At 48.1% G+C, this 62,178-nt stretch overlaps 2 protein-coding genes across 3 annotated transcripts; both read left to right on the top strand.

The window, feature by feature from the left end:
- The first annotated feature begins 1,657 nt into the window (after positions 1-1,657).
- On the top strand, positions 1,658-20,700 carry ZNF341 (zinc finger protein 341). The gene is made up of 14 exons (XM_026042502.1): positions 1,658-1,812; positions 3,211-3,398; positions 4,513-4,665; positions 5,278-5,517; positions 6,826-7,021; positions 7,746-7,830; positions 8,675-8,865; positions 9,797-9,990; positions 11,124-11,332; positions 12,928-13,024; positions 14,688-14,820; positions 15,600-15,711; positions 16,485-16,555; positions 17,918-20,700. Exons 1-14 carry the CDS (start codon positions 1,704-1,706, stop codon positions 18,430-18,432), a joined length of 2,493 nt encoding a protein of 830 aa, XP_025898287.1. The 5' UTR covers positions 1,658-1,703; the 3' UTR covers positions 18,433-20,700.
- A 2,370-nt stretch (positions 20,701-23,070) lies between these two features.
- CHMP4B (charged multivesicular body protein 4B) lies at positions 23,071-43,985 on the top strand. Of its 2 annotated transcripts, none has more exons than XM_026042496.1 (5): positions 23,071-23,363; positions 38,112-38,289; positions 39,236-39,350; positions 40,240-40,366; positions 43,200-43,985. In XM_026042496.1, the coding sequence occupies exons 1-5, from the start codon at positions 23,168-23,170 to the stop codon at positions 43,268-43,270; spliced, it is 687 nt and encodes a 228-aa protein (XP_025898281.1). In that variant the 5' UTR covers positions 23,071-23,167; the 3' UTR covers positions 43,271-43,985. The 2 variants fall into 2 exon arrangements, with proteins under 2 accessions (XP_025898281.1, XP_025898282.1); XM_026042497.1 differs by having other exon boundaries at positions 23,131-23,363; positions 43,203-43,970.
- The last annotated feature ends 18,193 nt before the right edge of the window (positions 43,986-62,178 follow it).

Below are 62,178 nucleotides of genomic sequence, written 5' to 3'. Positions count from 1 at the left end.
TTTTTTTTTTTTTTTAATTTGTTTTCCTTAGTTGCTTCAATCTCAGGGTGGTGGAGACTCGTCCCCTACCCGCAATGCTGTGGACGTCGCCAAGTCCTGAGCACATGCGAGGGGCAGGAGCATCTCCCACCCTTTGCTGACTACCCAGTGCTCACGATGGCAGCAAAAGAGCCTAGGGCAAAACAGTTTGCAATGTGAGACTGCTAGCAGGGGGAAAACCCAAACCTGGGTGAAGCAGAGCCGCTTCATTTCACTGTCCAAGCTGAGAGGTGTGAAAAGTCAAAAAAAAAATTACAACAACCAACAGTTTTGCATTTTAGACTTGTTTTTCCCAAGAACTCTTGTGTTTTCCTCAGGTCCTGGGGAAGATGTGCAGTAAAGCGACCAGCGTGGGCTTCTCTTTTAGGTTTTGTGAATTTGCAGAGCATTGTAGTGACACCATCAGGCTCGAACCAATCCAGAGGTCTCCACAGCATTCTGACTGACCCTGTGCACGGCCTTGAACGGCACCGAGTAACTGTACTTGCTTTAACTCATCGGTTGTGAACCCCAAGGCTCTGTAATTTCCATCTGTATTAAATGCGCAGCTGTGCAGTTAACTCATGAAGTTGCCCATGGTCTAGTCAGACTTGCACCTTGTGGCTGCTGATCTTTCTATGAGCTGCAGCATTTTTCTTGCTCCCTTTTGTACCCTAAATACAGAGGAACCCGTAGGGGGAGATGGGGCTGCTGCTTCTGCTCCTAGGCTTCTCTATGCTGCAACCTGTCCTGATGTTTTACAGTTCTTCACAGTGCTGCTTGTTCACAGGTTTCTCATCAGGATCTGTGCTCACCTTTGCTGTTTACAAACCGTTAGGATTCTATGTGCTCTGTTTAATGGCATCTAATTGTCTTGGTAATGATGGGCAGTCTTATTCTGCAAATATCTTTAATGCCTTGCTAGAGGGGAGCGGTGCACATACATCACACCTTTTACCCTTTTCTTTCTCTTTCACACTTGCGTGGCTCTGCATTTCTCTGCCTCTGGTTTCCAAAGCAAGAGAAAAACGGGTCTGTGGGTCTGTGTGCCGCTGGCCAGGTGGACTCCCTATGCGAGCAGCCAACGTCTCCTCTATTTATCTGGAGTATTTTAGAACATTTTTGCTGTAGGGAGAAATATTTGTGCCAAAGCATGCGAGCTGATTCTGACAACAAATCTGTCTGGATGTGTGTGCTCTCGTGTAGTCCTGAGGGAGACGGAAAGGAGAGCAAGCCACCGGCAGCTCTCGCGGCAGAGGGACCTGCAGGGAGCTTGGCCAGGAGGAGAGGGAACTGTCTGGCTCTCCTGTGGGTCCTGTAGAGCAGGTGTGGGCCAAGTGGGTCCCCCAGCACCCATGCTGGGTGTCCACACTTGCAACTTGTAAATGCAGTATCCAAATCCTCCCAATGGCCAGGACCGAGAGCCCTGTTCTTGCAAAGAGGGAGGCATCTCGGATGCTCCTGCCTCGGAGCGGAGCTCCCTGGTGGGCTGACACAAAGCTGCTGCCTGCCAAGGGTTTTGTCACACACTGGACACCCAGGGAGGTCCAGGCCTAACCATGGCCAGGCCGTGGCATCCTAAGCAGCCATATCTCAGCTCTTTTTCTGCAGGCTCTGCAAGCAAGACCTCTCTGCTTTTAGTCTTAGCTCATTTCACGCTCCCCACTTGTGTGTCCCTTGCAGGCATGGATAATCAGACGGTGCTGGCTGTGCAGTCCTTGCTGGATGGTCAAGGAGGGGTGACCGATCCATCTGCTCAAAATGTCAGCTCATCCGCCACCATCCAGTCCATGGGTGAGTCTCCAGCGCTGAGAGAAAGAAGAGGGGGCAGTGCAACAACTTACAATGTGCTCTCCATAATGGGGGGATTCAGACCGTGCATATGGGACACTGCTATGAGCATTAGCTGGATTCGGTGTGGGAGGAATGGGTCTGTGCAGGAAGAAGCTTTTGGAGTTGGTCTTGGCAAGATGCTGGATGGGGCACTTTGCTAAGGAGTGAAAGAAGGTAGCAGTATCCTCCCTGCTGCAGGTGTTGGTTATTGCTTGTATTTTGCTTGTGATTGCTATTGTTTATATTTTTTAATGTAATGAGAAGTCCCTTATCCTCTGGGGCTGTACTGCTTGTCCCATCACTGAGTGAATCTATGTGAATGAATATGGGAACTGTAGGCTTATGTGCACATGAAAACTCCTTCAAGATATCTTTGGAGCTGCTCTCCTGGCGTTGGTCCAGCCAGTGCTGGCCGAGGACTTGCCGAGCAGGTGCAGAACTGCCTTCCGGGTCTCCCACCCATTGCAGATTGCAACTGCAAGTTTTGCAAGCTATGGGTTGGCAGTTTTGTTGGCTGAAGACCCAAGAGCCTGTTTAGAGGGTTAATATTTTGAGCTTTTGCTTGTGAGAGTGTGTTTTCTCTTCCTGCTCTTTTTTTTCCCCTTAGAAAAGGGAGAAAAATGGAGGAGACTAGCCTGTCTGTGAGATTGTTTTGGACAGTGAATTCTCAGTTTAGCCTATGATTGAGAAGACCTCTCATGGTCACTATGTTCTGAGCTGTGCTCTTGGAGAAGTCTGTGTCCTCCAGCACTGTCCTGCCTGGGGCTGTGCTGGGAATCAGACACTAGTCATAGCCATGCGAACCACAGAGTACTTGTTCCTCAAGAGCTTTGAGTCCAGCTGTCTCTAATTGAAAAGTGGCGTGTGCCTCTTTGGGTTGATAGTGCTGCAGATTTAATCTAGAACATGGTACCTGAGTTGTCTTCTTTTTGCCACTAATGTAAATATTCCTCTGTGCAACTTGAGTAGTAAAGCCTGCATTAGCCAAGGATAATCATGATGCTTTGAAAGAAGCTACTTGACTAAAAGCACAATGTGGCACAACAGCAGAACTGGGCTGGATATTCACGTCTTTGGGATGAGAAGACAGGCAGTGGGATTCAGCTCGTCACCGTGACACCATGAGTTTGGTATATGGGTGCAAGGCAGAAACGAGCGCGTTTCCGTCACTTGGTTTCGGGGTGAGCTGGGGAATGGGGAGGAGGGACAGTTCTGCTCTTACAGCTGATCTGTCCTGATGATGACGTCCTAGAGATACAGAAGGTGCCTGCTGTCCTGCTCCTTCTGCTGTTGGTTGATGTAGCACTGGAAATGCTGAAGAAAAGAGGCTGGAACGGTGATCTCGTTCTCTAATTGCAGATGACGAAGATGTCTTCCTGTGCGGGAAGTGTAAGAAGCAGTTCAACTCATTGCCTGCATTCATGACCCACAAGAGAGAGCAGTGCCAGGGAAATACCCCTTCTCTCTCCACTGTCTCCCTGGCCACCAACAGTGTGTACAGCCCGTCCATCACCTCAGTGCAGCAGGCTCCGAGTGCCAGTCGACAGGTACCACGCAACAAGTCAATGGGCTCTGGGGCTCTGTCGCTGTTGTTTTGGGAGCAGGAGAACCTCTGCAGTATGCTTTTAAATCCAGTGATACCTCATGATTGACCCTCTAGGAGGCTCACCTGTGGTCGTGTTGGATTTTGACATCGTGTTAAATCTTCTTGGTCCTCTGCTGTAAGGTATCCTTCAGCATGAGTATCTAGCTGCTTTTTGTCAGGCCAGGAGAAATTTCTTAGCATGTCTGTGCTCAGCCAAGCTTGAGCTCTACCCAAGGGCACCAGTGTCACAGCCAGCCTGGCAAACCTGCGTGTGCTGTGTGTTGCCCAGGGCCGAGTGGGTCTTGCTTTTCCCTGGGTCACAGTTCGGCTTGTGGGCAGAAGGGAAGGGCTGTGATTGTGGCACCCTCACCCCTGCATCCCTCTGTCCAGTCTCCTGCACACGGTGTGAGGTGATGTGTATGAGGGGGGTGTTCTCAGCAGATTCTCTTCCCCAAGAGGCTTCTCAGGAGTGAGTTTGTGCAGCAGTTCCCCTGCGCACAACATGTCCTCTGACTGCAATGTGATGGCTTCTGAATGTTTCAAATCAAATTCTGTTTTTCTGAGTTAACCTAGCACTGATGCATGGTGCTGCCTGGGTTTCCAAACACTGGTCATTTCTACCAACAAGAGAGGACAGCCCAACCTTCCCTCCTGTAGTCCGTCTCTGATCTGAAGATAGGAGCCTGATGTTCACCATCTGCAAGCAGAGCAGCATCCCTCGATTCCTCACCTTACCTACCAGGGAAAGCATCCAGCAAAGGCCCTAAATTACCTGCAGCTAGTTGGTTCTGCAAAGCTTGTTTAATATCCAACTATCTGAGCCAGTCACTGCTTCCCCAAGTAGTCAGAAACATGTATGTCTCCTTCTGGGGTGAACATTTCCAGAGCTTGCTTATTGTTACAGCTAAGAACTACAGAGAACTCGATAGGAAACCGAACATAATTACCTTAGCTCGTCTGCTTACTAGAGCCTGTGGAAACAGAGATGCAGAGGGTCAGTAAAACGCTCAATATCGTTGTTTTTCTGATTTTACTAATGCTGATTAGTAGTGCAACTTTTTTTTTTTCTTTCCCAGCAAATTTCTACATACATCACGGTTCCTCCGTCTCCTTTGATTCAGACCCTTGTGCAGGGGAACATCTTAGTCAGTGATGAGGTGCTGATGTCGGCCATGTCTGCTTTTACCTCCTTGGACCAGACGATGCCAGCGGTGCAGCCCTCGGCGCAGGTGAGGAATGTGCGGGGGAGTCCCGCCGCCTGGAAGGGGGATAAGAGAATTATGCCTCGATGCTGAGGCCTGGACACCGTCCCAGTGTGACAGCCATGACCAGGGAGGCCTGATAGATGGTGACGGAATAACTCCAGGATCTGTTCCCTGCTGCTGGCCTTGTTGCTGGATGATCAGATATTTATAATATAGTCTTTCCAGCTTTCCTTTTTTTTTCCTGTTTTTTGGAGCCCTCATCAGTTTGCCATATGGATCTTGTCTTGGGATGATTGGTGTAGGCTCTGCTCAGAGCTGGATATACTCTCCGTGCTCTGAAAAGGTCCTTAATAACCAGAAAGATAAGGGCGAAAAAAAAAAGGCAAAGAAACAGTGGGGCTTAAGTGCTTGGAGACGTTATCTACCAGTAGATCAAGCCAACCTTCTGCTTGCCAGCACAGCCTGCTCCAACGTGGCAGTTGGGTGCTGGCAATGTTGTCACTGATGCTGCTGGTGCCATTTGCAGCCCTGTGTGGAACGTGAGCGTGAGGGTGCAGCGCTTCCACTTGGGCCTTGCTAGACCAGTGATGCATTTTTAATGCCTTGTGCACCTGTCTCTCCTTGTTCTGTTTCCAGAGCAGCCTGAATATGCACACTGGGGCTGGTTATCTCTCCCAGCCCCCTCCGCCACCGCCACCGCCTCCACCGCCACCTCCACAGCCGCCGCCACCTCCACCACCAAGCCTGGGTGCTGCGGGGCCGTCCAGCGCCGGGGCTGGTGGCGTGGTCGAAGTGTACAGCGCGCCTGCTCCAATGGCAGCAAGCAGCACAGTGGAGATCCAGTCGCTGGGGATGCAGCCCTATCCGCCCATAGAGGTAAGGCCAAGCAGGATTAGAGTCTGGGAAGATACGTTAGGTTATTTTACACACACAGATTATTTCCTCTGGGAGCAAGTACTGATCAGAAGGATGTCATCAAGCGGCAAGGAGTTCTGAGAACAGGAGAAGGCAATTGCAAGGGAGAAGCAGTGTGTTTTATTGAGGTAAGACGGCGATTTAACAAAGTTCAGTTGTAAATAAGACAGTGATTTGACAAGGGTCAATGGCAAGGTTCACTTGGTTATTTACTCCATGGAGAACAGGGTGAGATGGAAGCGTCGAGGAGACCCTCCCATTGAGTCACGAGGTTCAGAATGGAACCCCTTGCTTTCCAAACTCCTCCTCAGAAGAGTCTGGGTGCAGCTGGATCCAGTCTTAGTCTCAGTCAGTGGTTTATGTCAAAAGGATTTCAGGGATGTAACTTAGCAAAGTTTCAGTATGCCATCAGTCACATACTGAGGTAAGGAAGGAGGTAAGGAGATAGGTGGTAAGGAAGCTGAAGTAAGGAGATAGGTGGTAAGGAAGCTCTCAACCTTGAGGAGTAACCCTGAGAGGTGTCCCTGCTCAAGAGCAGATTCTGCAGTGCATCCTGCTGCTGTGCAGGAGAGCTCGAAGGGCTCTGGACTGGAAACTACCAGTGTGAGAGAAGTTGGCCAGGCTTGTCTTTGTCGTTAACATCTGATCTGGAAGTGCAGGTGTTCAGAAATGGATGATGTTCAGTAATTGGATAATTACTGCCCTGTGTTAATTCGTCAGGATGCGTAACAAAAAGAGCTCAAGCCATGCTCCTCCAGACTGATATCTCTTTTCTTCTCTAAGCATCACCCCACATTGTTTCTTAATAATAGTGACAGTGTGAATGGCGCTAGAGTTTTATTGTGCCTCCTTCCCTTCTGCAAGTCCTTCTTGGTTGGTAATAGGGCCTGGAGGTCTGGTAACCTTCTCTGGAAGGATGAAAACCTGTTCTAGGTGTAGGACCTAGATGAGGAACTAGAGAGCTTCTTCAGAGAGTTTCTCTGTTTTCCTTCCTGATAGAATAAGTCCTGGGTGCTTAGTCGTGTTCAGCAAGAACATTTCATGCAATGCCTGCCATTAGTTTTAGGTAGAGACACATAGTTGAGATCAGACACTCCTGTTGGATCAAGACAAGTTTGATCCGGTTTGGCAGGAGGCAGAAAACTTGGATGAACTGATACCCTCCTGTGACAAGTGTTGCTGGAGATGTAGAGTCATAGGCACTGTGCTTGGTGCAGAGTGACGCTGTCCATTAAATCTGTTTTTCCACTGATAATTGCATTCTTCCAGGTACCCAGCCAGTGTGTGGAAAATCCTGTGTATCCCTCTCCTCCTGTCTACAGCCCTGGGAAGCAGGGATACAAATCCAAGAGCACCAGCGCTCCGGCACCTTTGACCAGTGCAGGAGGAGGCAACGTGGTTGGCTTTGATTCTGCCTCTGCTGCCAAAAGTAGACGCTCCAAAGCCGAGAGCGGGCTGCATGAAGGTAGGTGTCCTTGTGGCTGCAGCCCTGCAGCAGGCCCTTGGGCTTGTCCTGTAGCATGCAGTTGAGCTGCATGCTCTCCAGACTGTTGTGTGGCACGCCGTTCTCCAGGAGCTACAGGACACCATGCTCAAGGCTGTCAAGAGCAGGCAGAGATACAGATGTGCATCTTGTCCATCATCTCTGGACACACCTGAAATGACTGCCAGTGTGCCATTGCATGGCACAGACTTTTGCTAAACTGCTGCAGCTGAATGCTTGTTGGAGCATGCTTGGAAAAGGGGAGATGCTACAAATAAAGAGCTTGGTCTGTGTTAAGCTAAGCAAGAATACCCAGATGGAAGGTCCAGAGGCTGGATGTGGCCTGACCTTTAATGCTCAGCAGGTCTCACCAGTCCAGTCTCTGCTACATATTTCAGTGTGTATACTGCCTGCAAACAAAATGTGCCTGTCCCCAGGTAAGGCAAGACAGGAGCATGTCTGATGACAGGAAGGATGAGTATCAGACCCTCCACTGGCAGAGCCTCCCTTTTGCAGAGACTCTACTTCTAGCTGTAGCGCAGGCTGCATTAAATGTAGCCTAAATTTCTCTCTGCTATGGCCAGGCAGATTTTACTTCATGAGCTCGTTAATCTTTTGCTAGGATAGATGTGTGTTGGGTGCAGAGCAGAGGAGGGCAGGGCTGAGCCACACAATCTCATTCCTGTGCATGCTCTTCCGCTTCCAGGGAAACCCAAGCCCCCCAAGCTGAAATGCACTTACTGCGACAAGGCCTTTACCAAGAACTTTGACCTGCAGCAGCACATCAGAAGGTAACAGGGTCACCAGCATGGACGCAGCCGAGCGGCTGGGGTGGATCAGATGTAGTGCCATCGCGGGAGACTGCGCAATCCCATAGGCCTTGTGTTTGTCTTGCCACTCAAAATATACACCATGCGGGGAGGTGATCCTTTACCCTCCTCCCTCCAGTATACCTCTCCCACTGAGTAGCTTAGCAGGTGGGGTGAAAGCTGCATCATTGGTGTAATCTTCTTGGTGATTAAGGGCTGAGACTGGGGGCTTCTTTCCTCTTTGACATGACCTTGGAAAGTCAAGCCTCTTGTTACCCAATTGCTGGAGCAGTGTCACCTCCACTGCTTCCCTCTGCCTTTGCACCTCCCCCTAAGTGGGGAGCTCTTATAAGATCTAGGCCTTTGCCAGGCAGTCGTTAGTTTCTGCCCCAGCAGAGGCTACAGAACTTGAGGCAGGTGAGGAGGAGTAAGTGGTGGTTTTGGTCCCTTTCCCATGCTAGACTCTTCACGCAGTGTATGCTAGGTGCCAGAGCCACATCTTTCTCCCACAGTGGAAAAGAAGGGTATTTCAGCTGCAAAGGGGGGAGCACAAATTCAGGGAAATCGGGGGATTGCAAGCTAAAAACTATGCGTGAGCGAGAGAGGGAGGCATGCCAGGGATGAGCAATGGGGTCCCAGAGGTCAATGTGGAAGCCTTCAGAGTGATGTCCTGCATTGCAACAGAGCTCTTCTCTCCTTTCCGCTTCTTCCTTTGATCCTTTCTCATCCCCTGGCTGCGAGTGGCGACTGCCCAGTGCAGTCCTGCAGCAGCCTTTGTGCCGTGGTCTGTGCTGAGGGCTGCTGACCCGGTGCCTCCTGCCTTCAGTCACACAGGTGAGAAGCCGTTCCAGTGCATTGTGTGTGGCCGAGCCTTCGCCCAGAAGTCCAACGTCAAGAAGCACATGCAGACCCATAAAGTGTGGCCTCCAGGGCTGGGGTGCACCATCTCCCGCAACTCCATCACGGTGCAGGTCATGGCTTTGAACCCCAACCAGATGGAAGAGGAGGAGAACTCAGGTTGGCTGCTTGGTGTCTGGCGTGTCTTAGAGGCAAAGTAGTGACGTGGGGAGTCTGCAGGCTCCTGCATCTCCTTGTCCCTGATGGGGAAGGAAGAGAACCCCCTTGGGGTTTAGCAGCACACTTTAGACAAATGCAGTGTGTCTCATTTGCTCAAGTCCTGCTGCAGCTCATGGGGACCCATAGTAATGGTGAGTCCAGACACTAGTGAGACAGCAGCCCTGAACTCTCTGCCAGGTCATGCATGGAAACAGGAGGCACCTTCCCCTTAATTCCTGAGGATGCAGCTTTGGCAGTGTGCAAGCCGTGCTTGGCAGCTCTGATCCAGTGGCAGGACAAGATGGTGATTTAACATAGTGTAGTGCACTGGCCTGTTTGTGGTGCTCAAGTCATGCCCGGGGTGGGTCTGGCCATCTGGAAATGCTTGAGGCAGAGAAAAGCTGCTTGTGGCAGGCAGGTATGTGAGTTACCTCAGTCTCAGGTAAGAGAAGAGAGAACAACACAGCACGGGAATGCCAGGTCTAGGCCAGGGTCCCACTAGAGCTGCTGTCTGCAGACTTCAGGGCTGCTGCTGGGCTCCATGTGTTGCCTCCCACCTTGTCTCCCTGTGTCCCTCTTCCCTGCCTAAGATGGGAAGTGAATCTGGCTTGGGTTCCCTGCAGGGGGTCTGCCGTGATGACTGCTCCACAAGGTTCATTTATTTCTTTGGAAGCACTGTGGTAAGGAGAACAGGTCAAGGAGAGGAAGGTAGAGAAATCAAAGCCCGTGATATTCTGTAGACAGGAAAGTTGGGGAGTAAGTCTCATCTGAAGAATGGAAGAGCCTGGAACCAGTGCCGGGCCTGGGATGTCTTGGCTTGCCGAGGGCTTGCAGAGCAGCTTTTAGAGCTGCCTGATAGCAGTCTTTGACTTTGTGTCTCCCTGTTCTTCAGATTTGAGTCAGACCTCAAGGAACCCTGTGCAACCGCCCCAAGACATGGCCCCCATGGAGGAGAGTGAGGCAGACAAGCTGGAAGCCAAGCAGGTTGTTTTGATCGATAGCTCTTACCAATGCCAGTTCTGCCCCAACAAATTCAACACTTACTTTCAGCTCAAATCACACATGACACAGCACAAGAATGAGCAGGTGAGTGAGGATGGAGGGTGCCTTGTGTTGGTGGTGAGACTGAGACAGGCTTTGTCCTGTCCCCAGTGTCTGTCCCTGGCATGTTGCTCACTCCTTAAAGCTGCCAGCACTCCCCCTGCATTATGGCTCGCTGCATTGCTGTGCGTTGTGTGGTCTGAGTAGTTTTGAAAAGCTCCACTGCCTCTGCAGTGCAGAGCTGCTGGTGAGAAATCAGCTGGGCAGGTTCAGGTAGCTAGAGAAAAAGGAAAGCAGCAAACCTTCAGTGTAGCTGGCAGCTCTCAGGTCGTGGGATAGTCACCACTGTGGTGGTGTGATCATACCTCTTCGGGTAGTTTCAGATGCTCAGTGCACTAGCCCTTTCTCCATCTGCCTCGCTCTCTTCAGAGGAAATGCTGTGATGTTCTGCAAACGCAGAAGTTGAGCTAGTTCAGCCCAACCCTCAGAGATGGGGGGGTCGAGGGTTAGTGAGGCTTATGTTCTGGCACTACATTTTCTTATGAATCTGGTCTCATCCTGGTGATAATAATGGAAAAGGAGCAAATCCTGTTGGAGGTGGGGAGGGCTGTGCTGAGTTTTCACATCCTCTGCAGCTATTGGCCAGCAACTGAAGCAGCTGTGTGGGTCAAGGAAGAAATCTAGTTGTGTGGCACTAGCTGTTCCTCAAAGGAACCTCATGTGGGCAAAGTGGCCGTGGATATCAGCCCAGTGGGTGCTGTGCAGCACAAGGGGAGTTTGTCCTACTTCCTACTCCACTTGAGGAATTTCTGCTCTTGTCTTGACTGGGAGTTGTCACACGCATTTTGACAATAAGGCTGCTCTGTGCTGTTCTTTAAAGACCTTCCTCTGGGGCAGGCAATGGAAGGAGGGTATGTTTTACCAGCATGTTGCCCTGCTGCAGTGCAGAGCAAGGTTTCATTGCTGTGCCCCTTCCTGAGTGCCAGCAGTCTGTGGCAAAGCTGCAGTCACAGTGGGCTCTCTGGGAACTCTCATGATGCTTCTTTCATAACATCAGTTCAGCTGCTCCCCAGCCCGATGAAGGGACAAGGCATGCTCTGAATGTAGACACAGCAGCAAGTGTCTGAACCAGAAGATCACACTGTCTGTTGACTCGTCACTGTCCTGTCCTCCCTCAGGTGTACAAGTGTGTGGTGAAAAGCTGCGCTCAGACCTTCCAGAAGTTGGAGTCCTTCCTCGAGCACATCAAGAGTCACCAGGAGGAGCTGAGCTATCGCTGCCACCTCTGCAGCAAGGACTTTGCCTCCCTCTATGAGCTGGGAGTCCACCAGTACTCCCACAGCCTGCTGCCCCAGCACAGCCCCAAAAAGGATGTGGCCGTGTACAAGTACAGTAGCAATTGGTGCTTACAAGGCTTGTAGGAGTGAGTGTGTGCTGAGTGTGTTTGGCTGAGAGCTGTCGGGACCTGAGGGGAGAGGGTGGCATGTTCTGCCACCATGGTTCCCTTGGGCACCTGAGTCACAACAGGAGGGCCCCTCCACCAGGCTGCTGAGACAGGTGCTTTGTACTCAGAATTGGACCTGTGGTTTAGGATGCAGTGAGAGTGTGACCCACTATAATTCACTCTCAGGTCCTCAGGTGTGAGCTGCCTGGAAGTACTAACAGTCTCCTGAAGAGGGCAAAAGCAAAAGTGATCCCCAAGTGAGTGGAAGACAGGGCAAGGAGTGATGGGTTGAAATTCGAGCAAGGAATATCTTGGAAAGCCAGTACAACACTGTTGCCAGTTGCATGGGAAGATCCGAGCATGGCAAATCCTCTTGCCAGGGACCAAGAGTGAGGTGGGCACAGCTGAGCCTGCCTTGGACTGTGTGAATCACCTATGGGAGCCCCTTCCCAGACTGTCCTCTGTGATTCTCTAATCACCTGCAGTGAAGGAAGTGAAGACTGCCCAGGAAAAAGGATTGTTTCTCCTTTTCTCTCGTTGTAAAGGGGATATTACCTGGGAAAAGCTTTCTGTTAATGTCAAAAGGAAGTATGACAGTTTTGCAGTATGAACAGTGTTTGGAAACGGCATGTAGGTACATACAGGAAGAGCAAGAGGTCCAGTAGAAACTGGAGGTGACTTAGGAGCCTTGTGAAATAAGTATCTGCTGCTTCTTAGTTGGGCCATAATTTCTATCTGTCCTTTTGTTGGGAAGCTGGATCCTACAGCTTGTCAGCTGTGATCCTTGGAGTCAGAAACCTGCTTATGTTTGAGGAGGATGCTTCCGAAGGAAAAGAGGTTTCACAGCAGATAACACCGTGTGAGTTCCTGTGTATTCATTACTGATGACGCTTGTCCCCATTGCCCATGATCAATCAGGTTTGACAGAGGTCTCAGAAATACTGTTGGGTTTGTGGGAATAAATGAGCCGGTGGAGGAGGGGTCAGGTGGTGCCAGCGAGGCAGCAGGGTGAGCCCAAACTTCATTGGACACCCAGAACTCCAAATGGGAGATGCTCCAATGCTCCAATTGCAGGTAATGCTTCAGTTATGCTGTGCAGTCACCCAAGAACTTCCTCACGGGGAACAGTGGTCTTCTGGCAGGGAAGATGGGAAGAGATGTTTTAAATAGGTGAAGTCTTTACTTGGGGCTTGTCTCCACCAGGAAACCATGGAGTATGTGCTTGGGTCCCTGGGTGCTCATGCCAATAAGAGTGGAGAGTTAGTGTAGTAGAGGACTAGCAGTTTCAAGGCTTCTCCACCCAGTTTTCCAGCACCACCTCATTACAAAGGAAGTGTGAGTGTAATTTGGCCATGTGGGTTGTTGAAGTTTTAGAACATCATGATGTTAGTGTCATCTGTACCAAGCCATCCCTGCCCAAAAGTAACCCTGGAAGGTGGCTGGTGAGTGGATGTGGTGAGTCTAGCTTGGAGTTGGCCTGTGGTGTGGGGTTTGTGGGTAGCCTCATTCACAGGCTCTGTCCTTTTCTCCGCATTCAGATGTGTCAAGTGTGTAAATAAATACTCCACCCCAGAAGCCCTGGAGCACCATCTGCAGACAGCAACACACAACTTTCCCTGCCCTCATTGCCAGAAGGTGAGTAGGGGACCATTGCCAGAGCCAGTCCTGGCCGTGCCGTTAAGGCTCCAAGGGGGATGGGGGACAGGAACCTTGGACTCCCTTTCCTCTCCTTTCTTACCTCAGTACAGACTGGCAGGCTTGAGAGGTGCTTTTCAGAGAGCTGGAAGTGATCGAATCGTGGCCTCCATCTCCCTTGCCTTCCGCGCAGAGTACATTCCTCTCTACAGTGCTGGCTTTTCTCTTGGGCCCTGTTTGATAGCGAGGATTTGCGAGGGGATGTTTCTCCCTGTCCGCCCCTTGTGTTGGGTTTGTGCCGTGCAAAGAGCCAAGCTCTTTTATTCCCTTAACGCACCCAGTGCAGAGTCTGACTTGAGTCTTCAGAGGCATGGGACCTTACACGCTGGGCTGCCATCCTTATTTCTTAGAGGCAGGTATGCTTGGAAAAGTGGGGCAAGTTTGGGGGAAGTGCTAGGGTGGCGTCGGTGCCACGTACCTCAAGGGCCATGCCACCATGCCTCGCTATCTGGGGCTAGAAGGATTGTGCCTGAGAAGTCCCTGGAGAGCCTGGGTGTCCGTGTTGCTCTCTTCACCTCCTGCCACAGTAGAAGTCTTTTGGTCTCTTCGTGTTCTGCTCTTTTGGATGAATGCTCTGTGTCCTTGGAAAAGAGAGATCTGTCTGAGTGTTGTGACTGGGACTTGAACAATGCCCTGGTAGGTTTTGGCTGGAAATACTCCCTTCAGCATGGCCCCTGAGGGGGCTTGAGGGGCAGAATTTTGTGGGATTTGAATTCTAATAAATTATTATTTGAAATCCAGACTAAAATTTGGACCCTTGCTCCTCTGTTTATAGCCAAGGAAATGAAAATCCTGCAGTGAGGGCAGGGGCAATCTCAAAGGAGTGACCACTCTATACTGAGGTAGCTCAGGAAGGGGAAACTCACTCCTGCCATGGTTAGTAACCCATCTTTCTTTACCTGTCTTTCTTCCACTCCCCCCAGCAGATGACAAATGCCCTTTTGGGCCTGGGTGCGACTTTGAGCAGCAGCAACAATAAGGCTTAGAGAGCCCACTATCTGCAGCACTGATTTTTTTTTTCCTCACCTCTGTTTGTATTCTTACTCATATTGCTGACTTCTGGAGATGCTGTGAGAGCCCAGCCCTGGGCACCAGAACCCCTGATCTCCAGTTCTTGCATATTTTCAATATTCTCATTAGCCAAGGGAACCATGCATCCTGACTTTATAAAAACGATGAATGAGTGTACAGCAGCATTGAGAGCCTTTAGTAATAGCTGATTGGGAAGCGCAAAATAATTTTAACAGTGTGGGAAGGCAGTAACTACTGGGGTTCCTTGCCCAGCCTGTGCTGCTGATGGCTCCAGCGGGCTGTCCAGGTGGGACACTGGTCCTCAGCACTTAAATGATGTTATAAAATTTAGCAGGAAGTTTTGGCTTATGTGTTTCTTAAGGATAAGAAGCTTTTTCTTTCTCTCCAAAAAAGCCATATGTTTATTATCCTTACACAAAACTGAACATTTCCTCGGTGCTTCCTTACCAAGAAAGAGTTGCTGTGGTCTTCCTTGTCTTTTTTACCTAGGTTATGCCTCCCATCACCATGCAAGCTCAGGGATCTCAGTTGCATGCTGCTGAGTTTTAGCCTTGCTCTTGTGTGTTCACAGGTGTTCCCCTGTGAGAGGTATCTGCGCCGACACATCCCCACGCATGGTGGGGGCAGCAAATTCAAGTGCCAGATCTGCAAGAAGTTCTTCCGCCGGGAGCACTACCTCAAGCTGCATGCCCACATCCACTCAGGTACAGACCTGAACGTCTTCCCTGCCAGCTGGCAGCCTCCAGGAACAGACACGGGGGGGATCAGAGCTCAGCGACTGAGACCTTCCTCTTCCCAATTCTCTGGTGATCCCATTTCAGCTGAGTTGCAGCCTTGGGATTGCAGAGAGCTGGCTTGGGGCTTGTTATCCTAGGCACAGAACCCTGGCAGGGTGGGTTCCATGCTTGGCTCTGGGCTGGAAGCAGGTTGCCTCTTGGGGATGATACTTGGCCCATGCACGTTAATAGACTGGACCCACCCAGAAATTCTGGAAATACAGTGCAGAAATGAGAGTTGAGTGGTTCTGGATAATCAGGCTTAGGCCCAGGAGGCTTTACCAGTTCCAGTGCACTGCTGGCTTTGCTGGATCCAAACTGGTCTGTGCCTACTGCTCCATGTCTCAAAACCAAAATCCTCCTTGCTGCACCCTGTAATGCACTGGCTGTTTTCCAGGCAACTAGAAAAACAGTCAGCTGCATGAGTCATATGTAATGCATGGTTTTGGATCAGTCTCATGCTCTATACTGCTGCAGTTAGGGACGCAGAGCTGACTTCCCTGCTGTCCAGGGTTGCAGAAGCTAAGGAAGCTGACCCTGGGGAGCATGGGGACTGTAGCTATCCATCCATCAGGCAAGCTAAGGAAACCTGGGAGAGATGAGGGAGAAGCAAAAACTGGCTCTGCTGCCAGAGTGAATCCTGTACATGACGAGAGCAGCCCTGTGTCCCTGGGCTCTCCCTGACTCTTGATGTCTTGCTTACACAGGAGAGAAGCCCTTTAAGTGCTCGGTGTGCGATGCAGCCTTCAATCGGAAAGATAAACTCAAGCGGCATATGCTGATTCACGAACCTTTCAAGAAGTACAAATGTCCCTTCTCGTACGTAGCATGTCTCCAGCATGGTGCTGTGTCTTAATGGGTTGTGATGGGATCTGGGCGGGAAGGAATCTCTCTTGCATGGTATGTGTATGGCATTTGCCAATCCACTGCTTCCTGGAGAAGCAGTAATGCTGGGTGAACCTAGCATTGAACTGGGAACCTAGAAAATCCCAGTTACTGATCTACTGCAGGGCTGCATTATTTCACCTCAGTTCATCAACCTGTGTAAAATAATGCCTGCCTGCCGGGAAGGCTCTGGGGTCTACATCTAGAGAGCACTGAGGAAAGGAAATGATCCGAGCACAAACTGCTAAGTATAGTGATCTCCCCAGCTGTCATATCTCAAAAAGCACTTGGCAATGTGGGAGCTAAAGCACAAGCCAGCGAGAGACAGGTTTAGGAGGTGCATCCCATAGGTAGTGTCTGTGAGACGGTCAGATCCGTGACACAGTGACACTGAGTGACTTTTCCCTGTTCGAACCAGTTTGCAGCTTCCTCCAGAATATTTCTGCTTCCAACTGGGATCTTCAGTCTGGTACTTTTACGAGCATTTGTGGTGAGACAAGGGCAAGATGTGGTTTAGTAGAAATCAGGTGTGTCCCTGTGGCAGCCTGTTTATTTCTTGCTCCATCCAGAAGGGCTGGAATTGTGCAGGTCCAAGGGAGCTGTGGGCTGCTAAGGAGAAGGGCTGTGAATTGCTTAATGGCTGAGCATCTCTGTGCACCAATACCCAGCTGATTCGTGCTGCTCCTCTGTGTTTGTCTTTCTTCCAGAAGCCACACAGGTTGCAATAAAGAGTTTAACAGACCAGACAAGCTCAAGGCTCACATCCTGTCCCATTCAGGTAAGTGCAGCTGGCCCCTGCCCTTGTGGCCAGTAGTTGGGAAAGTTGGGAATGAGGAAGTTGTTTGGACTGGCTGTAACACTGGAGGGTGCACGTTACAGGAAGAGTAATCCAGGGAAACAGGAGGTGGCAAATGATGGAAGTGCTTCTGCTTTGTGACCCCCCGAAGTGCAAGGTGTTCCCTGCAGATGCTTTTACCGCTGTGTCCCTCCACCCACCCCTCAACTAACACAGCTGCTATGTAGTTTTACGAGAGAATTTTCCACAGTGTTTTCCATGCATAAGCCTGAATGCTTAATACTGTTTATTAGCTTTTTATCTCTGTGGTTGAAGGCCTGATTGCGTGAGCTTTTTTTTTACAGTCGTATCTAGTATTTTGGCTCTTTTCTAGTATTACCTGTTTTACAGTCGTATCTAGTATTTTGGCTCTTTTCTACTGCACCATAAACCTGTAGGCAGGGCCTGCTGGCTGACACTCTGAGGCACTGTTGGATTATTCAATATGCTCACTTTCAAATGAATGTCCACAGTGATCTGTCTACTCCTTACTAATAGTATTTTCCATTCAAAAGGAGAGCTGTTGGGATTCAGCTCCCTTCTCTTTGTGTTCCAAAAATGATGCTCCTGCTTCTAATAGAGACAAACCATTTCTTCCTGGGCCCTAGGGAACTCTGTGGGTTTTGTCTGTGGGGGTAAAACTGTTTCTTTCCTTGTGCCTGTCCATGTGCAAAGCTTTGGTACGAGTGATCAAGTGGGGCTGTGCTGACAGTGCCGTGGGTGATATGCTGTAAGCTCTGGCATATACCCATATTTGGGAGGGAAAAAAGTAAACTATTATTTACCAAATGCATTTGGAAAAAACTAAGAAAAACAAAAACAAACAACATACCCACGGATTTGATGCCTATGGTCTTTTCATCACAATTACCTGACACTTTTTCTTTTAAGATTTTAAACCTCTTATTTGGAGACCAGTACTAATGTTGTAACCCTTCCTCAACCGTGGCATTCAAGGTGTGGCAGCACCTACTTTTCCAATTGCCTGGCACCGTGTCATCGTGGACCACGGTTGGGATGGGCTGACGTGAGGTGTGTGTGGGGGTGGCTGGTGGTTCTAATTAGCAAACCATTTGGCAGCATGTGGCTGCTTGGACGAGCAGTTTCAAGCTGTTCCAAGCTGCAGGGTAGGAGAGGGAGGGAGGATAACATGTTATGATGGATTTTTTTATGAGAGAACATCTGCCGGGAAGAGGAGCTAGAGCTGCCGTGTCCTCCCTTGGTGCGGTGCAGTTTTGCCTGAACATCTGTGTGTCAACACAGAGTTCTTTAACAGCCGTTTCTCTCCTCCAATGCTCTGTGCAGGGATGAAGATCCACAAGTGCCAGTACTGTAACAAGTCTTTCAGCCGCCGAGCCCACATGATGGAGCATCAGCGCTCGCACACTGGCAACTACAAGTACCGCTGCCCCACCTGCAGCAAAGGCTTCACGCGCCACAAGTACATGAAGGACCACAAGTGCCGCCTAGGCTCACCCAAGGACAAAGAGCTGCAGCTCAGGAAGCCCCAGAAGAAGCGTGTGGTGCGGGGGCGCAAGGGGGGCCTTTCCCTCCCTAGCCAGCTGGCCCTGGCGGAGCTGAAGGACGGTGCCAGTGGGGAGAGCTCCCGGGAGGGCGGCCCGAACAAAGAACAGTTCCAGGAGTCAGATGCTGTCCTGTCCATTGTAGTGGGGGGGTCAGGAGCTGCTGAATCGGACCTGGTGGTCCCCGGGCAGCCCAGCAGCATCACGTCCAATTTGGCCCTGGCGGAGTTACAGGCTGCTTCAGACAGCCCCTGCACCATGCTGGCTGTGCCTGTTTACATCCAAACAACTGAGTGAGGACATGAGGGCCACTGTGTGGCTGGGACCTGCTGCTGGGCGTGTCAGACTGCGCTGAAAATTATCACCGTGAAAGACCAAAGCCCTTGCGGGGAGGTAGATGGATATGAGAGAGTGGCTCTCGTTTCCACTCGTTCTTCCCTTCGTCGGGCAAAGGACTGTCTAGAGCCATTACTGGCTAGAAGGCACTGAAGGTAACAGTTCCATATTATCTTGGCCTTCTACATCACTGTTCAGTCCAGGGCAAGAAGGACTAAGATCCCTGAATCAGGGTGAGACGAAGGAGTGTACAGCCTTACAACAAACAGAGCTGCTGATTCCAGATGGCTTTGCAAATCACAGCCTATTCCACCTGTGGTTTTTCTGGCCTAAAATTTGTATTGCCCAGTATTTGGGTGGCCTATTCAAGAGCAAACAAATGATCCTTCCTAGTGGAAGCGAGTTCATCCTGAGATCCTTTGGGAACACTGTTCAGAAGTACCCTTGAATCACATATCTGATGTCTTTCTCTTCTCTGTCTTTATCAGTAGAAAGATGGTCTAGTCTGTACTACCTGTGTCATAAACACCGTGGACCTAAAGTGCCGGGTGGAGTCAGTGGGTGGGAGCAGCAGCATGCTGTGTTGGTGCCAGGCCTGGGTGTATGTATGTGTTGGTTCTTCTGTGTGCTCAGTGTTCTGTCCATGGTTCTTTCATAGATTTTTCTTCATATCCAAGGACTTCCAAGTGCATAAGACCCCAAGGAGTTGGTTCTTCCCAGCCTGCAGATTTCCTTAGCTCAGTTTTATGGGCCAGTTGTTAAGGTTTTGGGGGACCGCTGGCAAGTGGGGGAAGCCCTGTGCCACTGGGACAGTTTCTGTTGCGTGCTTTCCCAAGCAGGACTCTCTCCTTGTTCCCTTTCCTCTTGTGCTCCAAGTAGTGTCTTGTTTTAGCAATTTATTTTTCCTCCAATGTTTTTCCAAAACAGGAAGGAGAGAAGAAGCAGTGTAATGCTGGTAAAGGAGCTGCACAGGCCAGCCTGGGGTCTAAGGCAGGTAGGAGACTTGTTGGGGATGCTGCTCCCTTCTTTGCTGGGCTCTCCCTGCTCAGCTCTCAGCCTCAACCTTTAATTTGCCACAGGAGGGATTTGGTTGTTGGGAAATAGGACTTGAGTAGGCTGGTGGCTGCAGCCTCTGGCTCTGGGGGATATGCTGCCACTGTGCTCTCCACTGTTTTTGTCCCACTCCACAGATAGATCCGCGTAGCTGAACTTGTCTTTCTTGGCACATTTTATGCAATGATTGACCGAGCTGCCTGGAGATCTGGGAGGTTGCATTTGCAGTCACTTTCTCCTGCAGTGGTATGAGGTGGGGGACAGGGTTTGTGGGGACACGGAGTGCTGATGTCTTGGCTACCATGAACATTTGTCATTTGATGGCATGTTCTTCTAGACTGTGTCCAGCCCAAAGGTGAAACAGGGTCCTAAAACCACTGTCACTCCAGGAAGGTGACCACATAGTCCCTGTCTGGATGGTTCCTATCACCAGTTTTCTGTGCTCAGTTCCATCTTCTTAACTCCTAACTCACCTTGTGCTCCTTCCGCTATTTTGTGATGCTTCTAAACTTCCAGGTGTGTTGGGGTTTGGTAGGAAATGGAATACAGGACTTGGAGGAAAGGTTGAGAGAAATGAGTTTGGCCTTAAGGAGTAGTCAAAGGGAAGGCCTTATTGTTGTAAACACCAGCAAGGGGAGCCTGTAGAGATGGAGCCAGTTTCTTCTCAGAGACCCACAGCAACAGGACAAGAAGGCAAGAAGGACTGACCGGAATGTGAGAAATTTTGACTCAATGTACAGAAGAAAAGCAAAACTACAAAGAGGGTGGTGAATCACTAGAACGAGGGCACAGAGAGGCAGCAGGAGCCGCATTCTGGATCATCTCATTAACAGAACTCAGCAAGAGCCTCCTGCTCTGATGACCTGCACAGAGACCTCCAGACAGCGCTTCCCACCTATGCGTTTCTGCCAAGTCTCTTGTCTGCTTTTAAGGACAGTTTATTTGCCCACAGTGTTTAAGTGCTTGGTTGTCATGGGAGGGGAGCAGGAAGAGGGTTGCTAAATATACTTCCCTTTTCCTCTGCTTTGTACCCATTCTGTACAGTGCCATTATGTGACCTCTGCGCTTGGTGCAGTGTTGCAGTCGGATCTGTTTTGGGAGGATGTGTGGGTAAAGCACTCCTCCAGCCAGCAGGAAAGGGCTGGAGACATTCCCTGCTTTTCTGGCCTCTGCTTTCCAGCAGTCCTGATCACAGCAAGACAGTCTAAATAAGACGCTGAAAACTTCTTTTTTTTTCCCTCCTCTGGCTATCCTGGACGTAACTGAGTTGGTAGCAGATCCTCAAAGCGGCTTTGCACATGACTTGTGCAGGTAGGGGCTGAGAGATGCCGTGCTATTTGCTTGATGTGCATTTTTGTGTGCTGTGCTGTTTCGCCCAGACACTAGCACCGAGTTTTATCTCAACCGTAATCATCTCTTTAGAGCAAACTTCAAAATGATCACACAGAAGATTATAAAGCAACAGCTCAGTAGGGAAGCTGGGCTGCTCGACGGCCCAGTTCTTGCCTGGGGAAGCTCTGCGGACGATCATCTCGTGTGTCGCTGGATGCAGCAAGCCTGGGGGATTTGGGAGGGAAAGACAAGCCGCTGTCCCTCTGCTTTGCAGCTGGGCTGGCGGCGCAGGAGCGGCAGCGCGCGGGGCAGGAGCGGCAGCGCGCGGGGCAGGAGCGGCAGCGCGCGGGGCAGGAGCGGCAGCGCGCGGGGCAGCTGCCTCCACAGCTGCTCCCCGACCCCGGCCGTCCCTCCAGACCTGCGCGGATACCGCTGTAGCCTTACTGTCCTTTTGGTAAAAAATGGGAAAAATGCAGCTACTTAAAAACAAAACCAAACCCTACTCTGTATCCAGGCTGCCTGCTGTTTCTATTTTGTCATCAAGGGAAGTCTTGTGGGAAAAAGAATTTAATCAGGAAATGTGCATGCTGTCGCTGAGACATGAGGAGTTAGATGCCATACACAGTGAACAGTCATGCATGAATGTGGCTCATCACAGCAGGCCAGGAGCTTCCGAAATCCTCTTTCTTCCTCACTGTCCTAGTTTTCATCCACTTTTTAAAGTCATGCAAAAACCTAATGTCATTGGAGTCAATTCAGATAGCTGCTCAGAGAATTGACTTTGTCCTAGCACTGTTCCATAAGGCTGGCTCAAACCTGCCTTTCTGACACAGCCATTCCCATTACGGACCTGCTATCAGGAGCATCCTGGCACGTTCTGCAAGATTCTGGTAGGACCCCTGAAGTAACAGCATTTATTTAGAAACAGATCTGATATGGATCAGAACAAAGGTCTGTGGGAAGGTGAAAGGCAGGAAAGGGCAGGTAAAACACTGTCACCCTTTGTACTCTTCTAATGTCTAATGCTCTCAACCTTTTTTTTTTTTCCTTCACCTCAATGGTTTCAGTAAGACTCAGTAGACTTTTTTTCTGTGTATTTTTCTAGTTTCCGCTGTATGCAGTATTACAAAAGTGGCAAGATGGAACAAGGCAGGACCTGGTCAAAAAGCTTTGCTTCAGAGCTCCCAGGGGCTGCTGATGTCTCTTTTGACTCCTGTTCTGCAGGTTCCAGGCTGGGTAGGAGGTACTCGCACTGCTCGGGCCAGTGCAAATTCAAGGACTGTGTCCAGACCTCCCTCGGGCAGACACCTAACAGGCGAGCATGGGTTTTTTAGCATAAACTGCTGCCTTTTCGCCAGCCTCAATACCCAGGCAGAGGACAGTGACGGATGATGAAATGCTGTGCCGAGCAGGACTCTAGAAATCTCTTGTGTGTGTCTAGTACCAGCAGAAAATAGGCCAAGTGCACTCAACAACACGTGAACCAATGGCCTGAATTACAAATACAGGAAGGGGGGTGATTAAGCTGGGCTTTTGAAATACGTAAATGGATGTTTTTAGAGTATTGTGCTGCTGCTAGAGCTACTGCTGGAGATGCTCCCTCGCATCTCTCTACAAGATAAGCCACAAAAAGGGAAAAAAACAAACCAAAAACCCCACACGTTGAAAAGCTGGTGTGAAAAACGAGGGTGATTCCCCTTATTTGCTGCTGTCTTTATTTACACGGGCCCGGGCGGTGTTTCCCCGGATCTGCTCAGGGCCCACTGGGGCCATTTTACCCAATAAACGGGTTTTTCACCTCACCCTGTTCTTTCCCTTCACCTCTTGGTGCAAGACCGAGGTCCCGGGGCCTGAGCCCCGCCCTGCTCGGGGGGTTTCCCCCTGATCCCCCCGGGACACCGAGGGGCCGCGCCGCCATTACCGGCGGGAGGGGCGAGCCTGAGGGCAACGGCGCCCCGCCCCCTCCCCCGCCCGCGCCGCGTCACGCGGCCGCCTGACGTCACCGCGCCGCGTGATGCCGCGCCTCGGTGCCCGCCCTTCCCGTCGTGCCTCGCGCCGCCCCCCCCGTACGGACTACACGTCCCGGCGTGCCCCGCGAAGGGCGGCCGGGCGCGGGCGGCGAGGGGCAGGCGCGGGGCACGCCGGGAGCTGTATGCGGCGCGGGGGCGGCGGCGGGTGACGGGGCAGGGCCGGGCCTGGCCGGGCCGTGCGGAGCGGCCGGCGGCGCTCGGGCTTCGCTGGCGGTGGTTGCGGCTGCGGCCCAGAGAGCGACTCCGCGAGGGGCCGTCCGCGCCCCGCCGCCTTTGCCGCCATGTCGGGGCTGCTGGGGAAGCTGTTCGGGACGGGCGCCGGCGGGAAGGGCGCCGGCAAGGGCCCCTCGCCGCAGGAGGCGATCCAGCGGCTCCGCGACACCGAGGAGCTGCTCAGCAAGAAGCAGGAGTTCCTGGAGAAGAAGATCGAGCAGGAGCTGGCGGCCGCCCGCAAGCACGGCACCAAGAACAAGCGCGGTGAGGGCCGGGGAAGGGGCGCCGGGCCCCGCTCGTGCCCCGGGCGAGCCGGTGCCGCCCGCTGCGGCCCAGCTCTGCTTTTACTATTGCTTGTTATTACTTATCCCCGGTCTTTTCTAAAGCGAGGCCCTTTAGCTTAAATGGGAGATTTGTAGGGGTTTGGAGATCGCGTCTCGGGGCGCCTCTCCATGAGGCAACCCCGGCCTTGTTGGGGAGGTCTCCGTGGGTGAGGATGAATCCGCGCTGCTGGAAGCGGTGGGGGAATGTCCGCCCGTGTCCCTCGGTGCCATTGGGAGCTTCTCGCCCGTGTCGCAGAACGCGGCGTCTCCAGGAAGGCGGATTTGGGTTTCGGTGCTGGCCTTGCCCTAGCTGGCAGCAGCGCGGGGCCTCGCACCCCGGGGAGGCACCAGGAAAGAGCTGCTGCTTGGTCTCTCTTTCCTATCGCTCCTGGAATCAGCTTCTTTGCGCCTCTGAACCCTGCATCCCCTTTGTATTGCATTGGCTAACGCAAATGGAGCAAATCCATGAACCACGGTGGGATTTGTACATGGGAAAGATGCAGGAGAGAGCAAACTTGCTGCTCTCTGTTTTGTCCCAAAGGATTTTAACAGGCCCTGATTGCAGAGGCCGTCTTCCAAACAGCCACACCTACTGAATTAAAATGATTCCTACGTCCAGTTATAACATATTACAGAAGTTGAAACATTAAGTATAGTTAAGTTCAAGTGCTAAGTGTAAAGTTCTTGCACAGGCTTTTGGCTTAGTTCTGAACAGGCTTGAAAAGAGAAGTAAAATACGTGTGTCTCTAGCCTTCCTGTTGTAGTGCAGTTTCAGCATCCTATGTTTTTTGTTGGTCCTACTCATTTCCCCTGAACAACTTTTCCTCCCACTTCTTGCTCTCCAGCTTCTTGCTTTGCTCGCTGTGACGCCCCTGCGCCGTGTTTCCTTCAGGGATCGGCTTTGGCTGCTGGAGGGATTAAATTTCCTCTGAGCTGGAGGAAGGAGAAAAACCTGCCGGTTCTGCAGAGTTTCTGGGTCAGACGAGCTGCAGCCTCACAGGACAGAGATCTCTGAGTAATCAGGGGATCACAAAAAAGAGAAGGGTTAAGGATAGTTTAGAATAGTTTTCTGGCATAAAGCTTTTTTTCCCCCCTCTTTTTCTCCTTCGTGAAGGACTTTTGAAGCCAAAAGGCCACCATTATTATGGGGCTGCCGGGAAAAGGAGCTGGTTATCTGATAGCTGTTTGGGAAGCGTCTGCTCAGTCCAGAGTGCAGGGCTCTCGTTTGTCGTTCACCAGCTGAGCTGTAACAAATTTCTTTCTTTTTCTCCACATAATTGTTAGGATTTTTCCCTGTTTCCTTTAGGCTACTTTATAATCTGGAGATGTGTGATTTTGTTTCAGTGTCACTAAAATCCATACTTTAAATGAAAATAAAAGCATTTGCTTTATAGGCTGAAGTATACCATTTTGATGGGAATATTTCCATGTAAGTTCAGTGCTCCATGCCAAAAGAAATGGAAGTTAATTTAAGAAGGAATTTTTTAAGTATTGGATCATCCTTCAGAAAAGACAACTGGAAGAATCCTTTAACATCTATGCTTGCCCAAGACTTGGATTTTATTCTGTGTTTGTGTGGGTTTTTTTTTTCTTTTTATATTTATATATATGTGTGTGTGTATATATATTATATATATCCCTGCTATCTGGAGTGAAGTGTACGATGAATAGTGCATATATATAATGTTTGTTTGGACGTTCCCTGTGATATTATCAGAATGCAGCTATGGTAAAGCAAAGAGTAGAATGCATATGACTGTGCTATTGAGGCAAATAACTTAACTGGAAAATTAAGGCAGCTTAGGAAAAAAGTGGAATGATGTTTTCTTGGAGAAAAGATATGTCTTGCATGCTTACAGTAACAAAAGGAAACCTTCTCTGGTCTCCAGCACACTGCACAATTGTTCGGGTGCCAAGTGAGCGGAGTTTCTAAAGGCTCAATGAATAATTTCTTCAGCACTTCTGGAGTCTAAAGACAGCACAGAAGCTTAGTATAGACCTCCTCTCTTTTTTTTTTTTTTTTTTAAAAAACCCCTTTTTGTGTGTGTGTGCGTGCATTCCAAGCTTATTTTTTAGAAGTATTTTCATAACTGCATTTAAAATATCTAGGCTGTATGACCATGTGGCTTTTCAAGGAATCCTAAAGTTAAAATAAATATCTAACTGGTGTAAGTATTCTTAGTCTGCATTCTTTCTTGGCATGAGACACTCTCGATTTCTCAGTGCCTCTTTTCATAGGCTTTCTGTCCTCTTCTGATTGCAGACGTGGCATGTTTGTGTTTACAGTGCCTTCTGAGGAGACTCACGCTTGGTATTGTAACAGATACAAACGTTTTTGCTTTCCCTCTACCAGTTCCTTCTTGTTAATCCCCAGGACCAGAATAACTCCCAGGGAAGGGAGAAGGCAAGAAGCTCCAAGAGTTGGGTTGATGCCCAGCTGTGTGGCCTGCTGCTGTAGTGTGTTAGGAAGACCTGTAGTTATGACTTCAACTTGCACAGATTTTTTTTTTCCTGTGGAATGGAAGCCTGCTGCAGAGGAGAACCAACATCTTTAGATGCCTAAAAAGGGGTTATTGGAAAATAGGCAAGTTAAAATCCCTTCTTCTGAAGAGAACTTCTGAGTATGTCTGTGTCTGTTTTGCTTTGGGCTATCTCTCCTGTAAGTGTTTAGGCTATATTCTTGTGAAGACAGTATGAAGTGTGTGTTTATCTCTGTTTCTCAAGAAACTCTTCAGCAGTTCTAATCATGAACAAGCTAGAGCAGTGGACTTTGTCCTCTCGGTGAAGTCGGTGGAAATAACACTAGTCTAGTGGAGCTGGAAATAGTCAGGAGTCAGTATCCTGCTAGATTTTTAACCCATCCTGAAAATAAATTTTCTTTATCAGAAGAAATTTCCTTTAACAGAATGGCTGTAAATCTGATGTTTTAGAAGCAGTACCTAGTTCCTGCATTCTTCTATTCCTCTACAGTTTGTGCATAAGATGCTCTTGTGTGAGCTCTGCAATATTTCACCTGAGCTCAAGCTTCATGAAATGAAGCCACTTGACTAGATTTTGCTGAGGATTTCCGAGCACTGCTCCGTGGCATTCCTTGTCAGAGTTATTGAAGCTGATCTTGATCACCGCGGCTCCTGTTCCTGTCTCTCTCCTTGTGCCTATCTGATCTCACAGTGAACTAGTCTGCCAAGCTTAACTGCCACAAAACTAGCAGTGCAAATGACTTGAGTTCCTTGACCTCTAACAACTTTGGGTTTCAGACTTGCAGAATGCTTTTTGTGTTATATTCTCAAGGAGAAACCCCAACCTCCAACTGTGCCTCAGTGTAGAAGCAGAAACCTGGCACTCTTCTGGTGTGCCCCTTTCCCAAGTAGTCAGTCCACTGTAGTGTTTAAATACAGAACAAATCTATGTAGTTTTGTACATGTCTGTTGCCAGATTTTACGTTTTCGTTAATGAGCGCTGGGGCTGTGTGCACTGGAATGAGTAAGGAGTTACCGTCGAGCTAATGTGCTAGAGATATTCAGGCTATAGCAGGAAATGGGTATTTCATGGATTTTTCTGTCCAGTCTAATTGCCGTTAGCTCATGTTTCTCTTCCAATGTCAAAGGTTCTCCTTCATTTGTAAATATATACAATACTCTATATTTTTTGAGGGGGAGAAAGAGAGGGAATTCAGAAACTGGGTTCAAAATAGATGCAAAAACACTGCTTGATTCCTGTTGTGTAATTCAGGATCCTGCTCTATAGGGAGCTCTTGGTCTCTCCCCATCTCCCCTCCCAGATCCCCAAGAAGAAACATGTGGTGTTAACCTGAAGCCAAAAGACATGATTTTTTATTTTATCTCCACCTCTGGCTTCTAATAGATGACAGTGCAACGACAGGCAAGTCAGTTTGACTGATGTAAAGTTAACTAGTTAATTCTGTGTACCCTGTGTACTGTCTGCCTATCTTTTTCTCGTTACTGGCACCTTGGTCTGCTTGCTCAATTTGCCTAGTGTTGCTGGTCACTGTATACAATACCTAGAGAGACAGAACTGTCTCTTTTCAGCAGCAGCTCAGTTAAGCCAGTTAAAATAGAAAGCTGCTCCAAGCGTGTGCAGTTATGAAATTGGCTTCAGCTGGTCCTGGTACGTGGCTGCTGGAAGGGGCAGTGTCCGCCGTTTCCCTTGCGCTGACATGAGCGCTTGTGTGGGCAGTGCACGGGCTGGAGCTGCTTGCTGATGCAACTGAAAGCTCTTGAATAAAAAATAAATAAATAGAGGGGCAGGAGCGTGTTTGGAAGGAGAAGAGTGACTGCCTTTTCTGGCACTAGTCCCCCGTTTGGTGAGCTTAGACCTACTCATTACAATAAAATGTGGCTCACTGTCTCTTAGCAAATGAAGTATGTCAGGGAGATGGTGTGGGCAATTTTAAGTAGAAGCTTCAGTGGCTGCAAATGTTGCAATGATCAGGAATTCGAGAAAGGGAAAGCTGCAACCTCAGGCCTGGACATGGACTGAGACTCAAATGATGTGTGTGGTCGTTTAGGTTCTGGCTTACAGATATGAATGTGTTACTTGCAAATATATTTTTAAGGTACTGTTTGGCAAGCAAAAGGATCTCCAGTCCCCAAATCAAACAACACAGGTCATTACTTTTTTGAGGCAGATTCGTATGGTATTAGACAAACTGAAAAGGATTGGGACTTCACAAGTGCCTTTTAAAGAACTTCAAATGGCCACAATGATGGAAACAAAATATATGCTTTTGGCAGATTCAGCATTTTGTTAACTGTATCTGATATAATACACCCTTCCTGCATTCCTGTTCTCTGCCAAGTTCTATCAGAAGGAAACCTGGCATGTTTGTGGTCACTGCCTTGATTAGTTTATTGGGTGTTAGCTTTTAACAAAGCTTGGTGGTCTGGTTCACAAAAACTACTGTTTTTACTGGTGAAGCCTTTTGGTTTGAAGGACCCTCACTTCATTGTAGTGCACTGATCCAGACCCTTCTGCATGAAACCACTATTCTGGAAAACCATGAAGCGCCAGGAGATTTGGTGCAGGGGAGTATCCATCATCTCAGTTGTGAATTTGCAAGGTGTTTTGTTTGTTTGTTTTTTGGAGGTTCTCATTCTGTATGTGATTTGGTTTGCAGTCTAGCATTCTTCTAGCCCCAATTTGTTTTACTACCTCATTAACTTCCAGCCCTAGTTCCTGAAGGAGGCTTAAAGTTTTCTAGTTCAAAGCTCTAGTTTGCAGACAAATTGCTTATTTAGTTTGACCCTCCTTTACTTATTCAGACCTGTTTAGAAAACTTTTGCCAGTTGTTCCTTCCTGGCAGAATCTCTGATGACTCGCATAGCACTTGTCTAGATCGGAATGCTCTTGGACTTCCCACTTGGTTCCTTCAGGCCTTTTTGTCAGACCCTCTCGCCCTTTGGGCACTGAAGTGGCTGTATTCAGATATTTCCTTCTCCTTTAGGTGCCCTGGCTCTGTGCTTCAGCACAATCAAAGTGCTTGCCAGGAGATGGGAGCCTTCTTGCTGCCAACACTTACGATGGGCTTTGCCCTAGTGTAGACCTCATTTTGAGTTGATTTCAGTAAAAACAATGAGCTCATCATGCAGCACTCTCTGGGCCTTGCTGCAGGATCCCAGTTGTACACTCCGTGTTGGGGGAAGGCCAGGCTGTGGCAGCCCCTTGTTGGGAAGATGTGCTTGGGGCAGCTTGACTCCTGAGCAGACGGATCACCGAGGTGTTCCCCAGTAATGCTGGCGAAGGTATGAGGCTCAAGTGAACGTGGTCACCGCTCTGCCTGAGGGATCTACAGAGCTTCCAGGCCTAACCTGATGACAAAGGACATGACTGCCCTTCGTGGTTGAGCAAGAGATTAATATAAAGTAGAGAAGGGATGAGGCAGTGTTTCATCAAGAGGGGTCTCCAGTCCACAATATCCCACAGAAGCATTTTTTTTTCTTGTAGTAATTTTGTTGCTATTGTTCTTTGGCATCTGTGAATAGCCTTCAGTAAGGCAGGTGCCGTCACCTCTAAGCTCTTGCAAGGCTTAGAAATGAATGATTTTATAAAATTGAAAATTGGAGCAGTACTTGAATGTGCTGTCCATGAGGCACGCAGCCAGATTTCCAGCAAACTGCAATTCAGGTTGAATTCAAGTGGCTGAAGCAGAAGGGCTGCAGTTGGAGAGCGCTGAAGACCTCATATGCTGATAGACCTTTGCCCTTCTCTGAAGCCCAGCACATAGCAGGTGATAAGGAAAACCCTTGCAGTTGAACGTGGCTTTATAGGTGTGTGGGCTCTTTGAGAAGTGCTGGCATCATAGCTACAGATATTGGCAGATACGGGCAGATCTGCTTGTATGGGTGTAGCTGGTTGCAGTTAAGGAAATTGGGAGCTCTGTGGGCCTTCTTAAGCTTGCTAGTGTTACGGAAAGTGAAATGGCCCCAGTGACTTCCTGCTAGTGGGAACAAAGTACAGCAGAATTTGCCTGTTGATGAAACGCAGTGCCTGACTTAAGGCAATAATATATCTGTCCGTGATGTCCATGCAGTTGGAAATCCTGCTGGGAAGAATCTGCTTTCACCTTCTGGTTCATTGCTTAAAACAGATTCTTGCAAGGCTTCATTTATAGGTGCTAACTAAATATAACCTGATTACACAGCTGTTGCCTTCCTAACTCTTGAAAGATTCGCAGTGGACAGTAGAAGTTTGGAGTTGGTGTTGTCCATGTAACGAGGACATGCATCTCCTCTGCATGCCCTGGGACATGCAAGTTAATCTGCCGTGGCTTGGGTGTCCGCTGTCAGATTACTCAGTGCACGTGTAGACTCAAAGTTGCTTGTCTTTTGTGACAAAACCCCTCGTTTTGGAGCCTCCCTCTCTGGTAAGGCTGGAATCGGCCCCACTGGCAGCAGAGCAGTTTCGCTAGCGTGTGCTAAGTGGGACCCGGTGCCCAGGTCGTGCAAGGCTCTGCATGCCTTGGCAGGCCCTTATTTGGGGTTAGAGGTGCTATGTTAACTAGCTGGTGAGTTTACTAGCACAGAGGTAATTTAGTTGTGAAACTGTGAAAAGGCGTAAGTGTGGGGGGCCAGGAATACTGAACAGTGCTGTGGTTGGACTCTGGCAGGTGACTTTTGCTCATGTCTTTATAACTCCTTGCAGCTGCTATTATCCTCCTTCAGCTGAGCAGGTGCACCTCATCTGTGAGCAGGTTTAGGCTGTTGCACTGTGAAAGAAAACAAGTGGATATCAAACCACCTCTGTCATTCTCAGCAGCAGGCTGACAAAACTCATTTTATAGTGGGCTAGTTGGGATCTGTGCCCAGGGGGCTGCATCTCTTTTAAAGGTGGTACCTCGATAAAAACAGCTTGGCAGCGTCCCCACGGGAAGCTCATCACGTGTGATATCCTGGGAGGAAGCAGCCTTGGAAAAGCTCACCTGGTAAGTGCTTTCCTGCAGTGTCAATAACCCTTGGGATGCGAAGACTGCACTAGCAGCACTCGCTGCTAAACCTCTCTTCTGGAGCGGATCACTCACGGAGCTTTCACTAAAAATGAACTCCCAAATCTGGCCGCGAGAGAGGTGCTGTAGTGTTGCCCGTGTTTAAAAGTTGATTCAGCAAAAAACAATGTTCTGAGAAAATAAATAAGATTAGTTTTGTTTGCTTTATAATTTGGGGGCATCTGAAGGCTTGTGTGTTCAGCTTTTTCCTTCCCTTATAGTCATTAGTGTTAGAATCTGAAGCTTTCATGAAAAGCTTTTAATTGTCACACCTCAAAATACCATAACTTTGTCAGATGAAGTAGAGAAACTTAAATATGTGACAATTTCAATGAATTTCTTAGGCTTTGCAACACTGCAATAATAATTGTCCAAAGCTGGAAAAAGTGGGATAAATTTCCTACTCAGTCACTTGTTTCGCATTCTTTTAGATGTATTTAAAATGAATCAGTCTCTTACTGAAGGGTAAGATTTCATCTGTTCAGAGTTTTAATCATAAAACTATTACTAAATGCATGTATTTTTTTTGTTTTGTTTTGTTTTTGTTTTTGACCTTTTTCTTGTTCAGAGAGAAAAAAATCTATTGACCTTTTTTTCTGTTTTCTGGACAAAACTGTCTCTGGATCAACTCAGAATTAACACAGTGAGGATGTTGATTATTGTTATATATGTTGATACATAGTTATTGATGGTTGTCCTGGTGTTTGAAAGGCCAAAGAATCAACTCCCAAGGCGGAGGAAGCTCCCGTTTGTTCTGGAGTGCAGATATGTGTTGCTTAGAGATGGCCAAGGCGCAGGAGAAGGTGATCCACTTGCTAGTTCTGGATCCACGAATACAATTGGTTTCAATCTGTAAAACTTCAGCCTGAAAGAATTATTCACCATTAGGAAAAAACAGCTCTGGAGCCCTGGTTTCTGCCCTTCCAAAGCATGCTTTTCTGCACTCCCTATGGCAACTAGTACCTGTGACTCCTTTGTCACCAGAAGGTGCCCTGCGATCGAAGCTGCCTGTGTCCCAGCTGCGGGTTGTGGGACCTGTTGGGCCAGTGTCAGAGCATTGAGACTGCAGCCACTGGCATTCAGTGGGGTACAGAGCTCTGTGGAGCTTGCAGCTGCCTCTCCTTCTGCACATGCATCAAAGCTCCGCTCGCTGCTATGCAGGAAGGCTTTCTCTCTTCCTTGTGTATTTTAGATTTTTAGATCCGGAGTCCTAATTCAGTTTAATCTTTTTGCACAATAGACCTTATGTTCTTGCACTGCTTGGCTCAAGAGGAAGTTGTAATCTTGCTGTTTAAATGCATGTGGGGTAGAAACCTTATGTTTCCTCCCCAAGTTTAGGCGCTTTTTTGAAAAACCTTTAATTGATTGCTTGAACTTCTTGCTGGGAATAGCTGCATTTCTTTAAAGAGGAAATTTGAGGGCATCTCCCCAAATGAAGGACACAAGGCTGCTGCCAGTTCTTGGACCCTAAGCACTGGCATTAGGGGCATGGACATAGTAATGCTGCAGATATTCAGCATAAAGAGACTTTTAGGCTTGGATGTAACCTTTATAAATCCTAATTCTTAGCGGAGAAGCAATGATGCTGCTTTGCACTGGTAACCTGGAAGTTGATAAGAACATCATAAAGGTGCATGATTAAACATAAAACATAACCACATGGTTATGTTATGTTAAAACATACAACGTGATTAAACATAACCATGTACATTTACCAGTACCTCCATGTCCCCGGAATACTTGCACATTGTGATGTTTAAAATTAAAGCTGGCTCTTCCTCAAACGTCTGACACATCTTGCTCTTTGGACGTGTCCAGGTATTTAAATAGTGGGTAGCAGCCGTGCTGTGTTTCTGCCTTTGCAGCCAGTGCCTTGTACAAGGCCTGCACGCTGTTACCGTCTCCAATGGGCTTTGTGTATCTTCTCATCTAGAGAAATCCTGCAAAGATGTGGGTCCTTGCCACGTTCTCCCGGAGCCAGTGTAGAGGAGGATGTATTCCCAGAACCGGCACCAGGCTCTCACTGAAACAGAGATGCTCAGGCAGAAGTGTGCAAAACAACGGTGCTCTTTTGTTGCTGTGCCTCAAACTTGTCTTGCTTTCCATAGTGTCCATGGATGTCAGTAGTCAAGAGTTACCATCTCCTTCCTCACGGAAGCCCAGCCAAGAAAAACTAGCCCAAGAGAGTGTTTCTAGGTACGTGTTTCTAGATATGCATTGCAGATGTGTTGTGGCAAGTTAATGTTGCCTGACTGCCTCTGTTCTGAGTCAGGTTGAACCAGCACAGATGTTTTATACCTAGCAGTTCCTTGAGCTGCCACATCCCCTGGAAGTGCGTTTCTTCAAGGCTATACTTAGTGATTTGAAAGCAGGTAAAACTGTCTATTGTGAATTTATCATTATTGGATTTAAATCTGCTTTTTTTATCTGCTTGTAACACTGGAGGCTATTTTGAATTGCTTTAAATTATCCCCTCTGTTCTCAGGAAGTTTATCACAAGCTGTTTGCTAATTCTCAATGGATTGAGAGACTCGTGACTCCTGCTTGAGATGAAGCTGTTGTGACGGCACTGCCATCAAGGCAGCAAGTTACTCCTTACAACGAGCACTGCACATCCATCCCACTGCAGTGACAGCAAGGATGCTGCCCATTAAATTTCCTGCCTGGGTAAATGTCAGGAAGCCAGGATTGCTCTTTCAGAAGCAGCAAAAATAATGATGACGCCTTCATTGACCAAACTGGAGTTGGAAACCCATCTCTTGCTGTGAAAGACCCAGATTATCCCAGTCACCTCTTTGGTCTGGGCTTTCTGTTTCAGGTCTAAGGCACACATTTGCAAAGCTCTTCTGCTGCTCTCTTGCATTATTTATTTTGGTGGGGCTGGTGACTGATACACGTTATTTTGTGCCTGTCGGGGAACTTTTGTAACCCATATGAAGGCAGTCGATCCCCTGCTTAGCAGTGTTCCTGCTTTTGATATTTCTCCTCTCATTTGCTAGGGAAAACTTAAAAACTAGTTGTGGGGCTGGATCTTTCTCTGCTGCACTGATGAGAGCTGTTAACTGCTGATTCTAGAAGACGAAACGTCTTTATATTTTCTGTATCTATTATTACTTGTTTTTGTTTTGTTTTTACCGTTACACCCGGTAGCAGAGATAGATAGTTAAGTAGTAGATGAGCACTCTGTGTTCATCAGCCAGGATGAAACTCCCAGGGTTCACAAATGTGTAGCTGTTTCTGAATTCAGTCAAACTCCTCAATTTTATTCCGTTTTTTTCCCCAATACTCTTTGAAGCAACTCGTCCTTGCCTTGCCCAGCCTTTTCAAATGTAAACAAGTGCTTTTTTCTTCCTTGCTTTTCTTTTCTAAGCTGTATTTTTTTTCTAATGATATTTTAAAGCATTAATTTGATGGAATTGCTGTATGCATTAAATATCCTAGTAAGGCTACTTGTCTTGCAAGCAGTTATACAATACTTGCTTGCAGTAGAGTTGTTGTTTTTTAATAAAATCTTTGAGACGTTCATAGTTAATTATTATTATCCGAAAGCAGTATTTTATTTTACTAAAATTTTATTTTTATTCAGCTTTATTTTGGATCACAGTGAACATTATTATTTTAGTCCAAATGTTGTAAATGTTATAAGCAATACCAGCCTTACAATAGCTCTGCTAATAACCAGCTCGTTCACGTGCAGTTTGAAATACTTGAAAATTACAGAAATTGCATTCTTAAAGGTGGCTTTTTTTGAGAGCGAAGTGAAATTAAGATCATTTAGTGAGTAGCTTTTCAGATGGCAAGTCCTGATGCAGGAGGATGGAGGGGTGAAATTGCTCCTTTCTTTGCTTCGTTAATCAGAGACAATAGTGGCTGAAACACTCAACACAAGTGGCTGCTCCTCAGCTGTGCTGGGGTCATATCAGATTTGTTTTGATTCATGTCTTGGAGATGATCTCATGATTTTAGGAGAGATTCAAGATGAAGCTAGAGTCCCCGAAGTGAGAATGCTTTGAGGAGCAGAAATGTCCAGGGTTGTCCGGGGACCTTCTTGTGACGTGATTTGGTGGCAAAGGTTGTTTCTGGGACAATGCCATATGCTCCAGTGATGGCTGATCAAAGACACAGTGTTGTATTGCTGGTGCTGGTTTCTGGAATGCAGAAACCCAGTTTCTGTGGGCTTTTTACTCGGAGACACCACTGCGCTCAGCCTTTTCCTTCACTCTGAGAGTAAAAGCAGTAAATCTGTGAAGGTTGCACCGCCTGTGTTCACAGGCTAGCATGCATTGAATCACCACCTGCACTTAAATAAGTAGTAGTTGGAGTCCTTTGGAGTTTTATTCTGCACAATGGCAGGTATTTTCTTAAGAAATACACAGCCACACATGATGAAAGTAGTGATGAGAGCAAGAATTAGTCTGTATTTGTTTAGAGTATCAGGTATTTCACAGAAGGAGCTGTCTGGACCATTGGTTGTTCTACTGGAATACGTAAGCTCTTCCTAGGAAAATACATCACTCTAGCTGCAGGGTCCTGGCTTGTAAATAAAGCAAGTCTGGTTAAGTTATAGAGTAAAATGCTTGAAACTCAATATATGGTCACAGTGGCTGCCTAAGCGCTTCTGGAGCAATTACGGCTGGGTGTTAGGTGCTGGTGGCCACTGCTGTAAGGACTCTCGGGGAAGCAGCCAAGGCTTAATGAGGAGAGCGGGTCCTGAGGGCTGCCCCCTCTGCACGCACCGTGGTTGCCCTGAAGAGCAAAGCTGAGCTGTGCTACGAGGCTTTCAAACACACATCTCCTGTGTGCACGAAATAACGTGATACTGGAGGGCATATTTCTAGCCCCTCAGCCACCCTTTTGTACTTGGAAGGGATTTTGTCGGGGGTGGAAAGAGCTAAGGAGTCCTTTCAGATGAAGTATATAGAGCTTTAGCTTCCTGGCAGGAGAAATGCTCCCATTACTGTGCTAGTGTATACAATTACACATGTATTTACACATATAGTAGAGAATTTTTGCAGGGGGAAAAAAAGGCAAGAGAGGCATTCATTGTTTTTCAAAAATCAACCCTTAAATAGCAGAAAAAAAACCCTTTTTAAGCTTGCTTTTATAGTATGAGGTGCGGAGAAAGGATTATTTGCTGATTTGTTTTAGTGGCCACGATGGATCCCAAGTGGAAGGATCTGCGCTGGAGTGCAGCAGTCTTGTCCAGATGATGTGAAGGGCAGTCAGGCAAGGAAAATGCTCTCCAAACTGCGTTTGTCTCCTGATGTGAGTGGTGATGGTGATGTGGTGAAAGGACTTGGCTGGCAATTACAAAAGGGAAATTCCTGAATGCAAAATGCCCGTCCATTCCTGTGCAGGGGGAGGAACGTGGGGGAAATGAATCACTAAAACTTGCGGGATTAAATGAATGTGAGTGACGTCACTTAACTTGCTAATTTCTTATCTTTTCGGTTTAATAAAATGTTCTAGTTAGGACTTTATGTTAAAAACAAGATAGTTATGCAAGGAAGCACAGCTGGAAAAAATATCTTCAGGAAGTTGCAATAATCTGTTGCAATAATCTGATTTGACCCACTGAGGATCTTGTTCCACAAGATATTTTGCTTTTAGCTTTCCTTTTGCTTGTTGCGTAAGACTTTCTTCATTGCAGAAACTCATTTATAACTTGGATGCTAACTAGTCTGTGGTAAATACTCCTCCTGAATTGTCCTGACACAGAAGCCTGCTATGTAGTCCTGCATTTTTTTGAGTTTGTGAGAATTTGTCCACTGGAGGCTTTTTCAGATGCATCCCTGAGGTTTCCTTGAGCAGGAACCTTATCTACAAGTGAGACTCTCACCAACTGGAAGGGATTATAAAACCCAAGCAAGAAAGCCCAGTCCGGGAAATGCGGTTCATGTACCTTGGACTTGTATGCATAGGGATGGGAGGGGTGAGATTGCCCAGCAGCTCTGATAAACACTCCTCATCACAGGCTCATCAAGCTCATTTATATTCACCCATGCAGTGTTCGATACCTAGGCAGCTTGTTTCAAAAGTACATGGTCATCAAATGTAGATAAACTTCAGCTATTCTATGCTGGGGAAACTGTATGTGAATTATAGTACCTTACTTGAGTGTGTATGATAGTTATAAAACTTGAGCCTTTTCAACAATCTTCTGTGATGCCCCAAATCCTTAATACCCGGTGCCTGGGCACTGTCTGACTTCTCTGTGGTCCTTTGTGGGAAGGTTCAGGCTGCTGGTTTGCTGCAGAACACGCCTTTGTGTGAGATGTGTGTGTCGCTGCAGCGGCCCTGCTGAGCTCACAAGTTGGGAGCAAGGCTGTGGGACAGGAAGTTCTGTCCCACTTAAGTTTTTAAAGCAAATAAGAAATGCCCAAGTCTTTTCTGTGTCGGCGAGCAAGTCGGTTTGCACAGGAGAGCCCATGGCTGGCTAGAAACGCAGGTTGATGGAGGAAGTGACTGCGTCTGGTTGCGCAGCAGCAGTCGATGCCGTCAGTCAGGTTTCCCAGCAGGACACTTTAAACATAGTTTAGTCATTGACCTTTGCCTGGGACGAGGTGAGTGCTGGCTTGCCGGGGAGCCTGTCCGTGTGAGTGGAGCGAAGCATTGCAGTAGGAGCTGGAGAAACCTTCCTGGGAAACGAGCTGGGCCAGTCCTGCTGCCCTCAGCTGCCCTGCTCTCCCACGGGCGTAAACCTCAGTGGTGGTGCTGTCCTGTGTCGGCTCTTCCTGATGCCCTGGTTGACTGTAATATCTGTGTGTTTATATAATTAATATAATATTTATTTGTACAAAAATGTCTACATATAAATTTTATGGATGTCACAGCATTTAGAAGTGCAGGTAAAGAAACATCTGACTTGTATTTGAATGATTTTTCTTTTCACAGCTGTTGCCCAGAGTTTTGCTGCCTGGAAGGGGCACTTTGCAGCATTGCAACCTGACTTTTTTTTCGTCTTGTCTCCTTCCTGCATCTAGGGAAGCATTGATAGAAGCATTTTAACAAACTTAACTTTGTTTAAGGAGGCAAAGGTAATCGCTGGATTTACTTAGTTTAGGAAGGAAGTAGATGACAAAAATAGAATGTGTGAAACATTGCTCACTATTAAGAGGTGCTTGATACAAAATTTGAACTGTTACTTCAATCACAAATCCCAACTTTTCTTTTTAACTTCTTGTCCAGCTGCTCTTCAGGCCCTAAAGCGCAAGAAGAGGTACGAGAAGCAACTTACACAAATAGATGGCACGTTATCAACGATCGAATTTCAGAGGGAAGCCCTTGAAAATGCTAACACTAACACTGAGGTCCTTAAGAGTATGGGTGTTGCTGCAAGAGCGATGAAGGCTGCTCATGACAACATGTAAGTCATTCCTTTCTGCATCATTACGTGTGACCCCTTTAGTTTGTGGTTCATTTGATATGCTGAATGCTAAGCGGTTTATAACCAGCAATACAGCAAGAGTAGCAAAAGACGAGAGCTGGAAATGCAGCTCCAAGGCTAAATATGTTTACTTAATGACCAAAATATGAAATACCAACACATTCTCAATTTGACAACATTTCTTATGGCGAGAAGTCGTTAACTGCAAATGCTCTGTCCAACAAAAGGCACCGGAAGTACCGTTTTGAAGTAAATGAGTGTTTATGGGTTAGAAATACCCCTAGTAGCAGCAAAGATTTTAAACATAAAAGGGGGACTTGTGCTGCTTTTCCCTATGCAGTGGAGCTCTGCAATAGATCTTGTTTATGTTGCAGTAATTGAGGATAAAACTGCGTTAGGGGAGATTTGCACTTGCTCCAAAATAAAGTATTGTAGAAGCAATATAATAATGCTCAGTCGGGGAATAGGGCAAATCATGATTGATGCTAATAATACAAAACAAAACCTCTTTATGTGAAATCTTGGTGTAGTACTGCTGTAAGCTTTCAGGGAACAGCGTATATAAATACAGGCACACACACACACATATATAAATATATATACAGGCACACACACACACATATATAAATATATATACAGGCACACACACACACATATATAAATATATATACAGGCACACACACACACATATATAAATATATATACAGGCACACACACACACATATATAAATATATATATATATATGTGTGCGCACACACGTGCATAATTTTGCTGTGACTCTGGGGTATTAAACTCGATCTTGTATTCCAAGTGTGTATTGCATCATGATATGGCATTGTTACGAAACGAGAAAATACAATCTTAAGTATTTTGTCAGCTTTGGAAAGTGTTCAATTGCACTGAAACCTTTAATTTGTTTTACAGGGATATTGATAAAGTAGATGAATTAATGCAGGACATTGCAGAACAGCAGGAACTGGCGGATGAGATTTCAACAGCCATCTCGAAACCTGTAGGATTTGGGGAAGAATTTGATGAGGTATGCTTTGAATGTTCCTCTGTCTAAATACAGTCGTTTTAAAGCTCTGCACGTTGCATGTGTCTAGGTATAACATGAGGATATAATATCACTTCTATGAGATGTGTCTAGGTATAATATGAGGATACAGTATCTCTTCTTGTTCAATGGTACTTCTGCCTGTGTGCACAGCAGCTGGGATTTTGACTTAATTGCTTAAGAATGATCTGCATAGTCTAGTTATACATATATAGTAGAGTTATAGTCCAATATGTGTGTATATATATAATATGATAGATATATATGTAATAGTTTTAGTCCAATATAGTTATAACCAATATAATAAGCAGTATAGTTAATAGATATATATAATAGAGTTATAGTCCAGTAGTTATACATATATAATACATCTAGTTATACATATCTATATAAGTATAATAACATGACCATCAACATCTATCGTATGAGGAAAGACTAAGCAAGCTGGACCTGTTTAGCCTAGAGAAGACTGAGAGGAAATCTGATGAATATGTATAAGTACCTGAGGAGAGAATGTAGGGACAATGGGGCCAAACTCTTCTTGTTGGTGGCTAGTGGCAGGACAAGGGGTAATGGGTATAGATGGAAACACAGGAATTTCCATCTCCATGTGAGGAGGAACTTCTTTCCTGTGAGGGTGACAGAGCCCTGGAACAGACAGCTCAGGGAGATTGTGGAGTCTCGTTCTCTGGAGGTCTTCCAAACTCGTCTGGATGTGACCAGGTGTCACATGCTCTAGGTGTACCTGCTTGAGCAGGGAGATTGGACTAGATGATTTGTAGAGGTTCCTTCCAACCTCAACCCTTCTGTCATTCTGTGATTTCCTTGATAACAAATACGATCTAGAATTTGTTTTTCTTTATAAAACTAGGATGAACTCATGGCAGAACTAGAGGAACTAGAACAAGAAGAATTAGACAAAAACTTGCTGGAAATCAGTGGTCCTGAGACTGTACCACTACCAAATGTGCCCTCAATATCAATACCATCAAAGCCAGGTATGTATGTACCTTTACCAAAAGCACCTTGGTTTATTATCAAATAGATTCATTTAATTGCTAGCTTTGCAGATTTGAGAGTCCTAGCTGTCAACAAGATAGACATTTCACATGAGATTGATTGGGGAATGAGGAGGTACATCTAGTGCTGTCTCTCCAGGAGGGTAACCTGCTTTTCATTAGATCCATGAAAGCTGATAAAATAACATAAAATTGAGGGAACAGAGTTCATCTGTTGGAAGCAGTCCTGGGATGGTTCAAATACCCAGCTTTCTGAATTGTATCTTTTTTTCTGATATCTGTTTTTATGGCTTTTGGGAGGAACTGTTCTGATGCCCTCTTTGAGGGCAGCTGTGGCCTCCTCTAACTAACATGTGCAAGTGCTCAAGCTGGGCAATACCCAAGTTAAGGTTATGTTAGCCTTGGAGGATGTACATCTAGGAAATTACTTATATCTACTTACGGTGATGATGATACTATGTGGAGAATGGACAAGAAATATTTGTACTTAAAAAGGCAATTCAAAGCTGCTGTTATATCCAAATTAATCAGTCTTCTGTGATTAATTAAACTCCCACTCTGGTGGGAGTTTACTACAGGCCTCCTGACCAGGATGAGGCCTTCTACAGGCAGATGCAAGAAGCCTCCCGATCACAGGCCCTGGTCCTCCTGGGGGACTTCAACCACCCTGATATCTGCTGGGGTAACCACACAGCCAGGAACAGATAGTCTGGGAGGTTCCTGCAGATCATTGCAGATAACTTCTTGAGGCAGGTGGTTGATGAGCCAACAAGGGGAGGGGCGCTGCTAGACCTGATGCTAACAAACAGAGATGGGAAATGTGAGGGTTGGGGGCAGTCTGGGCTGCAGCGACCACGAGATGTTGGAATTCACGATCCTGCGTGGAGGGAGCTGGGCAAGAAGTAGGATATCTACTCTGGACTTCAAGAGAGCCAACTTTGACCTCTTCAGCCAGCTCTAGTCCCCTGGGTCAGGGTCCTGGAAGGAAAGGGGGTCCAGGAGAGCTGGCTAATATTCAAGCGCCACTTCCTCCAAGCTCAGAATTGGTGCATTCCCCCTCTCTATTGTGTTGAATCTACTTAAGTGTATTATAAATAAGATATATAATTTGTGGCTGCTCTTTAGTTTGTTTGCCTAAGAAATAAAAATATTCAAGAAAAAGGAAAAGTTAATACTGGGTTAATATTGTCTCACTTGATATTATCCATAATTGTTGCATTTTCATGGCCAGTGAGAACATGTCAAATAGACATTCACCTACAAGGTTGCCTTAGGCGGTATGCTACAAAGTTTGCTGCCAGTGAGCTGTTTTTTTTTGCTTTGAAACTTTTGATCTTACATTATTTTTTCTAGTTTTGTTTTGGTAGGCTGAAAAATGTTCATGTCAAAGTCATGAGTTAAGTCAAAATATCTTAACCCAGAGATTGGATCCACATTAAGATCCTGTAACAGTGGAAATAGATTTGTACTTCATAACTGCTTTAATGAGGTTTATTTGCTGTGTGTTTGTTGGAAATTAAAACACGGACTTGAAACTAAAAATGTCTCTTTTTATTAAGTAGTAATGACTGCTTTCTAGGCAAGTGCATTGTAGTTGTGTAAATACTTAAGCAACTCTATAGAGTAATGTAAGATTTATGCAAACATAGAATTTTTTAACATAATACATATAATACATATTGTAACAATTATGAATGTATTTGCTTATTAGATGAGGGTTTTTTCCTTAGGATTAGTGTTAAGCTGCATTTGGATTGAAAGTGGAATGCCATTAATGCATTAAAACAGCGTGCTGCCTGCTTTTTACTTGAGAAGTGGGGGGGCTGCCAAACAAGTGCTGCATTTAGAAGAATTTGGGAATTTGGAATGGGGGATGGATTTTTTTCCTTTTGTTTTTATTTAGCACCAATTAATAAACACTGGGATTAAAAAAATCCCAGTGACCCACTTTTTTGATCAGTGTGTCAGATGTTTAGCTAAAAGGGTCAGATTTAGCTAACAATACAGTTGTGTGATTAATATTTCTTTTAACAAGTTTGTCTTCTGAAGCAGAACTGATTCCATTGCATCCTTTTCTATTGAATGGGAGGTGATCACAAGCGTTTCTACTGTTCTGGTTCATAGTAATTGTCTGGATTTGGACTTAGTGTGAATAAGAGAAATTTTCTATATCCTACCAGCTAAACATCTCTAAAGTAATTCAAGCAGAAGCTGCTTTTATTTAACAGAGACCAGAAAACAGCTTAATTTAGGAAAAACAAATCCTTGTTGAATCCATGAACAAATAAAAAGTTTTGAATTTGAGTTTAAACTTGACCCCCTGTTTCCTCTTACTGAAATGAAATGTTTCATTCAAAACGGCACGATCCATTCTAGAGTGACCGAAAAAAGAGTTCTTCCAAACTGGAGTCTTGAGACCTCTCTTTGTGAGAAAATATGTTTCCCAGTTGGAATTCAAAAGCCAAAACCTCGAGAGTTTTTTACTTTAGTGCTTGCTGCTTATGGCAGAATGATCGACATTGCTGGTGTAGGTTTGGAAGTGTACAGGAATGTTGCATTTGACCCATGTTAGCAATTTTCTTTTTCGTTTAAAGCACTAACATCAAAAAGCTCTTTTTGTCATGATCTTTCCTGAAGGCAGTTTTTATTTCAGTTGGAGAAGGTCTTGTGTGTTTTCTTTTTCTCCAGTGGCACTTGGTGCTATGGTTGTTGAAGTTGCAGATAGGTTTTTGTCCTGCAAAAAAATCAAGCAATTGTGAGATATTGTCAAGGTTTCCACTTCTAATTTTTTTTTTTGTTATTTGTTATTTAGCAGGCAAGAAGAAAGAAGAGGAAGAGGATGATGACATGAAAGAACTGGAATCTTGGGCACAAACCATGTAACGACATCCGTAACTGGCTGAAAAAAAGACTTTGGTTGCCTATTCTGGGTGCAAATGTGTTGTGTTGAGAAGAAAGTAAAAGCAAAATGTCTTTATCTTTAATTTTTACCCAAAGCAGTGGGAGTTGCATTGCTGTTTCTGCATAGCATGGGCTGCACAAAGGAAACAAAGGGGAGCAGGGGAAATTGTCTGCAGTTTAAGTGGTTGAATTTCTGTAAAAAGGTATTTGCAAAATTGAACATTCAGATTTTGGACAATGTTAATGCCACTGTTGGATCTTCATCTTTTAAAATTTAGGCCATACTGAATGGAAATAAGCTGAAAAGCAGTCTGTAATTTTAAGTCGGGTGCAGTGTGTCTAGAAGTCTTGTAAAGCATTTTAAAAAAGAAAAAAAAAGAAAAAAAAGGAAAAGTCATAAGCCACCACCGGCTTCTTATTGTGTTTAGGTGCTTTAGATTTTTAGTTCTTTGCGATTTATATTTATATACCTTGACTGATGTGTGGCCAGCTTTGTGTTTGTCACTGCAACAATGTAGTCACTATTCCCATTTTAACTGGTGATAATGATTTGCAATGGACAAATGCTGTTTTGGAACCAGGGAAGATTGAAAATTCAGCTGTACATTTTTCTACATAGTACTACAATGTTTATTGCTTTTTGTGATAATTGATAACTCACTCAGATACATGCACACAATTATTTTAATTAAGAAACTACTATGGATTGCACTGTATTAAATATCTTGATTAATTTTCATCCTTGGCTGCTGTCATCAATTCTGGGATTTTCAAGGCATCTGACTTGATAACTTACGTAGAAAGAGACTGAATTGCGTAAATGATAAAGACTCTCTAATACTAATTGATATTTGGCTGTAGATTAGTGGGTTTTTTTAAACTACAGCCTTAGCTGAGTAAAGTAGCCACAGGGCTTGAATAGCTGTTTTCTTAGTCTAATAATATTCTGGGCCAAGTGTCAAAATCCACAGTAAGGAGGAATCAAAGCTGAGTTAACGGACGCAAGAGGTTGAAGGAGAGCTGAGAGTCTTGGCTTTATTTTTTTGTCAAGGAATTAATACCTGATGTGCACCTTATTAACAATTTTGTGGCTTATAACACTGGTATTTTTATAGTAAAGTGTCTTGAGAGAAACATTCAGATTTATCTGGAAAAAGGGAGAAAAAAAACCCATGGCATCATTGCTGCCTTTTGCAGTTACTGGTGCAGAAGCTCAGCAGCCGTCGGTCACAGAGGCATTACCTGGCAGCATGGCCATTTCCTGACGTGTGGTTTCTTTCCAGTTCATTCAGCCGATTACTTTAACTAAAGGAAGAACTTCAGTTTGCACAGCAAGAAGAAAACACTAATAATAAGCCAAGTGTCTTGATTCCTGTTTACTTGGACACGTAGGCCCATCTTATTGCCTCTTACCACTTGCCTTTTTTCTTTTCTTTTTTTAAGAAATGAGCCTACAGTTTATTAGGAAGTCTGAGGATTAATTGCCCTCTTTCTGCATTAAGTGTCACCGCATTGCTTAGTGTGTTGCATAATCTTGGGTAATGGCTAGAATTCCTAGAGCTAAGCTTTTGGTTTTGCTCAGATCCATTCTGTGGATTGAAAATGTTTGCAAAAAACACCAAGAAACAATGTAGAAAGAAGCGTTTAACTACCAGCAGTCTTTCTGTAGCTGTGTACTCGGTGCCTGTGGCTATGCTTTTCCCAGGAAGGGCAGCTTAGCTCCTCCCAGGAAACTGTTATCAATTAATTTGCCCTCATTGGGGGCAGCTGCATTATCATTTCCTGCAGCTCTGTTCTTAATTGCTAAAGGAGGCGAGGAGAAAAATGGGATCTGGGTCTTTTCAGTTTGTGATTAACCCTTTTCTCCCCAGTAGAGAAGAAAAGCGGTGGTGTTCGTTGGGTATGTATGATACTGACACATTTAAAATTGGGCCAAAAAAGTATAGTCTAGGCTGATGGAGCCCATTACTGCTTGGCTCTTACAATACTTTCAGTGTTTTACAGGGGTGATGACTGCTGTTTCTGTGGCACAAGCAAAGGAACCAGGGCTCTGCATTAATACTTTGATTCTAGGGAAGCACAGCAAGGTTTACCAGGAGTGACAGGGAAGCATTTTGTAATTGGTAGCTAGGTATTGTGTGTTTGGGGTAGGGGAGCTGCTCAAGAAATGCTTAAAAGCTTAGTTTTACAGCCACATGGACTATTGAATGTCTGCATTTAGAAAAAGGGGAGCAATGCAAAGAGTACTTGTAAAAGCAAGACCAGAGAAGGGGTGGTAAAGATGGCTTTGCTTTTGCAGATTTTAATATAAACCTCTTCATACTTCCCTGCTCCAGGGCTGGAGAGTGCTGTTGTGCTGGTGTGGCAGGCAGGACTCCTCCGTCCCGGAAAGAATGAAAATCAAGAGCTGTAAATAGCTCTTCTGTGCTCTTTTCATGGTCTTCTCTCCAGCAGATAGCTTTTTTGGGGGATTGTTACGATGCAGACATTTAACTGCTTGTAGTAGTTCAGGAAAACTTCAGGTACTCAGATAGGTAACAAGAGGAGCTCTCTTGGAACAAGAGGATAAGAGCCCCAGTGCGGGGAGAGCACGGAGGGTGGGTTTGTCAGTGGTGATGGAGTCGCGAGAAGAGCTTGTGGTTGCAGGCTGTGCTCGAGAGCCCAAGTTAAACAGATAATACTGTCACATGGAGCTCAGCTTTGAATCGGAGGGGATGGGAATTGCCTGGGGTGGGGAAAGCAGATGGAGCAGCATGTGCTTGGCAGAGAACAGCCAAGACGAGGAGCAAACCAGATACCACAGTCCCTGGCTGACGTGTTGGATGTTTTTCTGGACAGTCGCCTATCCCTGAACAACTCCCAGGTGTCTTTTGTGAAGAACAGGGAAGTGGGAGGCACTTTGACCTTGGTAGCTTTTATTTTGATTTTAATCACTTGAGCGCACAAGCAAGATGAGATGGTGTCTCTGCTGTGTCTAAACCTCCTGGGGCTGCCTCAGGATCTAATGTTGTTTTGGGTGGCAGTTGCATCTAATTTCAGGGCCAGGGCTACTTCTAGTTCTGGTCTCAAAGTAAGGGGGTAAGGTTCTTTGGCATGCTCTAGCTTGCCTGCCTGCCGCGGTCTTTGATGCAGGAGACTGTCCCGTTGATCCTTTCTCTATTGATCCTGTTGATCCTTTCTCTTTCCTCCTCTTTACCCTGCCAGCCTGCAGCCTTCCTTGAACTACCTCATGCCAACCCATGGAGCCCTCCTGTGTCGCTGCTATTCCTCTGTTCCCAGCTACAGCCTCTGCTGCACCATCTGCACCAGCGGCCGGAGAGCTTCCCCCTCACCAAGTGACAGGGAAAGCACCTGGTGCCAAGTTCATCCAAGTTCATCCAGGCTTCCCTGTGGCTGTTCTGGGGTGCCAGCGCCAGCCTGGCAGAGCAGCTGAGAATGGGGAGGTCGTGTCCACATCTCCGTTGCATCCCGCAGCGCAGAGGCCTGGCCGTGTGTTCACATATCCGCAGAGATGCGGCTCACCAGTTGCAACTCTCACTGAGCCAGGTGCAGATGTATATTAAAATCCCAAACCTTTTATCACAAATGATCGCCTGCATGCAGAGCATTTATGAAATTAGCTTGCCTCCAAGAATGAGTTTCATCTCAGTTGGGAGGTGTAATACTGCTAATTGATGTAATAGGTTAAACCCTTTTGCTATGGCTCTGCTGAGAGGAGCTGGAGCTTGGCGTTTGTATGCTGTGCGCTCAGCTCCCTTTCCCCACTGCTAGCTATTTTTATCATTATTTTGGTCCTCATTACAAAATTAAACTGGAATGCTTCTCTCTTCTAAATCCTGCTTGCATTCAGTTATGTGCAACCCTGTGACAAGGAAAAGAGCTCTTTTGATTTTTAAACGTAAAGGTCCATTAAATCCAAGTGACGCTTTCCAGATCTGGCAGCTCTCGGCACCCCATCGTCGTCCTCCTTTCTGGGGTTCTGGACATTTCAGCTCTGCCAGCTGTTTGGCCTTAGTCTGGAGCTGGTCACTTGGCAGGAGATGGAAACAACCCTTTTGGGGCATTATCCCCCACTTCCCCTTGTCTTGCCTGTGAACTGGGAGCCCTGTGATGTCCTTGGATGTCTCGGAGCTGTGGCCAAGAGCATCCCTTGGCAGCTGTCCCAGGGAGAAACTTTGCAGCCCTGACTGATGCAGGAGCCGTGGAAAGTTCCCATACGTGAGACGCAAAGTAGGAACACGTGGCTGCTTCCACATCGGTCTGGGTTCAGCTCCTGCCCCTTCCACCCCGGCCACCTCATGTCACCACGGCCTGTCCTGTGCTCTCTGCTGTGCGTGCGTGTTTGCTTGCACACACGTGTGCTTGCACACACCAGCCCCTGCCGTGCCCCACTCAGTCTCACACCTGCAAATTCAGTTTACAAGCAGCAGGACTTTGTGCAAGAGCAATAAATGAGCTGCTACCACCCAGATGCAGTATCAGGCTTGAATGCTTGGGGGCAAAGCTGCATCTCCACCTGCTCAGCTCCTGTGCCATCTCCTGCCCTGTCCCACGTTCCCTCTCTGTGTGCTCTTTGCAGCTGTTTTCTGTTCGCAGAGTTATTTTCTGTGTCTTTTCTGAACTGTGTTAAAATTATAGAAATTGTAGGGTATGATTTCAAGCAGGGCTAGCAGTGAGGGAGAGAACCAGCAGCTGTTAATTAAATCTGGGCTTATTTTCCCTCCCCTGTTTCACCTACCTCTTCCTTTGCAGAGGTGGCCGCAGCCTCATCCCCGGGCAGCTGCACAGAGGTGGTGGGAGGCTGGGGACAGCAGGACACAGCAGTGACCGGGCCTTTGCTGAGGAAGTTGTCCTGTGGCCGCTCTGCTGTCCTGCAGGAGAGGACATGGGGCTGGCAGGGAGATGCCGGTTCCAGGCACAGTGCGGGGGCAAATGGGGCTATTGTGGCTGCAGACAAAGGTGGACTGAAACAGCTGCATGTCTTGGAAAACTCTAGGACTCTTTTGGTTTGAGATGACATAAAAAAGCAGGGAGAAGCGGCCACATTTGCAGCCCTAGCTTGGCCATGGAGAGCGGGGACATGGAGCCATGGAGGGAACGCAGGAGCAGCAGCTGCAGCCCTGGAGCTCCTAGAAAACGTCCTCTGCGAGTGCTCGCCTCTGCAAGGTGCCATTGCTCATGGAGTCACTGGATGTTAAAATAGGACCCATTGGAACACTTCCTCTACTGCTTCCAGTTATTGGATGAGTAATGCTGGAATGCAATGTGTCAGTAGAGTTAAATATCCACGTGAACTTATCTTCTTGTGTATTTATGGCTGACAAATTAGTTTTAATATTATTTATTCTGTGATTTTTCAATAATTCATTGCGATGTGTTCATGTCAGTAATTAGAACACAAAAAGTAAGAGACAGAGCTCACATGAATTATTCCAGGGCATTCATTATTTATTTGACCATTTATAGCTGTGCAAAACTTACTCAGAAAATATGTACATTAATTAATATGTACATTACATCTTCATTAACCTACTACATTTTTTTTTCAACAAGACTTGGGTGTGTGAATAGCGAGAAAGGTTTTGTTCATGTCTTATAAATCATTGAGATTTAACCAAGATCTCTGTATTTGGAATCCAGGAAGAGCAGATTGTGGACAGTGTTTTTGGTGACCTACATGAGCAATGAGAAAGTTGTCTTATCCAAAGCATCCCTTTATGCAGAGATTCCTGGGCCAGTCCACGAGGCGGAGATTTGCCTAAGTTGTGCAATTGCTACTGCTGGAGCTTGAGTGCTGAACCATAGAAAATTCAAAATTTCAGATCCTCTGCTTTAATTCCCTGTTGTGGAGCAGTCCTATGGTAGTGTGGGTGCAAAGACATGGCAACTCCATTGCACCTGCTTGGCTACTACATGTCTGATGTCTGGGACTCTAGGACAGATCCCCTGAAAGGGTTTCCGGAGAGATCCTGGGAATATGCCTGACCCAATCTCCCAGCCTTGAAGAGCTTGCTTCAGCTGTTTGCTGTGCAGTCACAGAATCACAGAACGGTTACGGTTGGAAGAGACCTCTAGAGATCATCTAGTCCAACCTTCCTGCTCAAGCAGGGACACCTGGAGCACCTGGCCTACAGTCGCATCTGGGCAGGATTTGGAGATCTCCAGAGAAGGAGACTCCACGGCCTGTCTGGGCAGCCTGTTCCAAGGTTCTGTTTCTGCCCTGTGAAACACTGAAGTTTCACCAGTCTGTCTCTGAAAAGAGAGTCTTAGAACTAATTTACAGCTCAAATGATGAGGAAGATGTTTTTGCCAAGCAGAGTGAAAAAAAAAAAACAACTACAACAACAAGTAAGGATAAGCAGCAAGGTTAGGTCACAAAGTTTTTTCATAGAATCACAGAATCACAGAATTCTTAAGGTTGGAAGGGACCTCAGAGGTCGTCTAGTCCAACCCCCTACACACGCAGGGTCACCTAGAGCATGTAAGCTCTAGAGCATGTACTTTTAGTAGTTTTGGCTTTAATGTGCAGTCTGATCCATGGTGAGTAGTCAAAAAAAAGATGAAAATGAACTCTAAATATTACTTCTAGCTGCAGGAGAATGCAGATGGGCAGGTCTTTCTGCTGAGATGCCCTTCAGCATTGAATTGAACTTGAGACACTACCGCTGAGCTGTACTGACTTTTCCCTCTCCGAGTTAAAGAAATGAAATAAACTAAGACAAAAGAACAAAGAGAAAATGATAAAGTGAGAGACAAGATTTGAAATGATATAAAACCCAGGAACTGGCATGCAGTGCAGTAAATATGGGAATAACATTATCTGAGCTTAAAAAAAATGGTATTTTTAGGCTTAATTTATAACTGTAGCGGAAACAGGGAGCAAACACTGTGGAAATATAATTATTTCTTTTATTCATTTTCTTTGGTAATAGAATCAGAGAGAAACTGCTCTGGAGAGATGCTTATGTTTTCCATTCCTCTGTCTTTTCTTTCTGCTCCTCTCCATTGTACTCAGCTCTACCAAGTTTATGACAAACTTAAGTACCAGCAAACAGTAGAAAATGCAAAGACCTATCACTTTTTAAATTTCTTTTCAATTTGTAACAGCTTTCTAGTCTTTAATGTAAAGCAGATAAGGACAAAGACCAGATGGTACTGGCATCCAAAACCAGAAGAACCACACTGTTTAGCAAGAGAGAGGCTTATTTACTGGTTAATCCAACCAATGTCATCTAGGCCATCCAGGCACTTGTGATTTACCATTTCTGGCCTCATACCTGGGGGGACTTCCCCTATATACCTGGAGGGATGAAGACAGTTCGGCCCTTTGACAGGCCTCTGTTCTGTGGCCTGGCCCTTTTTTTTTTTTTTTTTGATTTGATTCTTGCTTTGAAAAAGATGATGAGATATGCAGACATCCTGCCTTTCATCACTTCTGGTTTGGCAGCTACAGCTTCCTCCTCACCATCCAGAGATTTAGCATCACTCAGATGTGTCAGAATAACAAAACATAGAGTGACCATTACATCTTCCACGAGTATCTGTACACAGCCTCTTCTGTCCACATGTGGGATTTGAGGTGACTAAGAAAGACATAAAAATGCCTGAGGTCATGCCCAGGGAAGTCCTGGGTGAGCTTGGACTCTCCATGAACTGGGAGGAGACTTGTCACACTGTCAAGTGCAGGTTTTGACAGGTCATTCTGAGGAAGAGGATGGCTCAGGTGAGATGGCTGTCAGCACTATGCATGGTCCTTATGGAGGCTTTGTTCTGAGCAACCATGACCTTCTGTGTTTTAAAGTCATTTGATTATATGCAGAGGAAGCCGTTACAGAAGCCAGACATGTCTGACTGTCCTCTCCACACTGACTGTGCAAAGCACCCAAGGGAAGGTCCTTGTGTCAGATATGAATCTGACGTGTTTTCCTTTGCCAAGATGGATGGACCATGACTAGCCCTCCCTCCAAGCTGCCGGTGGGTCCCATTCCCCCCAGCACAGGATGGATGGAAGTTGCAATACCCTGAGTAAATGCAGATATCACTGGGCCATTGTGAATTATGTTTGAAGGACAGTGGATATTTTGAGGGAATTAGCACATACTACATCGGCTCTGAAAGTGCACACTGAACCCAAGCAGAGGTAATCTAATGGGGCTACTACTAGTCTTAATATGAGCTGCTCACTCTGCAGGCTTTCTGGTAAGATGCATATAGACTGGGTTCTCAGGAGTTCTAAGAAGAAGAATCTGAGTTTCTTCTAAGATTAGAAAGCAGCTGAGCAACTACTTCCAGAATCAAAGCTGGGTTTCATACACAGACAGTAAGAGCTACACAAAATCCTTCTCTGGATTTGTCTTCTCACTATACATACTATATATATATATCTCCATATATATATATTTTTTTTTTCTGGTTATGTTTCCCAGCAGAAAGGGAAACAAAGCCAACCAATTGCCATTTTACATTACACGTATGATCTGAAATAAGATCATAGCAGGGTGCGTAAGCCATGCCAGCACCACCATTCTCCTTTGCAGGAGCTGTGGCTTCTGAAGGGGATCCTCTGCAGTAGGCAAGATATGCCTATCTGATTACACTCATTTAGCAACCAGAGAAATTAGCTGGCAGATCAGCATAATTATGTCAAAATGTAGCTACTTGAGCGAAAATTTTTACCCAAGGTTCCTGCAAGGCAGCGTGCTCAGAAAGGCACTCTGGGGCTTAGGGCTTCCTGAGCCAGAGGTTCCCCAGCATCAGGGTCTTCCCAGTTGCCCTACATGCCTTCATCTAATGCTTGCTTCAGCCCCATTTTCTTCTGCCTCCCCTAAGGCATCCTCAAATTCTGTCACTAGGAGTTCCACAGCTCAGTGACGCTCTGTGCAGAATATTTATTGAAACAGAGACCTCTTTATTACCTCTGCACACTCTGCTCAGCAGTCAAGCAACATGGAGCGTGGAAGGGGTAGCAGTAACAAACACCCCAGCGAGACGGTGCTTGCCAGGTACACACTGAACAGCAGACTAAAGGCAACAGGTGGCCCCAGCCTAGGTGCTTTAGGCCGGCAGTTGAGTGGTATTGAGAGACTGCTCTGGTCATGCCAACCACAAGTAGCACGTGGTCAGCATACAACAGACACAACCTAATGTCCAACAAATGGCTGGCCAGTATATGACATCTAAGAAGCCTTGGTGGTGCTCCTAAGAATCCCACCACATGTCACAGGAAGCTCATTTGTTCCCTTGTTACTGCAGTTCTTTCTGGAGAGCATCTAGGCCCATTCAGAGCCACCAGTCTTGAAGACAGGCTTGTTGCGAAGGGATTAAGCAGATGAAGACTTTCAGCAGCCTCTCTTGCTATGTTCTCCTTGGGGACATCATGCGGGAGAAGGCAGGGGCTACAGACCCCCAGTCATAGCAGCCCTCTGGATGGACATGTCCAGTGTGAAGCATTACCAATGACAGCAAGCTCCCCCACATCCCCGAGGCAGAGGGAGGTGCTGTCTTTGGTACAAAGCGAGCTTTGAAAATGCTCCATGAAATCTGCCCTATGTGCAAGGGGAGCTCCAAGGCCAAGTCCTGTGTGCACAAGCGTCCTGTGTGCACAAGGGAGCCCTGCAGGGCTGTGAGGGCTTCCCTTGGCCCTGGGCACGGCGAGGGCAGCSGGGGCTGCAGGGCGGCCCCAGGGCCCGGGCGGGACGGGCGGTGGCACCAAAGCGGCCGTGCGACAATGCGCGACCGTGCGGCTGGGGCCACTTGTGAGGCGAGCGGCCGCGGGCGGCAGAGCTGCTGCTGCTGGAGCCACAGGGGCCAGCGAAGGGCGCAGCTCGAGGAGGAAGTTCTGGAGAGAACCATGGAGAGCTTTCTCCGGGACCGTGTCCCAACTCGGGGCGGACAAGCGAGCTCAGAGGAGCAGAGGGTCGAGGTGGGTAGCGGGCTGCAGAGAGGGCTGCGCGTGGGAGCCGGGAAGCGCGTGGGGCTGCTCTGGGCCCGCGTGGGGCAGGAGTTGCAGGCAAACCCCACTCTGTTTTCACCTAACTTTCCTTCTTGCCACCATTTCAGTCCAACCCTCTCTTTCCATACTCCCACCTCCGTTACTTTTTTACTTCTTTTTTTTTTAGTTTTGTATTTTATATTTTTAATTTTCATTCTATTCAAACAGTAATAGATATACACCATAAAAACATCAAAAATTAATTCCAATTTTTCTTTTGTTTTTAAAACTAACAAAATTAATAATCACTCAATATATAAACTAACCTAACCCCTTAAAGATTATTTTTACCTAACCCACTCACTCAGAAAAAGAGGACTTTAACCTCTACTTCCAGCTCCCAAATCTGATATTCTTCATTATTAAATTATCTTCTGATTCTACCACAAAACTAAACAGCCCAACTTGGCCTCCGCAAAATTCCTTGCACTAACTCTAGTACCACAAACAGCGTTAATAAAAGCCCCCATCCTGCCACCATAAACACCCCTGCCCCTCAAGAATAAAATATTGCCACCCCACTAAAATCTATCCGAACAGATACCAAACCCCCACAATCCACCATACCAACCACCCAAACACCTCCCTCAACTATATCTCCAACTATAAGCCCCACCAAAATTACCAACATGAACCCAACCCCATACCCTAAAACCCGTAAATCTCCTCAACTCTCAGGCTATGGGTCCGCAGCTAATGACACAGAATAAACAAATACTACCAACATTCCCCCTAAATAAACTAAAAACAGGACTAACGAAATGAAAGACGCCCCCAAACTTAACCACCCAACCACACCTTACCACAGCTCCTACTACCAATCCTAACACACCATTATATGGAGATGGATTAGATGCTACTGCCAAAGCCCCCAAAACTAAACAAACCCCTAGAAAAAGAACAAAATATGTCATAATTTCTGTTTTTTACCCAAGGCCTATGGTCTGAAAAACCATCGTTGTCCTCAACTACAGAAATTTAATGCTCCCACGCTTCTCTCTTGTTCATGGACCCATTAACATGGGCAGGCAAGTGACCAGAGAAGCAGAGAGCGGCTTTTGGACCAGGCCACTCTCGGCCCGCTCCTTGCCTGGGGCCATCCCAGAGCCCTCCTGGGAGCTGCGGTGCAGGAAGGCTCCTGTGGTCCAAAACCTCATGAGCGCCTCTGTCTTTGCAGCCCAGGAGCAGAAGACAGCGACTCAAAGATTCTATTGAGCTGCTGAGCTTGCCGCTTGGGGTCAAGATCCCTTTGGAGCCGGGCTCCCAAACTGTCTTCCACCGGACCAAGCTGGGGGTAAAGGTAAAAGCAGTTGAACGGGCTCAGAAAAGTCCCCTCCTCCTTCTCCTTTCTGTGCTGGACACCCAGAGCATCCTGCAAGAGGGACATTCCTCCAAGGAAGCGGKGGGACAAGCTGCTGTCMSTGGGAGCTGCAGTGCTCAGTGTGACAGGGWTGGACGGTGTGTGCGCCGAGATAAGGCAGGAGGTGCCAGGTGGTGGCCAGAAGCTGGGAGAGCAGGTCGCACCGTGGGTTGTCTGCGCGTGCAGGGTCCTGCAGATGTAGTGGCAGCCTGGCGTGTGGCACGGGAGAAGCGTGCAGTGGGGCCCTGCGTGCAGCAGGCAGCAAGGGGGCCGGGGCACAGTGTGTTAGCAGCAAGGGCAGCGATGATCAGACAGAGCCTCTCCATGGGAGACTCTCCAGGAGCTTTATCACTTCCCTCAAGTCAATGGCAAGGCTTCTCTGCTGCAGAAATCTGTCAAGTATCCTTCTACCTGCAGCTGTSGGATGGGAGTTGTGGAGCTGGGGGTTCTCTTCGCCTGAAGAGCCTCCCAAGTAGAATAAGCTTTCCTTTGGGTATGACGCTGCATGGCTTAGAGCTGAKCTGGATGCTGAGCCACAAAYAGCCTGAAGGTGGAGAGCCTGGACAGTGCTAGCCAGTGAGCGGACAAGGCTCCAAAGTGTCTTTGTCTCTTTCCTCACCCACCCTACCCTSATCTTGCCTCGCACCCTGTATCCCACAGCTTCACCGGCCATCCGAGCASTTTGATCTTGGAGACCCGTACTGTCACTTGCTGGGGAATGAGTACAACAGTCTGCATGACCCCCATYTGCGGGAGTACTACAACCGCAAAGACAACCTGCGCAGACTGAGGAGAGAAGGTTTCATCACCAAGGAHGGCMAAGTAGGTTGTCCACGTGGCTGAGAAGAAGGGTTTCCCCGGGAGGGGGAGGTTGCCAGAGCRCTGGCTGCAGCCCCTGCTCGCAGGTGGAGGCTGCAGCTCTGCTCTGCTGGTTTCCTGGGGCAKCAGGAGCCCACAGCTCGCTCCGGGCATTCCCATGTGCTCGTGCCAGGCCGTGCGGCGCTGCCGGAGCAGCGGGTGCGTGGCCAGGCGGTGCAGCGAGGAGCCCGGCTCTGTGCTCGGTGCCGCAAGCCAAGCTCCCTGATGCTGGGCAGGAACGGACACGCAGGGGAGCAGCTCTCGCTGGGCCACCGCTCTTCCTGGCAAGGCGGGCTGCACATGAGCAGCACAAGCAGTGGGTGATTCCTGCCCTCACCTCCCCACAGGTTGTTTGCAATCTGCGTGAATTCAATCAGTACAGGCAATACCTGACCACGCTCAAGATAGAGCTTGAGAAAGCAGATGGGCGACAACATGAAGCTAAACCTCAGGCTTCACAGGTACGCTTTGCGGTGCAGAGGTTTGGGGTGTCAGTTCTTTTTTCCCAGGAAGTCCTGTCCTGGAGAAGTGGGGAAGGCTGTGCCGTCTGTGCCAGCTCTTCTGGCATGGAAATGACCATGTGGGTCTGTGGTGAGCAGCCGATGCAGGGTGCAGGATTTGGGCACGGGTGGGTGGAAAGTCGTCCTCGAGAGCCCTCCAGGCATGCTGAGGGAAGCCCTTCTCTCCTGGTCCCCATCCTGGGCAACAGCCTCTTGCAAAGCGTGACAATGCAGGGAACTGCAGCAACAAGGACTTCTTGTGGCTACTCCTAAAAGGAGCCGTCTTCACATTCAGGTCTTGACAAAGTGCCAACAAGCCTCCGATAAGAGGCAGAGGTGTCGTGGGAGCCGAGCAGGCAACAGCCGTGGCTGCCACAACTGCAATGCTCCTAGCAGCCAAGACTTCAACACCCATGGCAGACAAGACGAGGGCAAAGGATTACGTCCCGTAAGCCAGCCCCCTCCATGCCCTCTCTCCAGTTTGTTCACCGGTCACTCCTTAATTCCTCCTGGTTTCTGTTGCAGAAGTGCTCCAGGGAAGCAGGGCACGCTAAAACCCGCACCACCTTGAACCAGGAAAGGCTGAGCAAAGTGCAGGAGCTGGCGGAGAGCACAGTGAGGAAAGTGCTGCAGAGGGTGAAAGAGCTGGAGCCGGCAGTCCACGTCCTGAGGCGCGCCCCGCTCGCGATGCGCAGGAGGTTGTTTTGTGGTGCAGGAAGGGCAGGGCACTCAGAGATGCCTCCTCCAGAGCTGCGGGAGAAAGTTCTGCTGGTGGCTAAGGAGATGGCAGCCCTTCTGGGTCATCTGGCAAAGCGAGGGCCTTGCAGAGCTTCAGCTGCCTCTGAGGCCAGGCTGTTGGCCAGTCGCAAGGGGCAGCAGGCCCTTGGCGCCGGAGCCACGCGGGCGGGCAAACTGGGAGAACGAAAAGCGAGGCTAGCGGAGCTGCCTGCGTTTGATGGAGGACTTTCTCTGCCTTCTCTTCACAAAATGAGCAAAGATGCTGCCGAGAACATTGCAGCCACCTTGCAAGCGTTTGCAGCATCTCAGTTGGAATATTACTTCCACTGCAAATATTCTGAAATCCTCAAGCTGCCCGTGGAGACCGCTGGTGAGAGGCAGCTGCAGCCACAGCAGGCACCTTCCTTACACCAGGTCATGGAAGAAGGAGGATCACCTCGACCTCAGGTAGCAGAAGCGCAAAACTTGCTTGTGTTGCAGTCATCGTCCCAAAACCCTGCTGAGCTGTGCCACGAGAGAAGCGCGCCTGAAGGAGAAGGCATTGCCAAAGCCATTTCCAAAGTTCAGCAGCTCCACTCAGAGCTAAAAGTGTGTGCTGAGGCCTTTGTGTGTGACGCTCTGCAAGCCCTGAAGAAGGAGTCAGAGCAGAACGAGCAGGCCAAGGCAAGAGCCTTCCCACCAAGGTCAGGAGGAAGCACCGTGGAGAGTGGCTCAGTGGAGCAGCTGGGAGAGCAGCGTGCTCGGCCTCTGATTGCAGGACACACGGCCGTGCATTGCAGGAGGCAGGTGGCAAAAGAGCACAGCCAGAGACATGGGGAAAGGAGCAATGCGGGGCAGGTCCTTGCAACAGCAGAAGGAGGGACAACTCCTACTGGGAAGTTAGTGGAGAGCCAAGGAGAAACAAAGCTCCCTCCCATCATGGACTCTGGAGTGGTGACACTTTCAGAAGATGTGGCAGAGTCTCGAGGATCTGAAGAAGAACGTTCAACTCATCTGCTCCCATCTGTCTGCCAAAGCTCTGAGCATCTTGCTCAGAGCACACCAGAGGACATGCAGAAGCCGCTCACCTCCCCCTCGCCTGCTGCATCAAGGCTGGAAAAGCAACCAAAAGCAGGGACAGGGAGCACACAAGACCCTTCCCCCTCTGTGGGTCAGCATTATTGCAGGCAGCCCGTCCCTCCAGCAGCTCCAAAGCCCCCCGGCCAGAGCAGAGCCCGGATGAGACCAACACGTGTGAAGCTGGTGACGCCCAAGCCGGAGCAACGTGGACGCTGAGGGAGGGCATGACCGGGGCAGAGAATAAAGATGTTATTTCCAAGCACTGCGTGGACATTCCTGTGTTCCTGGGCTGCTCTGATGATTGACACCTTGTCCTGACAGGGACCAGCAGCAGTTGCGGGAGCTTCTCCTGACACCGCCTACGTGGGTCCAGGGTTCAGAGCGCCTTTTCTTGGGGCGAGGGCACTGGGCAAGCCTGGGCTATCTAGGCAGAATCTGGGCAGACAAGAGTGCTCCCACCACGTGCGCTCACACACGTGCTCCTGAGCTCCTTTGCCATCCTTCCAGTAGGATGTCAATGGAGGGAAGGCTGCTCTGCTTCAGAGCTCCCCCGAGGCATTTCCGTGGCAGCAGACAAATGCCTGTCCTAAATTCCCAGGCAGAGTGGGCTGCCTAACCCTATTTCAGCTGCACAGAGCCTTGGTCCACCGTGAACTCCCGCCAGGGCAATTACAGTCCCATATCTCCATAATTTTTACTAGATCGCCACTGTGGGTGAGCGGTGGTTCCTCCAAATCCCTGATTAGCCACAACAGACAAATCTGGAGCAGTGAGCCCTGGAGTGTGTTTTTGTGGCATCTGTGTGGACTGAGCTGTCCTGTGAGTCCACCCTTCTCATAGCCCTCAGGGGTGGTGGAGATCACCCAGGCAGCGTGTCAGCCTCTTGCTGTCAAATCCATGATCCCAGCCATGCTCAGAGGAATACAGCAGTGCAGTGCTGCAGTTAATGCTTGTGTCCCCAGAGACGTGCTGGGTCATAGCCTGTGTTGTTCAGCACCGTCCTGCTCTGATGGATCTCCAGCTCTTGTGGAGATCTCCATCTCTGCTCTTCTAGGAAGGCAGATGCCCGTCCCCTGCCTGAGCAGGAAGCTTCAGCTCTGGCTGAGTCCCCTTTATCCTTTGTGTGGTTTCCTGGGCCTCCCGCTACACCGCTTGGCACCTCTCAGGAAAGGGGGTCTTCATGAAGGAGGAGCTATGGGGCAGCACTGGGAGAACCAGAGCAGCATCCTGCTCACCGCTGCTGCCTGCTCACATCTTTGGGTGCCCATTTAGCAACTTGGGTGCTCTGCTCGGTGCTCAGAGGAGGCCAGGTGCTCAGTGCAAGAGCTGCTACAGGTTTCTTTTGAAGGCACGGGCAGGTGGGGGCCTGGCAGGGTGGGCAGCGGCCTGGAGAATCCGTGCAACAATAGGCGATTATTCTCCTGGTGCTGGTCGCCCAGTGAGCGGCTCTGCGGCAACCAGGGCTGCGCGCCGAGAGGTGCCGTGGAGGGTCACAGCGGCAGGAGGGCTCTCGCTGGGAGCCATGGAGCACTACCTCGCCGCTGGGCTCCGGGACATAGAGGCACTGCTGAGCACAGAGGAGAAGAGGGGCGAGGTGCGGGGAAGGATGGGCAGACGGACGGCTGGATGGATGGATCAATGGACGGATGGATGGATGTGTGGGTGGAGGGCCCAGCTTGGGAGCTGGTGACAACATGAGGCTGCCCTGGGGCATGGGACTCTGCAGAGGGGAGCAAGAGTGGCAGACATGGGGTGATGCCAGTGGAGGCTCCCCGAGGGCCCCGTTTCTCTGCCCATGCTGGATTCCAGCTCAGCAGGCGGGAGAGCTGCTCGTGAAGGACACAAGGAGGTTGGTTTACAGGCTTGGGAGGTGTAGGGAAGATGAGGCAGGCAGCTGTAATGGAAAAGGCCCCTTAGCACTCTCCTGAGGACTTAAAAGAGCATTTCAGCTTAGTGCAGTACAATAGGGCTCTTGTGATGGTGGCCTAAATGCCAGTGAACATTGCTGTCTTTCCAGGTTGGACGCAGAAGGCAGCAGCTCAGACAAGAGTGTCCCGAGCTGCTGGACATCCCACTCGGGGTCAAACTCCCTTTGTTGCCAGGCTCCAACCCTGTCTTCTACAGGACCAAGTTGGGAGAAAAGGTAAAAACGGGGGAAAGAGATAAGAAAAGATGCTTCCTTGACATTATCACCTTGCCCGGACCTGTTGAGAAGCCTGGAAAAGAAGGAACCTTTCTCAAAAGCAGTGTGGTCAAATGAGACAGGGCTGGGAGGGCAAGCAAGCTGCAAGCAGCCATGGAGAGGAGACAGGAGCTGCTAAGAGTAAGGCCCGACATTGGCCCAGCTGGGGAGAGTGTGTCCCACCACTGCCCTCTGTTGTGCACAAGTTTCCAGAGACAACTGGCTGCTCTGGGCCAGCCTGCCTGGGGGCACCTTGCCACCATCGTGCAGTTGGGCCCAGCTGGCAGCCACCCAGGTGTCCACGTGCTGGGGGAAGGTGTCCTTCCCTCAGGACCAGAGACATCCGTGCAGGCTCTGGAGGCACCGTTCCAGCTCAGATGCTTGAAAGCGCTTGTGTTACGGACTGAAGCTCAGAAAGGTCTTTAACTCTTTCCTCATCTCTCCTACCCTGCTGGTGCTGCGGTCAACACCTTCTGCAGCTACATCAGCCATCCAGCTACTTCAATCTGGGAGACCCACACAGCCGCCTCCTGAGCTCCGAGTACAAGAGTCTGCATGACCCGCACTTACGAAACTATTACTACCGCAAAGACAACCTCCGCCGGCTGAGGAGAGGAGGCTACATCACCAAGGATGACAAAGTAGGTTGTCCACACAGCTGAGAAGAGTTTCCCCGGGAGGGGGAGGTTGCCAGAGCGCTGGCTGCAGCCCCTGCTCACAGGTGGAGGCTGCAGCTCTGCTCTGCTGGTTTCCTGGGGCAGCAGGAGCCCACAGCTCGCTCCGGGCATTCCCATGTGCTCGTGCCAGGCCGTGCGGCGCTGCCGGAGCAGCGGGTGCGTGGCCAGGCGGTGCAGCGAGGAGCGTGGTGCAAGCACTGGCTCATTTCTCCCACCCTCTCACCACAGGTCGTTTGCAACCTGCGGGAGTTCAACCAATACAGGCAATACCTGACCACACTCAAGATAACGGCTGACACAATGTACCATGGAGAACAGGTGAATGAAGTTCAGGGTTCACGGGGACGCTTGGTGGTGCAGGGGGCTGGAGTTTCACTTGTTTTCTCCTGGCAAGGCGGCACCTGGAGAAGCAGGAAGGCAGAAGGTGGGACAGCTTTTGTGGCAGGGAAATGAGTATAAGGGTCCGTGCTGAGTTATGCAGGGAACAGGGCTGGAAACAGAAAAGTCATCCCCAAGTGTCCCCTGAGGGAGCCCTTCTCTCCTCCCCTGGGTGCTGCTGAAGCAGAGATCTGCTCTGGGCCAGCATGAAGCCTCCACACACAGCTACAGTGGCAAAGAGGAGCTAAATTCCGGTGTCACCTTGCAGAAAATGCTTCGAGAACAACTGGCCAAATTAAAGACTGTCCCTGAGCTGCCGCACGGGACGGACATTTCCCACCTGCGAGAGTGGCTGCTGTGGGAGCAACGAGAGAGCCTGAAAGCTGCAGAGCAGGACGTGAGGCTCAGGTAAGAGACAGGACGAGTATCCAAGGGCCCCTGTGGCCCTTTGGCAAGCCCTGTGTCCAAGGAAGCACCACCGAAGCGCTGCACGAGCACATACATGGTGGGTGTGTGTAGAGTGATGCAAGCAGTGCTTGGATGTTCTGGGCACGGCAGTTCCAGGCCCTCTGCTTCAGCTCTCTGGGTCTCCCTCCACAGGTATCTCACCATGACGGCGGAGCATTTGGAGGAGCCCGAGGCTCCTGAAGATGACGAACGCCTCCCTGCACAGGCTGACCAGGACCAGGTGCGCCTGGTCTTAGCGGGCTCCTGTGCCCTGCGACTCGCACGCTCAGCGCAAATCTGGTGTCCCCACCTCTCTTTTTGTGGTTTCTCCTGTGGTGAGCAGCCAAACATGGGGTGTCGTGGAGGCCCCAAGTGAGGGTGCTCAACCATCTCTGTGTTAGTTTCCTCCTGCAGGAGCTTGAAAGCTACCTTAGAGGAGAACCTGTTGTTGCCCAGTTCTCTTTAGTGGGGCATAGTAATGCATGAGAGCAGCTCAGTGCTCCAGAAACAAGGACTTATCTTTTCTTCTCTTGATCTAAAAATTCAACCTTCTTTCTTGAAAACAACCCTGGAAAAAGTGCAAGTGAGCCACAAAATAAGAGGCAGAGAGAGTGTCCTGAGGGCAAGTATCATCCATGGCAGAGGGCACAGAGTCTATTCCAATAACTTAACCTATTTCAACCTATTTCCTCTCCTCCTT

Source organism: Nothoprocta perdicaria, unplaced genomic scaffold (genome assembly GCF_003342845.1).
Source record: "Nothoprocta perdicaria isolate Ctin4 unplaced genomic scaffold, notPer1 scaffold_305, whole genome shotgun sequence".
Lineage (NCBI taxonomy): Eukaryota > Metazoa > Chordata > Aves > Tinamiformes > Tinamidae > Nothoprocta > Nothoprocta perdicaria.
Note: the sequence above shows the minus strand (reverse complement) of the source record. Positions and strands in the feature narration are given on the sequence as shown.

Excerpts from the sequence above, each read along its gene's own strand:
- CHMP4B (XM_026042496.1), top strand. The coding sequence starts at position 23,168 with ATGTCGGGGCTGCTGGGGAAGCTGTTCGGGACGGGCGCCGGCGGGAAG. Across the intron at positions 23,364-38,111 it reads CGGCACCAAGAACAAGCGCG|CTGCTCTTCAGGCCCTAAAG; the intron begins GTGAGGGCCGGG and ends CTTCTTGTCCAG. Across the intron at positions 39,351-40,239 it reads TTGGGGAAGAATTTGATGAG|GATGAACTCATGGCAGAACT; the intron begins GTATGCTTTGAA and ends TTATAAAACTAG.
- ZNF341 (XM_026042502.1), top strand. The coding sequence starts at position 1,704 with ATGGATAATCAGACGGTGCTGGCTGTGCAGTCCTTGCTGGATGGTCAA. Across the intron at positions 1,813-3,210 it reads CGCCACCATCCAGTCCATGG|ATGACGAAGATGTCTTCCTG; the intron begins GTGAGTCTCCAG and ends CTCTAATTGCAG. Across the intron at positions 8,866-9,796 it reads GGAAGAGGAGGAGAACTCAG|ATTTGAGTCAGACCTCAAGG; the intron begins GTTGGCTGCTTG and ends CCTGTTCTTCAG.